Source organism: Tamandua tetradactyla, chromosome 8 (assembly GCF_023851605.1).
Source record: "Tamandua tetradactyla isolate mTamTet1 chromosome 8, mTamTet1.pri, whole genome shotgun sequence".
NCBI lineage: Eukaryota > Metazoa > Chordata > Mammalia > Pilosa > Myrmecophagidae > Tamandua > Tamandua tetradactyla.
The window spans coordinates 77,727,214-77,792,961 of NC_135334.1; the positions used below are offsets into that span (position 1 = coordinate 77,727,214).

The 65,748-nt window shown below is 35.3% G+C and overlaps 3 protein-coding genes and 1 pseudogene across 4 annotated transcripts; 1 reads left to right on the plus strand and 3 right to left on the minus strand.

Annotated features, from left to right (window-relative positions):
- Positions 1-8,704: 8,704 nt before the first annotated feature.
- Positions 8,705-30,448, minus strand: LOC143643553 (olfactory receptor 52A1-like). 2 transcript variants are annotated; one of them, XM_077112166.1, is made up of 3 exons: positions 30,343-30,448; positions 22,833-22,958; positions 8,705-10,373 (listed from the first exon to the last, which is right to left on the minus strand). In XM_077112166.1, exon 3 carries the CDS (start codon positions 10,052-10,054, stop codon positions 9,116-9,118), a length of 939 nt encoding a protein of 312 aa, XP_076968281.1. In that variant the 5' UTR covers positions 10,055-10,373; positions 22,833-22,958; positions 30,343-30,448; the 3' UTR covers positions 8,705-9,115. The 2 variants fall into 2 exon arrangements, with proteins under 2 accessions (XP_076968281.1, XP_076968282.1); XM_077112167.1 differs by lacking the exon at positions 22,833-22,958 and having other exon boundaries at positions 30,343-30,436.
- A 4,210-nt stretch (positions 30,449-34,658) lies between these two features.
- LOC143645181 (olfactory receptor 52A1-like) lies at positions 34,659-35,609 on the minus strand. Its single transcript, XM_077114753.1, has one exon. It carries the CDS (start codon positions 35,607-35,609, stop codon positions 34,659-34,661), a length of 951 nt encoding a protein of 316 aa, XP_076970868.1.
- Positions 35,610-47,936: 12,327 nt separating this feature from the next.
- On the minus strand, positions 47,937-48,875 carry LOC143645182 (olfactory receptor 52A1-like). The gene has a single exon (XM_077114754.1). The coding sequence runs from the start codon at positions 48,873-48,875 to the stop codon at positions 47,937-47,939; it is 939 nt and encodes a 312-aa protein (XP_076970869.1).
- A 577-nt stretch (positions 48,876-49,452) lies between these two features.
- LOC143645183 (THUMP domain-containing protein 1 pseudogene) lies at positions 49,453-60,455 on the plus strand (annotated as a pseudogene).
- Positions 60,456-65,748: the final 5,293 nt, after the last annotated feature.

Here is a 65,748-nt window from a genome sequence, read left to right on the forward strand (position 1 = left end):
TGATATAGAGATAGATGCAAACCACTAGGCAGACAGTTTATAGGATAGATACATAGATGATAGATACATTTTCTGAACTGTGTATGAATACAATGGAGATCAGTCACATATTTATGCCTAAATATTTCACTGTTCATTTTCTAAGGGGAAGGTTGATGTGTAGGCCACGAGCACGCAGAAGAATTAGATGCATGATCCACAAAGCATTTGCAGGAAGCATGTAGGATAGGACAGCAATGTCATAACTATGCTGAAAGTTTCCGATGAAGACCTAGAGAAAATAGCCTGGAAAAAGGCCAGAATTATTTAATTAAAGAACACCTCTAGCTAATTTCTCATAGATGAAAAGTAGTTAGTCATGCAAGAAAGTAAATGTGATAGCATACACAATTGCAGGAACCCTGCACAGATACATGATCAACTTATTGACTGAAGAATTTTAAGGCTCAATGAAAGGCAAATAGCATATGAAGATGACAGAATAGAATTTAATGTTAGAATGCTAACTTTAGGAACCTTTTGAATAAAGACTTATTAAGCATGGCAGTGAATGTAAGGTGAAAGCATGGCATGCTATTTCACACAAGCACTAATGAAAAACTAGAAAAGGGAAGAAGTATTAAGTAACGGAGAGGAAAATGGTATTTGAGAATTATTTAACAGATGATCACGAGGACTTAGTGATCAAGTAAATGTGGATTTTTTTCAATTGAGGCCAATTTCAATGCATTTGTCTAGATTTCCAGATTGGTAATGTGAGTATATAGCTGTGACCTTTGATGATTGGGAGGACGAATGCATTATCAAAACATTTGACATTAAAATATTTTTAAATCTATAGAATTTTGTAATAAATAGCACAAGAAACTCTCTTATGACATTTGCACAGGTTTACAAATTGCTTATATTTTGCCTCAATTTTGCTTAGCATGGATGGCACAAATAGAAGATAGGTATAGATGGATGTAAAAAGATAGACAAATAGAAAGTCAAATAGCTAAATAATAGGATAGTTAGCTAGATAAGACAGATAGATAGAAATTCTGCAATGTGTATAAGTATGAAGGAGAAAATTTATTTCCTTCCAATTAAATATTTCAGTGTGTGTTGCCTAAGATGAAGGACAAGCTAGTCTACAACTGCAGTATTATACTGACATTCAAGAAATTAGAATTGAATTAGAATTAGAATTGTATTATAACCTAATCCACAGTCTATATCAAAATTATACAACTGTTTAAATGAATACTTTTATGCTAATTTTTAATATGCATAATGTAATACAGGATCATGAAGTACATTTAACTTTCATTTCTCAGTAGAGTCCTTAATCGGAAAGAGCTCTTCTGCCTTTCATTTTATTTCTTAATCTTATTGTCTAAAATGTCTGTCCTTAGGATTTCTTGATGTTTCCTGATGATTAGTTTCATGTAAATTATTTTGTTTTGCTTTTATTTAGTTAGAGTAATAAGGTTCCTTTCTATATTCACCATACCCTGAATACTATGGAACCTACTTATAACAATATTAATGATTTAATGTTGTTCACTTGGTGTCTAAATTGGGATGGTGTCCCAATTTCTTCTTTGTAGAGATACCCCTTTTCTCTTTGCAATTCATAAGCAATCTGTGGGGTATTTTATGAGACTTTGTAAATATGCCTTTCCACATACTTTCACACATTATGTTTATCATTCTACTAATGTATTTTAACATAAATTATTCCTTCTATATTTATTATTTGGAATTATATTAAAAAGAAGTGCTTTACCTTTGAAACTTTATTTATTATGTCTTTAATAGCTATATAACTCATGGATTCTGATTTTATTGACAGGTTTAATTACTTATGATACTATTTATTTTGATGGTCAAATTGGTTTTAATATGGCCAGAGAGTGCCTGTTCAAATAGAACTTGAGTCTTTTTGACATATCCCCAAGTATACTTTGAGCACTTACTTATTCTTTGTCTCAATATATTGATCACAATGTATTTTATACTTTCATATCCAAGCTCTGGATGTATACAATTTTCCTGAGGAGACTTAGGTCTCTTTTAGTGAAAAAAAAGTTACTGAGAAACAAAATAAAGGCATGAGGTTTGTTCACTGCTGGTTTTGTGCCACTGCTGTTGTTTCCCCTGAATGGACAGAGTTAGCAAATATATTGACAAACACACATACACATTCATATGATATCATTCTCAACCCTCTCCGTATAAAGAACTGCATTCTACAAAAGCATGAAAATTATGTTCCATAATCCTCTATTATCTCTGTATTTTTGTCATTTATTCAAATTCAGAATACAAAGAAGTCTCCAGATTGCCAATTAATATAAATACTATGAAAATCAAATGTAAGACCTGATGTTCTATATTTTTAATACAATTTTGTTTATTTCTTTAAAATCATTTACTTGTGGTGAAAGGTATAAATCCTGAGGTTTTTCATCTTATATGTTTTGGCATTGAATACGACTATGTCACCCACAGTCATATCCACGTACAGGGCTTTTCCATCATTCCAGGTTGTTCTGTCCTCATGTCCATTCTCCAACTGTCTGCCAACCCCACCTCCACCTCCACAGAGAAAATGCACTCTTTTAATTTTTTTGCCTCTTCTCTACAACATCAAAACATGGAATAATAAATAAGAAGTGTTCACCTCTTTTCAGGCATTGAGAGGCTTTTCTTCTTCTATCCATATTTTATGTGTATCTAAGGTTTATTTTGTATTAAATGACTGATCAAGTATTCTGCACTTTTACAGTTAACTTTTTGACTTTTTATTAAGGAGTGTACTTTTGTATATTTGTGTAATTTAGATTCAATTTTTCTCAGTTTATATACTGCACATGATCTCCCTGTTTGTGACATGTTTGCTCATTCGTTTTCAAAACTGTATATGCCTGTTGAAGTCCAAATATCAATAAGAGGGTGGTCTTACTGTGTTCTGTGTTCTGAATAGGACATTTTTCCCTGTCCTCAATCCCCAAAGACATGCCATTGTTTTATTCCCAGATAATTTGATTGTTTTTATGTTTACCTTTGGGTACATTGCTTAACTGCAATAAATATTTTATACAGTATGAAAAGGAGGTCAAGTTTATTTGTCCTTCTTATGAATACACAAATATTGGAGTAACATTTGTTGGAAAAGCTTTCCTTTTTACAATGAATTTCTTTGTTACCTTTTTCTACATTTACCTACATTTGTGGGTTTATATGGAGGTCCTGTTTTCTACTTCATTAATATACTTGTTTATCCTTTTGCTGGATAACACACCGTCTGGATTTTTATACTTTTCTATTAGTCTGGATGTTAGATATGTGAGTACCCAAAATGTATTCTTCATAACAAATTGCTTATATATGTGTCCTTAAACTTTCATTGTAAATTATAGAATTAGCTTATCTAGTCATGTAAAAAATGGATATTATATTTAGGACTGATTTAGATCAACTTATATATATAGATCAATTTAAGGAGAACTGATATTTTAATGTTGAGCTATCTAAAATCTGACTGCTACATAGTCCTATTTATTTGGTATTTATCTAATTTATCTTAACAGGGTTTTGTAATTTTCAGTATAGAATCATTTAAGTTTTTTAATATTTAATGGAACACAAATATCTTCTAAGTGTGTATTGTTTCTAGACTCACTAGAAAAACACACTCATTTCATTTCTCAATTGTTTCCAGTGTGAAAAATTCAAGTAATATGTATATGGACTTTATATCCTATAATTTTGCTCAATTCTCTTGTCATCAGTACTTCATTATACCTTTGATTTCAATTGAAATTCTTGAATTAAAACTTGCCTTCAATTTTCAGAACATCATTTTCAGGTCATCATTTTTGTGTTTGTGTACAAGAGAATTCCTCCCTCCAAGAATCTTGATCTAATACTATTTCTTCAGTGACTTCTAGACTTTAATGGACAATCTATTTAAGGAGCTTAAGAATAGTTGCTGGATTTATGCCTTGGGTTAATAACAATTTTAAATAAAACACAAAAATAGTAGAAGTAGGCCAACATATTCTCTGTATTTTTAATGCAGTTTAAAATGTATGGAAATGAGGACTTCCATGACGATGGTGAAGCAGAGTGAAGTGCATGAAAGAAGAGAAGCAACGGGGAGAAAATGACCAGGACTGCAGGTCCAGGGTGCTAGGAGTTAAGCGTGTGCCTCATGCATGATGGGCATTCATTCTGCCACTGGAGTATCTGTGTACCCTGGCCTAGCTTCTAATAGGCCCTTAAGTTGACTTGTATCCCCTATATGAGATCCAGACCTTGATTTGGCAGAGAATAACTGACAATCGAAGTTCAAAAGGAAACATTCAGCAAATACCAAGTAAATACAAAACATTAGAAGAGTGAAAGAAATCAACTTGCAAAATAACCATATCAAGATAATTAATGTCCTGAACACAACAGAAAATCACAAAGCACATGAAGATCCAAGCAGAAATGGCCCAGCCAAATGACCAAATTAGAATTGCAGAGGGGACACAGAATATAGAACAACTACTCAAGGACCTTTATAAGGAAATAATGGGTATCAGAACAACAATAGAAGGGCATAAAGAAGAATTTGTGAGGCTAAATAGAAAAGTGGCAGATCTCACAGAAATGAAAGATACAGTAGAGCAAATAAAAAATATACTGTAAAGGACAGGAAAGTTAGTTGAAGATATAATCAGAGAAAACTCCCAACCCTATAAAAGACATGAATATGCACGTCAAGGAGACCCAACCTCTAAGAACATACTAATCAGAATGTCAGGTATTGAAGAGAAGGAGAAAGTCCTGAAAGGAACACAAGAAAAGCAACATACTATATACAAGGGAAAAATATATAAGACTGACTTCAGACTACACAACAGGTGCTATGGAAGCAAGTAGGCAGTGGTATGATATGTTTAAGATCCTGAACAAAAAAAAAGGATTTCAATCAAGAATTTTTTATCCAGCCAAGTTATCCTTGGATAAAATTGAGGGACACACTAAAATCTTAAAAGACAAAGAAAGAATGAGAGAACTGGTCAACAGGAGATGAGCCCTACAAGAAATACTAAAGGGAGACCAGTAAGCTGATAAGAAAAAACAGGAGAGGAATGCCTGGAGGAGAGCACAGAATTGAAGAATATTAGTAATAGTAATTTAAAAGAAAAAAAGAGAGCAAAGGAAAATAATATATAGATCTGACAAATAAAAATTAAGGACAAGATGGTAGAGTCAAGAAATACTCTTGAATGTTATTTTACAGTAAATACTTTGAATGTTAATGGAGTAAACATGCCAATTAAAAGATACAGACTAGGGCGGTGCAGTGGTGGCTCAGTGGCAGAATTCTCGCCTGCCGTGTCACAGACCCACATTTGATTTGATACATGATTTACGTTTCATGTAAATAAATGAATAAATACATACATAAAGATACAGACTGATAGAATGGATGAAAAAACATAATCCATCTATATGCTGTTTACAAGAGACGCATCTTAGACTCAAGGACACAGATTGAAATTGAAAGGATGAAAAATGATTATCTGTGCAAGCTGTAACCAAAATAAAGCAGGAGTAGCTATACTGATATCAGACAAAATAGACTTTAAATGTAAAGACATCATAAGAGACAAAAAAGACACTGCATATTAATAAAAAGGACACTTCCCTAGGAAGAAATAACAATCACAAATGTGTATGCTCCCAACCAAGGAGCTACAAAGTACATGAGGCATATAATGGAAAGACTGAAGGGAGCTATAGATATATCAACAGTAATAGTGGGAGATTTTAATACATCACTCTCTGTTATAGATAAAACAACAACATAGAGGATCAAAAAATAATAATAATAAAGAACCTAAACAATGGGATAATGAATTAGATCTAACAGACGTGTATAGATCATTACACCCCAAAACAAGACATACATTGTTCTTTAACATACATGGAACATTCTACAGGATAGATCATATGCTAGAACACAAACTGAGTCTTTATAAACTTAACAAGATTGAAATTATCATAAGCACTTCCTTTGATCACAACAGAAAAATGTTGGAAATTAATAATCACAAAAGAACCAGAGCTTTCACAAATATATGGAGATTAAACAACACTTTATTAAATAATCAGTGGGTCAAGGAAGAAAGAAATTGCTAGAGAAATCAGTAAATATCTGGAGAATTGGGAGGTCCTACTGAAAGCTTCCTTGGGAATTCTAGGACTAATGTCCTTGAACATAACTTCAATAGTTATTTATCATGTTGTAAATTCAATAAGGCAAAATAGACCCAAATTTTTTTTTAAATGTGTGATTTATTTAATTAATGGAAATGTATTTTACAGAAAAGATATACAAATACTACAATAGAAAAATATTTTGCTCTCTGTTCAGTGCACATTATAAAGAAAACCACTTTTCATCTCTTAGATATCTAAGGTTAAAATGTTAGATAAAAATCAGTTTTGATAAGAGCCCAAGCAGTTTCCTTTAGTCTTTATTAAAATTCATGCAATCTATATGGAACTTCATTTTAAAATTTCTAAACATCATTCATAAGAAGTCTTTACAAAGTATATTTTATTTTTCCAAGGAATTTTATGTTCAATAATTTATTCCCTGATTGTATAACTCTGGAAAGTTATGCCAATAGTCCTTGCATTGACTGATTTTGTTCTCTATTCCATTTGTATTCTTTAGTTTAGAACTGGTCTGGAAAGTTTTAATATTACCATGAGTAAACAATCTGAACTCAAAACTGAACATCAGTGAAGAAGTTATTTTCTGGTTTCACATTCTGTTCCTGCACATATCTTATATTCATGCATGTGTTCAGCAACTACTAGAAGTGGAATTGTTAGACATATTTCCAATTAGAGCTGTAATGGATCAGTCCAATCAGTCTGCGGCCTGTTTCTGGCCTACCAACTATGAATGGCTTTTACAAATGGACATTTGCAATCATTTTACTGATCTAACTATGAGACTCATTCCAGCAAAACATAACTCCAATTCCTCACTTGATCTGTATTACATATGTATTATATTAAATTATTATTGTAAGTATTATTGTATTTTGGAAAGTGAGAAGGTGAAGGTGGGAGGGATCTGTGCCTGTTTGAATCTATTATGTACCCCAGAAATAACCCCTTTTTTTTGCATGGGCAGGTACCAGGAATTGAACCCGAATCTCCAACATGGTGGGTAAGAACTCTGCCTGCTGAGCCATCGTGGCGTGCCCTATAAGTATTACTGTGCTTTGAATTAAATAGAAATCATGTGGAAATGTGTTTTCTCTTTGCTATATGAATGCCTACACAATATTCTGAAATTCTCCTTCATGGACACCAAAGCTTAAATTATTAATTGTTCTGCTTTTTACTGAAAAAAATTCTGTACACTAACATAAAAATATTTAAAAAATTTCTTTGCATGATATTTAATTGCTTTCCAAAATAAATTTTGTTATTCAAGTAAAACAACACTGTTTGGCAATCCAATTCTCTTAACACCATCTCTCAGAAGTATTGATATATACAAAGTTCTCAGTGATGCCTCATGGTAGCCTCTAGATTTATAAAATGTTCATCCTGACATGGATAAATGATAGCTCCGACACAGAACCAGAAAGATTATCCACCAACTATGTGCCATGAACTTCATTAATCCTTACATAAGTGGTGAATATGGTAAACAAAGTATGGCCATCAGCAAACATGGGAATGTTTTCTATAATCTTTTTAATGTGATCACTGAGCTTAATTTTTCAAGAAAACCGTATTAACCTCAATTATTAACCTCAGGTCCTTAATCTTAGACTTAAAACCCCTTATCATTGATGATATAATAGCCTTGACTCACAAAAACACATGTTGTTTATATCTACTAGAGGAGTGTACAGACATATTTCCAGGTGAAGACACACATGCAAGTACCTTGTACATGGAGAGGCTCATCCCACTACAAATGAAAGATTTCATGTTAAAGGCTCATCAATCATGTACAGCTCTCATGGATATTGTTGATATTTCTATTGTCCTTGTCTCCTAAAACTGTACACTGTATTCAAACATATTGGGGGGGAAAGTGCATTTCCCCTAATCCGCATTCTCTTGTTTAATCTCCTCATTCAGCTACCTCTGCATGTGTTTCATTAGTGCTCTGACCATTCATGAAGTATTCCCCAAGAGTCAGACTACATAACTGAAAAAGAAAAGATGTAAAAAAAAAAAAAGCAAAAAAAAACCCACTTCTCTTGACTCCATCCCCTTACATTCCAGTGGTTCATCTCTTTGCTAATATCCTATCTCACATGTATACCTACTGTGTCTCATTCTCACAGTTCTTTCTTCCAGGAATTTATGTCCACAAGCTCAGGCAACATAACCACTATGAGGAATTCACTCTTTGTTTCTACAGTATAGAAGAATTCTTGTAATAGTTAGTTCCTTGAAAACACTTATTGAATTAATACAATATTCAATGATGTAGAAAGTGGGGAAATTATTGAATGGAAAATTCAAGCACTTTGTGCCTGTAACCTTCAGAATGACTCTGAAAAACCTGAAGTATTTTTTTTTATTGCTTCATCAGACTTACTGTGATATTTTCCAAAAGAAAATATTTAACATCCTCATGCCTGCATTTTGTTTATAAATAGGAGACTCAAGTAAAAATAGAGGCAACAACTTGTGGTTCAGCGGCTGGACAGTGCAGAGCAGTGAGCTCTGGATGTATTAAACTTCAAAGTAAGAAATACATAATTCAGAAGCCTTTCTGAAGATGGATCTCTGGAGGAGAAATCTCAAGCAAATCATGTTACATGAAGAAAAGAAAAATATATATCTTTCTTTTGTTCTCTGTACATCTCTGATTTTCATTATTCAGGAAGCATCTAAGTCCCTATTGAGGGAGAGATATCATGGGATACATTGATCTGAAAACAAACTAGTCTGCTGGAAAATTTGAAAAAAGTTCAATCACCTCAAATAACTTGATGTTTCTGTTTTAGAATTTTGATGCCTCTTTCATTTTGAAAGATGAATATTGTTCACATAAAAGAACACCAGAAGGAATTAATCAAGAAGGACTTTATGGGCTGATTATTCTGATCATGTGAATGCGGATCTGCTTGTTTTTTATACTGTAGACAAGTGGATTAAGAAATGGAGGGAACAGTAGGTAAATGCTAGAAAACAGGATATGGATATAAGGGGGAATATGAGAGCCAAACCTATGTGTGAAGAAGGAAAAGAAGGCTAGGAGGTAGAGTTGCAGGAAGACACAGATGTGAGCAATGCAGGTATTGAATGCCTTAAATCTAGCTTCCTTCTGGGGCAAACAAAAAACTGTGAGAAATATCTGGATATAGGACAAAGCAATGAATATGAGGTCAAATCCTGCAACACTGAAAGCAGCAAACAAACCAAACATCTTGTTGACCCGGACATTTCCTGCAGCTGCTTTCACAATGGCCATATGCTCACAATAAGAGTGGGAGATGACTGTTGTATGATAAAATTGAAGCCGACACTTTATCAGTACAAGGCATAGGGCTATAAGAATGGCAGCTCTGAGTATGACTACAGCTCCTATTTGGGTGAGCAGCTGGCGTGTGAAGACGGTGGCATGTCTCAGTGGATAACAAATGACAACATAACGGTCCAGGGCCATAGCCAGCAGGATGCCTGACTCTATGCACTGAAACGTGTATATAAACCACATTTGTAGTAAACAGGAATCAAAATAGATCTCTGACATGTGGAACCAGAAGATTCCAAGCATCTTGGGCATTATGCTGCTACCAAGGGCAATATCTGTGGCTCCTAGCATACCTAGAAATATGTACATGGGCTCATGGAGGCTGCGCTCAGATTTGATGATGTACAGAAGCAAGGAATTTCCAACCATAGCAGTGATATACATGGCACAGAATGGAATCCCAATCCAGCACTGCACAGACTCTAGTCCTGGGATCCCTATTAGTGTCAATACAGAAGGCATGAAGACTGTAATGTTGGAAATGGGCATAGTTCCCTTGTTGCTTCTATTACAGCAAAAGGTTTTTCATTAGCACTGATGTTTCTCTTCTTCTTCCTATTTTCATCCAAACTCAGTATATTGAGTCTGTCTGATTTTGGTACAATTTTATGATCATATTGTCCAGCTTGCTCATATTAGTAATGGAACGATGCAGATCCCTAGAGACACATCATAGTTTTCAGTTGAGCCATTCAGAGTGTCATAACAACATGCTATGTGCATGTCCGGCAAACTGCCTTTAGAACCAGCAAAATCACCTGGGCAAGGCAAAAAAACTTCTTACTTGACTGTTTCTTCCCTTTCAGTCCTGTTGACAAAAAAATGCAGAGTTATTTATTTGCTTGGAAATGGCATTTTAAACAGAATTTGGCGAGTCTTTCCATACCCACCTCCATTGTGGCTACTCCTGTTTTAATCTGTTTTCTTTTCCCAATTGTCTTTCACTTACCAACTATCAGTTTGGGCAGGCAAGTTCCCAAACTCTGATGAGTGGATTCCCAAGGTCCTAAGATATTAGTACATCTATATCTATACCTATCTATAATACCTGTATGTATGTTATATTTAGACATCTTTGAAAAGAATGTTAAAGAGGCTTTAGAAAAATACTTAAGTTTATATATTTTGATGAGATCTGGGCCTAAGTTCCCTGCTGTTTTTCAAACATCTAGAAATACTGTATTTTCTTTTGCCTACACTTGTAACAACTGACATCCTTCAAACTAGCTGTGTCCATAAAATCGCATAACTAATTGAATTAACATGGCCAAATGAATATGAGAAACAATCTCGCCATGGCAGTAGAATTGACAACAGCAAAGTATGGGACTGAGGACTGAGGACTTCTTTCTGGAGAAATGCCCTATATGTACAAGATGGGGACATGGTTAACTGGCCAGAATAGAGACCTGTTTCTTGGGTTCAGTTTCAGTGCAACCATTAGCCCAAGATTTGGCTTAATTAGGCTCACTGGTTTTAATGAAATAAAAAAACATTTTTTTCAGATACTCTAGAAAATGGACCATTTTTAAGTGTGGACCAATTTTAAGAAAATAAATGCATAAAAGGGAAAATTCCATAAAATGAATCAAATATAGGACTAGACACAGTGCACAATCTAGTATTTTAGATATGATTAAGAAGGATATAAAGTAAATGTAGAAAATTGAATCACTTCACGATTTTACTGATGACTGAATTTCCAAAAACCTTGGCTCTTTTGTCCTCTTAAAGAGCTTTCCTCTGATAAAAATGATCAATTTGTAAAATTGCATAATGGAGACAAGACACTCTCAAAGTATACACTACAGTAATAGTTCTCACACTATGAAAGGAAAAATTGTGTTATTCTATTTTTTCTTAGACTTTCCAATAAAGTTGTTTCAAATCATGCCAATAAGTTCCTAAATTAGCTAGATAAATATTCCTAAGCAGCCCACCTGTAATAAAGGAAGAGCTTTGGTTTGTGTTGCTGAATTTCAGGTGGAAGGATGAAGTCAACAGAGGCTGTATTGTACGTGGAAAAATTTCTCCCCTAGCTTGCATTTAAGATAGTCAGCCAACTATGTATTCTGATTTCCACAGGCTTGCTCCCATACTCAATTCTATGACTCCTCCATCTAAAAATCACTCTCTAGGAGGAGCAAAGTGTTTCTTCTCCAGTGTTAGTCAGAATTAGAATAGGCATCCTTCAACAATTATCACAGTGTCTGACACATTCTGGAATAAGCTGCTGATGTGTGAGATTCCCTTGAATGTACAGGTAGTTGGGTAGCTTGTGGGAAATTCTTTAAGCAAATGAACTACTGAGTACCAGATTACTGGTTTTAGGTGACCTTCAGCATAAGAGGCTATCTCCTTAGTGTGTGTTAGGGGCTATTTTTCTCTTACCAGATTTATGAAGTATTTTGTCCATTTTCATATGTTCTGCTTATCAACTCCATTTTCCTCTGGGATTTCCAGAATCATACTCACACTTTTTAAATTTTGCAGTGGTTCTTTCTGTCTTCACGCTCTGTAAGAGCATTCAGTTAATTCAGTTGGCATGAGTTCAATGCCTTTGGTGATGGAACCATCTGCTGAAACTATACTCTGGACATCCTCTAAGATAGTGCTTCACACTCTGCAATCCAAATACTTCTCTTATTCCACAACTCTCAATCATGTTTGATTGCTGATCCTCCAACAGGACTCAGAGCTGGGTCTCTGGTATTCTTGCACAAACTAAGTTTTTGTTTTTGTGTTTGTTTTAGCTCAAATTGGGGAACAAATCTGCTAGCACCAGATTTTATGTTCCATAATGATAGTGTGAAGAAGGAGGAGGAATTATGAACAGGGGATAAAGAACTTTCCCAGCCCCTTTGGGACACAGCAGATTTTAAATTAGTCCTCTTGGTTTCACCCATAAAATTAAAATCCCTGAAATATTTCCTACACTGGAGGAAATCTCCTCACTCCCTTTACCCTTCCCCAAAGGGTAAATGCAGAAGTAGTCATACATACAAGTTGTCTTTTTAAGCTGAGTTCCTTTGTTGTTCTCCTTGTTTGCAATAAATATAAAGTCCACTTAAACACAGACCTTTCCTATGCAAATTCCATTCTTTTCAAATACATATCCTACCTAGCTCATCCTTTACTCAGGTATTTCATGGAATACGTCCATAAATATCCTTTGATGACATGTGGTACTGGATTTTTGGTCTACTGAAGATTCTCTCCTCCTATTTTTATTTTCTTAAAATTCTGTCAGTGAGAGTGGGGGATATTATGAGAATGACCAATCTCAAAGGATACTTCTGATTCATAGGGTGTTGAGCTCTATCCAGGTTGCTGCATTTTTTACTAATATTTCTTCCATTCCTCCCTTTTTATCTTTCTCCATTACTTCTTTCCTTATTCTTTCCTTTACTCCTTCAAAAATAGTTGTTATATGCCTGTTTTTGGAGGATAGTGCACATAATATCTTTGCACATGATATTTTCCCCTTTGGTTTCTTGTGGTGGTATTTTTTTTTTAATGTAGTCAAATTCAAGGTATCTCATATAATCTTGAGAGATAGACAAATTTAGGAAAAATATTTCCAGTGGTGGATTGTATGCACACTAGACTTGGAGGTAGCATAAGAATAAGAAATAATGAAAATGCAAGAAATTCTGTTTCCCATATACCCCCTGTAAAGTGTAGAGGAGCAGTTTATTCAGAGGATAGCACAGTGCCAGGCTCATTCTTCAATCCCCACAACTAATTTAGACCATTTCATCCCTACTACTTCTCTATTAGTGAATTCTTTCAGATTTTGTTGTTTCCCAAAGTTATAGAGCAGATTGTATTCACCCTCAAACTAGATAAATTTGTCAGTAATTGCAGATATTCACAAGACTTTAGTCAAGTCCCTTTCATTATGCCAACTTCTGCAAAATTTTCTGTCTCTGTGTCAGACACGTGGGTACATATCTTAGAGTTCTAATTTCATTTTATATTCAACTTTGAAAAGCTGTCCTGATCATGTTATTTAGCTCTAAGACAGTAAACTGATTTTTTCTACTTTATTAGTAGTTTTTAGAAACAGTTTAGTGCATAAGTCAATACCTACCAACCTTACCCACCTATTTGGCAGCTAAATATTATTAAAAGGTCTAAAATTTTAATGTTCATTAGAATGGATAGATATATATTAATTAAAATGCATATATCAACCGGGCGCTTTTAGGTCTTCAACAATGTAATCTCAGTTAGACCTATTTTCTGTCCGTAAATTATTAAAATAAAAAATTGAGAGAAATCCAATTAAATTAGTAAAAAATTATTTAAAAGGTAGACTTTGATTAATGCAGTTGGATTTCTTGTTTGCTATAACATCAGGACAATACTCATTTGTACACAGATTATTTTGTACACAGAATAATATGACTCAGTTTCCCATTTTTATTTTATTAATATGCTTACAACAATATTACCATGAATTCTAAATTGTACTTTATTTTGCTAAAGCACATTTACATGTATGAAATGGTATCTGATAACCACTATTTTAGATTTAAATAGCAAGTAATGTTTGCTTATCTTGTTAAATAGTGAACTCTATTTTTTTTTAATATATGCAAACTCAAATATGAATCTGAATTAAACTGTCCTGAACTGAATACAATTTTATTGTTTTGTTTTTTCCTAAAACCCCCAATAACATTTTTTCTTCATATCCCAAATCATGTGATTCCTTTTACTAACATATTTTACAATTACTTTGTTTTGATTTTCATTACTTTTAGTTGTCACAGATGGGATTCCTGGGATGCAGACTCAGAGATGGAGATCAGTGGGCCAGGAGATTAATTAAAATGTCCACCTGGAAATAATGTCAGTGAAATGAAGACAAGGAAGCTGGATTGGGCTTAGAGAGAAGAAGAGCTTTTTTTTATTCTCACTTAACAGTTTCAGATGACCCTCCAGAGTCTTCTGGTGCTTAGACGATAATCAAGAGTAGTCCTTAGTTGTTGTAGCACATGTGCTACGTTTTTATACACACACTTCAGTAACACAAACATTGCAGCCCTGTGGGCATAAAAGGCAAACCTGTTCCAGAATATATTCTAAAATGGTCAGAATGAATCACTGGATGTTATAGCTAGAAGAAGCCCAATGTAGTCAACTTGTCACCACTAGGGGTCTTGTTTTTCTCTTGAGGACTGGCACTATTTCAGGGGCTAAATGTCCTTCTCAGCTAATGACAGTTTGGCATTCGTGTGCAGGTGGAGCTTGATCAGGCTTGTGAAGTTGCAGCCCATGCTCTAGGGACCCATGCATTGCCTCCATCCTTGCCATCTTGGCTACTGGTTCTGGAGCATATGAGACAACTCTAGTATGGTTGATAAGAGAGGCTAGCTGATATCAAGGTTGCAAGTCATTTTTGTCTCTCCATGCCTACTTCTTTCCAGAGGAGGCCCTCTGGTGTGAATTAATATGCAATAAGAAGTATTCACACTTTTTTCCTAACACGTTATGCTGGTCCAAATACATCTGACTCAGACTTCCTTTTTATTGATCTTCCGAATTTTTGATAGCCCTCACTAATTGTACCAAATGTTCTCACTCCCCACATGCACTTGTATAAACTCACCTTGAACCACCTAATTTTATAAGCAAAATACATAACCAGACACATTCCCTACAGATCAGTTCATTGGATCCTTTAAAAGAAGGAACAATTTAGAGAGAGTCAGAAATGACAGTAATGACAGAGCTGAAGAAACTTCAGAGCAGAACTGACACAAATGCAAAAACTTGGAGCACAGTGACACAGATGTTTGTAGATGCTTAGAGCCAAGTATATGTCGCCATGAGATGTTAAACAAACCAGAACATGGAGAGAGCCAAGGGAAGCCAAGAGATGAGATCCAGTCCCAGAGAAGCAAAGTGAGGAATCTCCACATGAACAAAGGCTGAAAGCAAGGAGCCCAGAAGCAAGGGATCAGCAGATGTCAGCCACGTGACTACCCAGGTGACAGAGGTGTTCCTGACCCATCAACTTTCTTTGAATTAGGGTATCTTTCCTTGGATGCCTTAGTTTGGACACTTTTATAGGCTTAGAACTTTAAGTTTGCAACTTTTTAGAGTCCCCCTTTTAAAGCAATTCCAGTTCCGGTATAGCGCATTCCAGCAGCTTGCAAACTAACACAACCTGCTTAAAAGTCTTTTCCTGTTCTGGACCACATTCAAAACTGATAGCCTTGGACAGGTCATGGTGGCTCAGCAGGCAGAGTTCTCGCCTGCCATGACTGAGACTTGTGTTCGATTCCCAATGCTGCCCATGCAAAAAAAATAAATAAATAAACAAAAAAAGTGAATAGCCTTTTGTATTACTTATTCTGTGAGTCAGAGAAGGTTTCCTAAATGTGGAACAGGCTTTCTCTATAACTCATGAGACCTATCAAAATTTATCTTTTGTTCTTCAAGGTGGGAGGTGAAAATACCTTAATTATTTTTTTCTAATTTATGGGAAACTTCCCTGCATGCTCTTGTAAACTTTTTCATAAAAAGATCACTGATTTATTTGAAACATTTTCATAAACTTCTACAGCCCACCCTCACAAGTACATGTATTTTAAAAAGGCCCTAATATACAAGCTATCAAGATGCCTTTGATGAAATCATCTGATGTGATGGTTTCAGAAAGTGCACGCAATCCAGATCTCTTCTGGGACAGAGACCAAGAAAGATGACAAATGTTCTGGAATTAGATGGTGTTGATAGTTACAAAACTTTTGAATATACTAAAGACCCCTTATTTGTATATTTTAACTAGTATATTTTATGGTATGTATATTATATCTCAATCAGAAGAATAGACTCAGTAGGTTACATATTTAGATAAATGTTTTGAAATTCAAGGTTTTGTTGAATATATTTGTTGTATGTTTTGATGACCAAGAATGAAGGATAGCTCAAATGTAAATGTGAAAATATTTATTCTGGGACTTCTAAAATTTATGTTATTATGTTAGTGGTGTCCGATACACCCCTCCTACCATATTTCCTTATGCTAGGCAAAAACATATATATAATTCTACTGTAAAAGTGATTGTTTTCATGGAAATTTTGGTACAATTTGTAATAGGTGTTATTTTCTCCATCCTTCATCATCAATATTTAGTTATCATTAAGGGTATAATGCACTGTGTAGGTCATAAGCATACAGATGGATTAGGCATATGAACCAGAAAGCAGTTGCATGAAGAAGGGGATAACATTGTGATAACTGTGATGAAAGCTTGGTGGAAGGCCAAGGGACTAATTTCTCAAAGATGAAATTTAGTGAGGCAGGCAAAAATATAAATGTGGTAGGAACCACACAAAGATGTATGACCATCTGACTGACTGAAGAAACTGCAAGAATTTTAAGGCTCACTGAAGAACAAATATTATAGTATATGAAGATGTCAGAATAGTTTCAATTCAATAAGCTTTCTTTAGCAATGTTTTTGGCAGAGACGTCTTAAAAACTTGCCAGTGAATATAAAATGAAAGCGTGATGTATTTAACATAAGCCCTGATGAAAGATGCAAAAAGGATGAATTATTAAGTAATGAAGATGAGGGACTGTATTTGAGAATTATTTAACAGATAATCACTAGGATTTAGTGATCAAGTAGATGTGATTGTGCAGTTGAGGCCAATTTCAAAGCAAGTGTCTCTATTCCTGGATTGGTGAAGAGAATGCATAGCATTGCTCTTGGTGACTCTGGGATCTTTGGAGGAACAATGCATTTTTTAAAAAGGTTTATGTTGAAATAATTTTAACAATACAGAATTTTGTAATAAATAGTATGAGAAACTCTCTTATGATATTTGCACACGTTTGCAAATTGTTTATACTTTGCCCCCATTTTGCTTAATCATAATGTCACAAATAGTAGATATGGATAGCTATACATATATAGAGAAAGAGGGGCAAAACACAAATGGAATTGAATATGAAGATAGATGATAGATGGATAGATAGATAAATAGTTATGTAGGTAGATAGACAACAGATTTCTGAGCTGTGTCTTAGTACAATAGGGACAAGATATCTCTTTATGCCTAAATATTTCAGCATGCAATTCCTAAGGTCCAGGACAAATCTGCTCCATAACCACTGTATTACAGTCAGGATCAAGGAATTAGAACTCAATGGTACTATAACCTAATCCACAGACCATATTCAAAATTACACAACTCTTTCAATGAGTAATTTCACACTATACTTTTTTTTGTATACTGTATGGCAGAGTCATATTTCATTATTTTTCCATGTGAGTATCCTGTTATTGCAGCACTATTTGTTGAATTTTTGCTTGTTTGTGTGTTTTGCTTGTTTTTTTTGGGAAGTGCATGGACCAAGAATCAAACTTGGGTCCCCCATATGGTAGGCAAGAATTCTACAACTGAACTACCCTTGCACCCCTGCACTATACTTTTTTAAATGCAACTTTATTGAGTCATATTCACACACCATAGAAACCATCTGAAGTATACAATCACAAGGTAACAGAATAATCATAATCACATAACTGTGCATTCATCCCCATTATCAATTTTAGAACATTTTCATTGCTTCAAAAAAGAAATAATAAGAAAAACCCTAATCCTCCCATACCCCTGTACCCCTTATACCCCCTACACACACACACACACCACAATTGACTCATTGTATTGGTGTGGTACATTTGTTACTATCAGTAAACGAGTACTGTTAACTATAGTCCATAGTTTACAGCAGGTACATTTTTCCCATATATCCCTCTACTATTAACTCTTTATAATAAATGTGTTGTACATTGATGTAGTTCATGAAAGAACTATTTTGTATTTGTACAGTTAATCATGAACATTATCCACAACAAGATTCACTGTTATACATTCCTATGTTTTAATCTCCAACATTCCATCAGGTGATCTGAACTTCCCTTTTCCACCATACTAACACACCATTCAGCACTGTTAATTCTTCTCACAATAACGTGCTACCATCACTGCTGTCCATTTCCAGATGTTTAGGTTCACCCCAGTTAAGCATTCTGCACATATTAAGCAACACTATCCATTCGTTAGCCTCATTCTATATACTGGTAACCTGTATTCTGGATTTTGTGTCTATGAGCTTACATATTATAATTAGTTCGTATCAGTGAGACTACAATATTGTCTTTTCTGTCTGACTTGTTCCACTTAACATAATGTCCTCAAGGTTCAGCCATGTTGTTGCGTGCTTCAGAATTTCCTTCTTTATCACTGCTGAATAATATTCCATCATACGTAAATACCATATTTTTTTTATCCATTCATTTGTTGATGGACACTTGGATTACTTCCATCTTTTGGCAATTGTGAATAATGTCACTATGAACATCTCTGTGCAAATGTCTATTTGTCTCCCTACTTTCAGATCTTCTGGGTATATCCCGAGTAGCAGGATTGCAAAGTCATAAAGGCAACTCTATATTTAGCTTCTTGAGAAACTACCAAACCATGACCATATCATTTTACATTCCCAATGGCAGTAAATTAGTGTTCCAGTTTCTCCACATCCTCTCCAACACTTGCAGTTTCCTGCTTGTTTAATGGTGTCCATTGTAGTAGGTGTGAGACAATATCACATTGTGATTTTAATTTACATTTCCCTAAAAGCCAGTGAAGCTGAGCATTCTTTAGATGCTTTTTAGCCATACGTTCCCTCTTTAAAAAAAAAAAATGTCTATTCAGGTCCTCTGCCTATTTTTAATTGGTTTGTTCAGCTTTTTATTGTTGAATTATATAATCTTTATATATACTAGATATCAAACCCTTATCATATATGTGACTTAAAAATATTTTCTTTCATTGAGTCAGTTGCTTTTTCACTGTTTTGACAAAATCCTTTGAAGCAATGAAGTATTTATTTTGAGGAGTTCCTAATTACCTATTTTTTTTCCCCATTGCTTCTGCTTTGGTTGTAAAGTCTGAAAAACTACTGCCTATCACTAGATATTAAAGATGTTTACCTACATTTTCTTCTAGGAGTTCTATAACACTGGTTCTTATATTTAAGTCTTTAATCCATTCTGAGTTAATTTTTGAATAGAATTTGAGATAAGGGTCCTCTTTCACTCCTTTGTTTATGGATATTCAGTTCTTCTAACATCATTTGTTGAAAAGACTGTCCAGTTTATTGGAAGGGGGGGGGGCTTATCAAAAATCATTTGATCATAGACCTGAGACTCTATTTCTGAGTCCTCAATTTGATTACATTTATCAATAATTTTATCTTTATTTCAGTGCCATGCGTTTTTGCCACTGTGGCTTTATAGTGTCCTTAAGTGTCAGGAAGCATGATACCTCATAATTCTTTTTTTTCCACTACATTTTTGCCTATTCAAGGCCCTTTAGCTTTCCAAAAAAAATTATAATTAGTTTTTCCTTTTCTGTAAAGTAGACTTTAAGAATTTTGATTGGTGTTGCATTGAACCTGATGGTCAGTTTGGATAGAATTGCCATCTTAATGACATTTAGCCTTCTAATCCATGAACATAGTATTAGGGCACTGCTTTGACAGTTGGGTAATCTGTATTTCTCAGCCAAAACAGAGTTGGTAGCCTTGCAGGGGTGTAAACCAGCTCTGATGGGCCTGGGATAAGTATGGAGAGGCTCTAAAAAACCCCACAATTTTCCCTGCACTTTCTGGCCAAGCAGTAGATGGCGCTATGTGATGACTTTATTGTCCTCGGAAGCATGTGACCTGACGGAACTGAAACTGTGGGGTTCCAAATCTGACTCATTGTGGGGCTGTAGCCCCACTTTACTTGCAGCGGAGGATTCCCCCAACTTCCTCAGTCTTCAGCCATCCTCCAGGCAAGGAGTGGGCCATGAGCTGCTGTTTTCATGAAGGATGGAGTATGAGCACTAGGACCCACTGCTGAAATTACAGTTTCTGTCCATGTTTTCTCAGACCCTTCATCTCTCACTGACCTTGGCCTTGAAATACCCTCTCCCTTGGGTCCCCAAACAGTTGATTTGCACAGTTTCTGCCTGGCAACTTGCTGCTTTGGGAGAATATCTTCAGTTCTCTCCCAAGCCTCCATTTTTGAAACTTCTCCTTGTTGCCCTCCTATTATATTCTACACTCCCCAGTGACTTAAATTCTGCTGTGAGTCTCTGATGTCTTGGGTCTCTGTGTCTGGATGTAGGTGGTAATCTGTCTCACTACTGTGAGAGATTTTATAGTCTGTGTCCCCAGAAGGAGATCGGAGTGATCTTGGCTGCTGCCTGTGGGCACTTCCCAAGTTGCCTGGGACCAAGTGAGGGGGATGGAATGGAAGTTTCCTAATCTGATAATGTTTCTCTTTCTTCGATTCAGTGTTTGTGGGATCCTTCTCCAGTTGTTACTTTCCTCAAGAGTTCTGAACAAGTGAGAATTGTCCTTTTATTTTTTTGCTAAACCTCTGGGGGGAGGTTTCCTGTAGCTGTCTCATATAGCCATGTTAATAATATCATTCCCCAGCACTATACTTTTTACATCTATAATGCAATCAAGGATTATGCATTGCATTTAACTTTTATGCCTCCTTAGACTCCTTTATTCAACAAGAGACTTTCTACCTTTATTTTCCTTTCTTGATCATATTTTCTAGAGTGTCCTTCATTTGGGTTGCTTCATGTTTCCTGCTAATTAGATTCATGTACATTGCTGTTTTGTTTTGAATAACAAGTTTCCTTCCTATCTCTATTCACCATACCCAGAATACTATGATACCAGTTTATGCCAATAGTATTGATTTTAGTTTTAATCTCATGTGAAGTGGGATGACATCCAATAATCATCATTATGTAGTTACTCTTTTTCTCTTTGCAATTTGTAAGGAAATGTGGAGTGATTTTCTGTGATGGTGTAAATAAACATTTCCTTGTCATACATTCACCCATTAGTTTTATCATTCTACAAAAGAATTTCAACATACCTCATTTCTTCCATATTTATTATTTGAAGTTAATTTAAAGGATGTACATTCCCCTCAGCAGTTTATTTACTCCTTCCTTCATATCCAGATGGACTCATGGATTCTGATTCTATTTCATGGGTTATATTACCTTATGATCCTGTTTATTTTGCTAGTCAAAATGATTTTAATTTGGCCAGGGAGTGTTCATTTCAACTAGGCCTGGGGTCCATTTGACATATTTCCTATTACACTTTAAGCATTCCCTTACTGTGGTAGTTAGATTCAGTTGTCAGCTTGGCCAGGTGAAGGCACCTAGTTCTGTTGCTGTGGACATGAGCCAATGATATGTGAACCTCATCTCTTGCTAATTACATCTGCAGTCGGCTGGGAGGCGTGCCTGCTGCAATGAATGATGGTTGAATTAATTGGCTGGTGTTTAAATAAGAGAGCGCAACAGTAACACAGCCCAAGCAGCTCGACATTCCTCATCTGGGCACTCGCAGCTCAGCTCAGGCCTTTGGAGATGCAGAAAGAAGTCACCCCAGGGAAAGTTGTTGGAACCCAGGGGCCTGGAGAGAAGACCAGCAGAGACCATCCTGTGCCTTCCCTCTGAAGAGCTAACAAAATAAATCCCCTTTTATTAAAAGCCAATCTGTCTCTGGTGTGTACATTCCGGCAGCTAGCAGACTTACTTTCTGTCAAATTATTTTGATCACAATTTATAATTTTCTAATATAGGGTCTGGAATTAGCCATTTTTGCAAGGAGTCTCAGCCTCTTACCAAAAGTAATAGGGAAACAAGATCTAGATTTGAGGTTTGCTCACTGCCAGTATTGTGCCAATTCTGTTGGTTCCTCTGTGCAGACAGATCTAGGAAATAAATTCACATAAATGCATACACACACAAACACACACTCATGGAATTACATAATTATGTTTATATATATGTACTTCTGCATACCTTCATTAAAATAATAAATCCAAACTGATGTTTTCAATACCAATCCATACTTTCAAGTTTCATTCCAGTCTCAACCCTCTTCATATAAGTAACTGCCTTCTCCAGAAACGTGAAAATCATGTCTCATTATTTTCTATATTTTACTCATTTATTCATACCTGGAATACAAAGTTGTCTCCAGATTGCTAATAATATCAATACTATAAAAATTAAATAAACAGCTGACCTTCAGTAATTGTTTATACACTTTCCTGTTTGTTTCTCTGGAAACATTTGCTTATAGTGAAAAGTGTGAATCTTAAGGTTATTCCTTTTATGTGTTTTGGCAAATATATACAACTGCATCACTCACAGTTCCTTCAAGGTGTAGAGCTTTCCCATCACCCCACTCAGTTCCCTCCTCATTTTTCTTCTGAACCAGTGCTGCTACTGCCACCTCCACAGAGGAAAACCACTCTTTTTGTGTTCTTTGACTGTCCTACAATATCATAAAATGTAATTATAGAGTAAGAATTGTGCATTTTTTTCAGTCACTGAGAGATTTTTTATTGTATTTTTCCAAATTTTTGTGCCTCTGTAATTTATTTCTATATGAAATGTCTTATCTAGATTTCTACCCATTTCCATTGTATTTTCTGTCTTTTAATTATAGAGTTGTAATGTCTATTTGTATGGTTAAGATTCAAGTACTCTATCAGTTTATGTATTGTGCATGCTCTCCCAGTCCTTGATATTATTTCTTATTCAATTTCTTAACTTTAAACATTAGTTGATATCTAAATTATTAACAAAATGGTGTGTTACTGCTTTCTGTGTCCTGACCAGGAAGTTTAACCCTATCCTGAATTCATAAAGAAATTTTAAAGTTTTCTTACTAGAAACATATTTTTTAAAATTACCTTGGTCCATTATCTAATAATAATAATAATAATATATATATATATTGTGTATATATATATATATATATGTGGAATAAAACAAACCATCCAGATGTAGATCCACACAAACACAGGCAACTGATTTTTTTTTTTTTTTGCAACATAGTTATACAATCATTATTAAAGATCATTACTGGATTACAGTTCACAACTTCAGGTATTTCCCCCTAGCTATTCCAAGACACTAGACTTTAAAAAGAAATTTCTATATAATGACTCCTGACTCAGTCATTTGTTGAACGCCAATTTCTCAGTTACACTTCCTTCCTCTCATTTTATCTTTCTCTTACTCAGCAGAGATATCTGGGCAACCATTTTAACTTCTTCATACTGGAAAGAGGTGTTGACTTCTGGGGTAGAGGAATGAACCTATTTCTTGTTCTTGGAGAGACTGATACTTCTAGTTACCAGAGCTTGAAGTGTCTGGCCTAGGCTTATTCTGGAAGTCTTAATTTCTGGGAAAATATACTTACTAAGAAAAACTTTATAGGGACTAGATAGAGACCAGGGCACTCCCTAGGGTTTTCAGGAATCTTGTTGATTAGGGCATGACATACCGTGGTAGTGTATTAGTCAGGGTTCTCTCGAGAAACAGAACCAACAGGAGATATGTGTCAATATGAGACTTATAAAGGTGTCTCACGCAACTGTGGGAATGGAAGAATAAAAAATCCGTAGGGCAGGGGGCAGGCCATGGTGGCTCAGTGGCAGAGTTCTCGCCTGCCATGCTGGAGACCCCAGTTTGATTCCCGGTGCCTGCCCATGCAAAAAAAAAAAAAAAAAAAAAAAAAGACATAGGGCAGGCTGTGAAGCTGGCTACTCCGATGAAGGGTCTAGATGAACTTGACAAGAAAGGCTCACTGGATGAAGAAGCAGTGAAAAAGTCTTTCTTCTTCCTTGAAAGCCTTCAGCTGATTGGATTATCTCATTGTGGGAGACATGCCTTAGTTGATTGCTGGTATAAGCAGCCACAGATGCAGTTAACTGACTGATGATTTAATATACCAGCCTTCTGATTTATCAACCAGCCAGGAAATATTCTTGCAGCAGTGGTCAGGCCAGAGCTTGCCTGACCAGACAACTGGGCATCATCACTTAGCCAAATTGACAACAGAAGCTAACCATCACTGGTAGTTTGAAATATCTGGCTAAAGCTGGCATAAAAGTAGCCTCCAGAATGAACTCTCAGCTCTATTGGAAATCTTTTAACCACTGAAACTTTATTTTGTTCCATTTATTTCCCTCTTTTGGTCATTCTCAATCCCATTTTGCCAGAGTCGGACTCATCCCTGGGAGTTATTTCACACGTTGCCAGGGAGACTTACACACATGGGAGTCATGTCCCACATAGGAGGGAGGGTAGTGAGTTCGTTTGCAGAGAGGCCACATCTGCACAATAGAAGATTCTCTGGGGTTGACTCTTAGGCATAATTACATGCAGGACTAGCTTCAACATTGCAGAAATAAGTTTCATAAAGGCAAGCCTCAAGATTGGAAGTCCTAATGCCTGAGAGAATATCAGGATTTCTCCAGGTCAGGAAGTAAAATAGATTCACATTTTCTCCCAGTACCTCGAGGAGATTTTGCAAATTTTTTTTTATTTTCTGCCAAAAATACTCTGCAATATATCTGGATATTATATTATCTGTTCAAAATAATAAGATGATATTGCTATTCTAAGTTTCCTGTAATTAGTTGTTTAAATAAAAGGACCAAACAGGTTACATTAGATAGGGTGATGCAGAAAATTTAGATTTTGAATAAAATAAACATCTCTTCCTTTGGTCTCCCACAGAGATTGAAGTTTTAAATTCAGACAATATCATCCTTTACCCTGTATTCTGATTTATCTTAGTCCTAAAAAAGGTCCATTACATACATATCACTAATTGGATTTTCTCTCTTTTACAGCTTTCTTAACAGTTGCTATTTCGAGTGATGCTGAATTTCAGAGCTGCAGAACTCTAATTCTGAGTCTCAGGAGTCCCACAGATACCCAATGTTCCAAGGAAGTACTGGATTATACCCATAAAGCACAGCACCTGAGAATTTAGGACTACCGGTTAAAGCTCAGCAATTGATGTGAATGTTGTAAGAACTTTCAATGTAGGAATCTTTATGATGAGCCTTATTAGAACATTCTGTACTCCTTAAGCATTGAATGCCCAATCTCTGCCAACTTTCTATCCCCTAATAACCCATGCATTCAAATTCAATCCTCACAGTTTGCTCATTAAAATTAATATATATTAGTGAGATGATATATTATTTGTCCATCTTTTCTGCCTTATTGCATTCCATGTAATGTCCTCAAGGTTCATCCACATTGTTGCATGTTTCCTGAATTTCTTCTGTCTTACAGCTGCATAATATTCCATCATATGCATATACCACATTTGTTTATCCACTCATCTGCTGGACATTTGGGCTATTTCCATCTCTTGGTAATCATGAATAATGCCACTGTAATCATTGGTGTGCAAATGTCCATTCATATCCCTGCTTTCTGTTCCTCTGAATATACAGCTAGTAATGGGATTGCTGGATCAGATGACAATTCTATATTTAGCTCCACTCTGTGTTCCAGACTAGATCCCCCATTCTACATTTCCACCAACAGTGAATAAGTGTACCTATTTCTCCACATCGTCTCCACGGCTTACGGTTTTCTGTTTGTTTGTTTTAATAATGGCCATTCTACTAGGTGTGAGATGATATCTCATTGTGGTTTTGGTTTGCATTTCCTTAATTGCAAATGAAGTTAAGCATCTTTTCATATTTTTGAACCACTTGTATTTCCCCTTCAGAAAATTGTCTGTCCGTGCCTTTTGCTCATTTTCAAATTGATTCATTTGTCCTTTTCTTGTTAAGTTGTAAAATCTCTTTATATATTCTGGATATGAAACCCTTATCTGATACGTGGTTTCCAAATGTCTCCTTGTTCACTTTCTTGAAAAATTCTTTTGATATGCAAGTGTTCAATTTTGAGGAAAGCTTACTTATTGTGAGGTTTAGGAAAACACCTCCTATCACAGAAGGCTTAAGAGGTAAAATGCTGCATTTTGCCAAATGACTTTTCGGCATCAATTGAGATGATCTTGCATTTTTTCTTCTTTATTTTTTTGATGTGGTGTATTACATTAATTGATTTTCTTGTGTTGAACCACCCTTGCATACCTAGAATAAAACACACCTGGTATGGTATATATTTTTTTCAAAGTGCTGCTGGATTCTATTTGCACATACTTTATTAAGGATTTTTGCATTTATATTCATTAAAAAGATGAGTCCATAATTTTCTCTTTTTGTTGTATCTTTGCCTATCTTCGTTACAAAGACAATATTGGCTTCATAAAATGAATTAGTTAGCTTTAAGTCCTCTTCAGTTTTTTTGAAGAGTTTGAGCAGGATTGGCACTAAGTCTTTCTTAACTATTTGATACTATTCACAAGTGAAGCCATCTGGTCCTGGATTTTTTTTTTTTTTTTTTTTTTGAGAGGGGTAGTTTCTTATGACTGAGTCAATCTCTTTATTTGTGATTGGTTTGTTGAGGTCGTCTATTATTTCTCAAGTCAATGTTGGTTGTTCATGCTTTTCTAAGAAGTTGTCAATTTCCTCTAGGTTGTCTAGTTTGTTAGAATATAGTTGTTCATAGTATCCTCTCACTCTGTTTTTTATTTCTGCAGTATCAGTAGTTACATCCCACCCCTCCAATATCTGATTTTATTAATTTCATACTCTCCTTTTTTGTCTTTGTCAGCCTAGCTAAGGGGCCATCAATTTTATAGCTTTTCTTAAAGAACCAACTTCTGGTTTTATTTATTTTCTCTATTGTTTTCATATTTCAATTTCACTTGTTTCTGCTCTAATCCTCATTATTTCTTTCCTTCTGTTTGCTTTGGGGTTAATTTGCTTTCTTTTTCTAGTTCTTCCAAGTAAACAGTTAATTTCTCAATGTTTGCTCTTTCTTCTTTTTTTAATATAGGCATATAGTGCAATAAATTTCCCTCTCAGCAGTGCCTTTGCTGAATCCCATAAGCTTTGATATGTTGTGCTCTGATTTTCATTTGCCTCGATAGATCTACTGATTTCTCTTGCAATCTATTCTTTGACCCATTGGTTGTTTAAAAGTTTGTTGTTTAGCCACTATATATTTGTGAGTTTTCCAAATAACAAGTCTTTCACTTGTTATTGATTTCCAACTACTTTCCATTGGGTTCTGAGAAAGTGATTTGTATAATTTTGAGTGCTTTTTAAATGTATTAATACTACTCTGTGCCCCAACATGTGGTCCATCCTCGTGAATGTTCCATGAGTAGACCAGAAAATGTGTATACTTTTGTTGTTGGGTACAATGTTCTGCAAATCTTTGTTAAGTCTAGTCCATCTGTTGCATTACGCAAATCTCTGTTTTCTTACTGATTCTTGGTCTAGACATTCTATCCATTGATTAAAGGAGTGTATTGAAGTCAGTAACTATTATTGTAGAAGTACCTTTGCTCTCTTCATGTTTTAAGTGTTTGCCTCATGGTTCTTTTTTGGGGGGGGCACTGTGACTTGGTGCATAGATATTTATGATTGTTATGTCCTCCTGCTGAATTGACCCTTTTATTACTATAAATATGTCTTCTATGCCGCTATTAATTGCTTCACATGTGAAGTTTAATTTGTCTGATATTAGTATAGCTGCCCCATTCTTTTCTGATCATTGTTTTCATGAAATATATTTTCCAACATTTCACTTTCAACCTACTTTTGTCCTTGGGATTAAATCAGTCTGTTGTAAACAGCATATAGATGTATCCTGTTTTTTTTAATCCATTCTGCCAACCTATGCCTTTTTATTGGAGAGTTTAATCCATTCTTATTTAATATTATTAATGTAAAGGCACTACTTTCTACAACCATTTTATTTTTTGGATTCTATTTTCATATTTTGTTTTTTCTGCTTCTTTTTATCCTGTTAGTTACCCTCACTGCTAATCTTCATTTCTACACTTCTCTTCAAACATGTCTCTCCTTTCTTTACCTATCTACCTGTAGTGTTCCCTTGAAGAAGAAACACAGCAGGTCTCTTGTTCTCAAACTGTCCCAATGTCTGTTTATCTGTATATATTAAAAACTACCCCCTCATTTTTGAGAGACTATTTTGCCAGACATAGAATTCTTGTTTGGCATTTTTTTTCTTTCAGTATCTTAAATATGTCATATAACAGCCTTCTTGCCTCTATGGTTTCTGCTGAGAAATCCACCAGTCTTATCAAGCTTCCCTTGTATGTGATGCACTGCTTTTCTCTTGCTACTTTCAGAAATCTCTCTTTGTCTTTGACATCTGTCAGTCTGATTAGTAATTATCTTGGAGTAGGTTTATTTGGATCTATTCTCTTAAGGTATGTTGTGCTTCTTGGAGTTGTAATTTTATGTCTTTCATGAAAGCTAGGAAATTTGCAGTGATTATTTCTTCCATCATCCTTTCTGCCCCTCTTTCCTTCTCTTTCAACTTCTGGTATACCCATTACATATATATTCATGTGCTTCATGTTGTCTTTCAATTCACTTAGACTCTGCTTATATTTTTCAATCTTGTCCCTATCTGTTCTTTTGTGTGTAGGATTTAAGATGCCCTGTCCTCTAGTTCACTAACTCTTTCTTCTTCCTCTTCAAATCTGCTGTTGTAGGTCTCCATTGCATTTTTTCATCTCTTCTATTGTGCATTTTGTTCTCGTAAGTTCTGTCATTTCTTTCAGGCTTTCAAGCCCTTCTGTATGGACACCATATACTTCCTTATATCCATCGTCTCATTGCCACATTTTCCTTCAACCCATTGATTTGATTTAGAATATTTTTTTGAACATCTTTGATTAGTTTTTTTTCAACCACTGTATCTTAGTTGCAGTGTTTGTTTTTTCCTTTGGTTGGACCGTATCACCATGCTTCCTGATAAGAATTGTGATTTTCCACTGGAATTGAGACATCCGAATATTTGCTTAGTTTATTCTGTAGGTTGTTTTGTTTCTTTTGCTTGGGGCATTTTTGTTGTGGGGTGTTGTTCTCTATCTGTACATCTCTCTCACCAGTCAGTTGTCAAATTGGCTCTGCCTCTTATGTCCCCCCAAATGAAGACATCCACAGCAGCCTGCCTCAAGGATGGGAGTTTGACACTGGGCATCATAGCAAGGGCTCTATTTTTGATAAAACATACCTACTGGGTCCCAGTGGTGGTCTGTTGCTCATTGGCCTGCAAGACCTGGGCCCTGTGACCTATCAGTTGGGTGGTCTGTATTTCTCAGCCAAAACAGGGACCTGTTCCCATGTAGGTGGTGTAGACCAGCTCCAATAGGTTTGAGATTTTTTTTTTTTTTTTGGTAGATTCTCTGAAAAAAATCCCTTCAATTCCCCTGTATTTTGCAGTCTTCCCAGCAGATGGCACTGTTAGGTAATTTACTCATCCACAGACGCTATTTACCTGGTTGCTTAGTCAATGTGTGGTCAGACCAGGTTTGGACTGCAGGTGTCCTTTGCCCTCCCTTTGCCGACCTAAATCTGGCTCAGTGTGGGACTATGTCTCCCTCTTTATTTGTGGTAGCAGACTCCCCCAGCTGACCCAGTCTTTAGCTGGCCCCACTTAGAGATCAGTCTGCCTAATGCTGTTTCCCTCAGGGATGGAGGAAGGGCTTTTGGGCCTGTGCTGGAAATATATAGACTCCGTCCACATTTTTTCAAGCTCTTTATCCCTCACTTGAAATGCCCTGCCCTGTCCCCTGGATCTCCAAATGTGGGAGTCTGTCTCACTATTGTGAGAATTTATATTCTGTGTCCCTTATGGGAGGGGGTCCTTCCTACAATTTCTATGCCCTTTCTGTGTATGAGACCAAGTGAGGGAGAGAGGAGAAGACCGGCCATTCCAGTACTGTGGTTTCCTACCTGATATTATTTCTTTTTAATTTGGCATTTATAGGGTCCTTCTTCAGTCTGTATCATCCTCCACAGTTCTAAGGAATTCAGAATTGTCCTTTTTTCTTCATTGAATCTGTGGAGAGTGAACAATGGTAGCTGTTCATGTCATCACATTGATGACATCACCTCAACTTATATCTGTACTTGAATATGTTGTACCTGCAGCTCTACTTGCACCTATGTCTTCACCTGTACTTGTAGTTGTATCTATGTTTTTATGAAAAAGTAGCATGTCCAAGGAAATTCTGAGAATGGTGATCACTGTCATTTTTTTGGGTGTTATGTGAAAGTTCCTCGAGTTATGAGGTGCGAACACAGATAGCTGGCCAGCCTTGGGAGAATGCCACTCAATCATCAATCCTCACAACCTTGACCCCTGATAGATCCTATGCCCTTCTGTCAGCATCCAGTCCCATTGACAGCAGCTGTGGTTAAAACTGTCTCATTGATTATTTTTTTCATTTTGTTGGACATATAAGTATTTCCTAACTGTGTTATGTTTGTGGACTCAGTGGAAAAAACACTCTTATTTCCCAATTAATTGTTTTCATTGTGTAGAACTCAAGGAATATGTATATGGACCTTATATATTCTTGCTCAGTTTATCTATCAATTTTGTGTATAAAATGTTTTATGTATTCTTTAAAATCTTTCATTTAAAATATTGTTTCTACTACAAACAAAGCTTTTGTAACTGAAAATGTGCATTGTAGCACCAGCTTTGAACACAGAATGAGTATAGTTGCTATTCTCTGCTCCCATCCTCTACTCCTCTTAGAGTTATCACCTCAAGCACACAGAACCTCAGACTATTGGGAGCAGGTATTTACAATATCTCTTCATACATTTCATTTTCAGTTAGACTTCTTGAATTGAAACTTGTCTTCAAAACCGTTTTCAGATTATCACTTCAGTGATTGTGTATGAGTGATCTCCAAGAAGTTTGTTCTAACCCTGTTCCTTTTTGGGTGTTAGACCAAAAAAACTCCTAGATTTTTTGAGACTCCTAGATTTTAATGGCCAGTGTATGTAGGATCCGGAATAATGGTTACTGGTTTTCTGCATTCAGTTCTGAATAATTTTAAATATTATAAGCATAAATGTGAGACATATTGCTTACATTTGTAACACACTTTAAATGTAAGGACACAGTGTAGAAGGAAAGCCAAATGGGCTTGCTAACTGATTCTCCAAATGAGGCCACTTAAGCATCAAGTGAGGGTCGTACTGATACTGGGAAAGCTTCCCAAGGAGCAACAGAGACATTGACAGTAGCAGCAGCACAGTGATGACCCAAATGTTGCAAGTTATTGTTCATAAATTGAATATTTAGTAGAGGGGCCCACAATGGACCAGACGTGTTTATATATATATTACTCACTCATCCCAGTGCCAACGCCAAGGATGGAAAGAATCAACTCTTACTCCAATTAGGTAAAAAAATTGTCATAATAAAGCTCTATCTTTTGTCACAAATCACATTTACTAAGTAATGGGGGTTCCTACTGATCAGTCTCTTGGGAATTCTAGGACCAAATTCCTTTAACTTAATTAAATCAATATTTATTCATCGAGCTGTAAATTCAACAAGGCAAATTGATTGATTTTTTTAAATTTGCAAAGGAAACAAATGCATTTCATTAATAAGATATATGTATAAAATGGCAGAAAAATATTTCACTATATTCAGTGCTCATTATAAGGAAAACCACTTTAATTTTCAGATGTCAAGGTTTAGTTTTTTTTAATTATCAGTGTTGATAAAAGTTCAAGCAAATAATTTCTTTTAGTCTTTGTTAAAATTCATACAATCTATATGGAGGTTAATTTTGAAATGACTAAAACTCATTAGTTATAAGTCTTTACAAAGAATATTTCCTTTTTTCAAGGAATATTATGTTCAAGAATTTATCCCATAATTGTCCTGGTACAAATTTATAAAAGTGAGGAGAGTCCTGCTGTTAAGCCTTGCTTTGACCTATTTTGCACTCTGTTCTACTTTATTCTTCAGTTTGGAACTGGTCTGAAAAATTTAAGACTACAGTGAGTGAACAATTCTAAACTCATAACTATACATGCATAATCTATTGATAAATGAAGATGGTCAAATATTTTCTGGTTTCATATTCTCCACCTGTGCAGGTTCTATATCCCTACACATATTCTGGTCAATGCTAGACCTAGAAATTGCTAGAACTCTTTCCAAACTTCACCAAATAAAACTAAAAATGTAATGGATCAGCCAAATCTTCCTGTTGCCTATTTATGGCCTACTTATTGCCTCTTAATGGTTTTAATACAGATGGACATTTGTAATCAACTTACTGGTCAACTATGATACCAACTTAAGCTAAAAAGAATAATAATAATAATAATAATAAAAACTTTCATTAGTAGATCTGTATCATATATATGATGTATTAAATTGCAATTATTATCATATTTTGATTACACCAATAAACATTCTGCAGAAATGTACTTTCAATTCACTTTATGATACCTGCATGATGTTCTCAAATTTTCTTTTTTTATCGCTAAAAAGCCTAAATCATTCATTGTTCTTCTTTCACAGAAAAGAAAAGTTTTGTGTCCTATTCTAACACTATAAAAAATTTCTTCTCTCGCCATTTAATTGCTTTCCTAAATAAATTTTGTTATCTAAGTAAAACAGTGCTGTTTGTTAATCTAATGCTCTAAACATCATCTCTCAGAAATATTGATATTTACAAAGTTCTGAATTATGCCCCCTGATAACCTCGAGATTTATAAAATGTTCATCCTGATATAGGTAAATGATAGCTATGTCCATAGAACCAGAAAGATTATCCACCACCTACATTGCATGACCTCGAATATTTCTCACCTATGTGGTGTGTACGGTAAAACAAAGTATGGTCATTAGCACACATGGGAATATTTTTCATAATCTTAAAAGAGATGATCTCTGACATTTCTGAGACCTTTCATCTTCAGAAACAACACATTAAGCATCATTTCTCAGTCACTAATCTTGGACTAACCATTCCCTATCATTGATGGTATAATAGCCTTCACTCACTTAACAGCATTTTGTTTATCTCTCCTGAAAGAGTGTGCTGACTCACGCCCAGGTGAAGGCACACAATTGCAGGTACCTTTCACATCGGGAGGCATCATAGTAGAAATTAAAGATTTCCTAATAAAGACTAATAAACTTTGTAGGGCTGCTACGAATAGTGTTTGTATTTTTATTATCATTGTCTCCTAAAATGGAACACTGCATTCAAAACATATTGGGACAAAGTGCAATTTTTCTTAGCACAAACTCTCTAGTTAAATCTCCTCCATCATTTATCTCTGTATGTGTATCATTAGTGCTTTGGCCACTCATAAATTATTCCTCAACAGTCAGACTACCTAACTGAAAAACAAACACACAGAAAAAAAAGAAAAAAAAAACTTTTTCTGACAGCATTCCCTTACATTTCAGTGAATCATTCTCTCTGCTAAAAGCCTTTCTCAACTGTGCACCTACTCTGTTTCCTTCTTTTTTATTCCAGAAATTTAGGACCGCAAGCCCATGCAAAATAAACACCATGAGGAATTTACTTCTGCATTACTCTTATCTAGAAACATAGTTATAATTTGTTAGATTCTTGAATTAATACAATAGTCAATGATGTAGGCAATGGGGAAACTATTGATGTGAAAATTGAGCACCGTGCTGTTTATGCCTGTAACTTTCAGAATGACACTGAAATATATTTAAATAAGTAGAAAATTTATTGGTTCATTAGACTCACAATGCTGCTTTGCAGAAAAACAGAATTAACATCCTTGTGCGTGCCTGTACTTTGTTTATAAATCGGAAGATCAAGTGAAAATAGCAGCTTCATCTTGTTATTCAATATCTTGACAATCCAAACCAGTGGCCTCCGAATGTAACAAAATTCAGTGTGAGATGTACGTAATTCATGAGTCTTTCTGAAGATGGATTCTGAAAGAGAAATCTCAAGCAGGGACTTATATAAATAAAAGAGAAAGATATACATTCATTATTTTACTTTCTTGACATATTTGTCTTTCGTTATTCAGGAAGCCACTAAGTCCTTATTGAGGGATAGCTATAATAGGATATGTTGATCAGAAGACAGCATTTGTGCTGGAAAATTCAAATAAAAATTAAAAGCATTTTATTTATTTAAAAATAAAAAGTGCAAAATTCAAGTACCTCAAATTATTTGATGTTTCTTTTATTTTGAAAATGAATGCTGTACATAAAGAAAAAAACCAACAGCTATGATTCAAGGAGGATTTAAAGGGCAGACTATTCTGACCATGTGAATGCGGATCTGCTTGGTCTTTATACCATAGACGAGTGGATTGAGAAATGGAGGGAATAGCAAGTAAATGCTAGAAAACAGGATATGGATATAAGGGGGAATATGAGAGCCAAACCTATGTGTGAAGAAGGAGAAGAAGGCTAGGAGGTAGAGTTGCAGGAAGACACAGATGTGAGCAATGCAGGTATTGAATGCCTTAAACCTAGCTTCCTTCTGGGGCAAATGAAAAACTGTGAGAAATATCTGGATATAGGACAAAGCAATGAATATGAGGTCAAACCCTGCAACACTGAAGGCCACAAACAAACCATAGATCTTGTTCACCTGGACATTTTCTGCAGCTAGTTTCACAATGGCCATATGCTCACAGTAAGAGTGGGAGATGACTGTTGTATGATAAAATTGAAGCCGACACTTTATCAGTACAAGACATGGGGCTACAAGAATGGCAGCTCTAAGTATAACTACAGCTCCTATTTGGGTGAGCAGCCGGCGTGTGAAGACGGTGGCATGTCTCAGTGGATAACAGATGGCAACATAACGGTCCAGGGCCATGGCCAGCAGGATGCCTGACTCTGTGCACTGAAACGTGTGTATAAGCCACATTTGTAGTAAACAGGAATCGAAATAGATCTCTGGCATGTGGAACCAGAAGATTCCAAGCATTGTGGGCATGATGCTGCTACCAAGGGCAATATCTGTGGCTCCTAGCATACCTAGAAATATGTACATGGGCTCATGGAGGCTGCGTTCAGATTTGATGATGTACAGAAGCAAAGAATTTCCAACCATAGCAATGATGTACATGGCACAGAATGGAATCCCAATCCAGCACTGCACAGACTCTAGTCCTGGAATTCCTCTTAGTGTCAATACAGAAGGCATGAAGACTGTAATGTTGGAAATGGGCATAATTCCCTTGGTGTTCCTGTTGCAGAAAAAGGTTTTTCATCAGTACTGATGTTTCTCTCCTCCTTCCTATTTTATAGAAACAACATATAGAGTCTGTCTGATTTTGGTACAATTTAAAGATTATATCATTCAGCTTATTCATATTATTCATGGAAAAATTCAAATGCCTGGAGACACATCATAGTTTTCAGTAGAGGCATCTACAATCACTATGTCATAGTAAGATGATCTGTGCATGGCAGATAGATTGCCTTTAGAACTAGCAAATCACCTGGATTAGGAAATTACATTCTTACCTGACTCTTACTTCCCTTCCAGACCTGTTAACAAAAAAATCAGAGTTGTTTATTTTGCTTATAATGGTATTATTAACAGAGTTGTTGATTTTCTACATAGCCCACCTGCATTCTGACTACTCTTGTAATCTGTTATTCCCAATTTTCTTTCACTTATCTACTGTCAGTTTAGACAGGCAATTTCCCAACCTCTGACCAGTCGATTCCCAAGGCTATATGTTACTGTATCTATATCTATATCATCTGCATCTCTGTATGCTTGGATGTCCTTTCAAAAAAATGTGAAAGAAGAGTCTTTAGAAAAAATTCATTCAAATGTATACATTTTCAGTAGACAGGCCTTAAGTTCCCACCTTTTTCAGCTTTCTAGAAAAACTGTATTTCGTTTGCCCATATTTATAAGAGCTGACATCCTTTAAATTAGCTGTGTGCTTAAAATAGAAAGCATAAACATTTGCATGCACATTGCAAAGTGAACAGAGAGAAATAACGTCTAGATTACAAGGGAATGGGCAGCAGCAATGCATGAGCTGATAGGACTTGTTTCTGGAGAAATGAATTATGTGGAAAAATAATGGAATATGTAACTAGCCAGAATAGAAACCATTGTCTAGGGTTCAACTTCATGGCTACCATTAGCCTAAGATTTGGCCAAATTATGGTTATCGGTTTTAATGAAATTCAGATACTCTAGAAAGGAAATCATTTTATGAGTGTGTTCATAAGCAAATTCAAGAGAATAAACAGGTAAAAGTGACAGATATAAGTTACTTAAAAGGGGTCGAATATAGAACTAATTGTACTATACAATCTGACATATTAAAAATTATTAAGAAGAACATGGGCTAAATGTATTGAAAATCAATGTACTGTGATTGAATTTTTAAATACCTTGGCCCCTTATATCTTCTCTGAGTTTTCCTCTAATAAAAATAATTGGGTTTTAAAGTTATGAATCTGAACCAATAAATTCTCAAACTGTGCATGACAGAAACGTTTTAGACTCTGTGAAGAGTACAGTTGGGTTATTTCATTCTTTTTTAGACTCCCCAGTAAAATTATTTTCAAATCATGCCATTAAGCATCTAACTAGCTAATGACATGTTCTTAAGCAAAATAGCATTTATAAAGTGGCACTGGCTTATGCTGCTAAATTGCAAGTGACAGGAAGAAGTCAGTTGTGACTCTATTATGTGTGGAAAGCTTTATCCCCCAACTTGCATTCAGAATAGTCAGTGAACTAAGTACGCTAATTTCCTGAGGTTTGCCCCCATGCTCAATTCTATGACTGCCTGATATACAAACCAATGACACTTCCTAAAAGGAGCAAAACATTTCTTGTCCTAAGTTAGTCACAATTGGAATAAGCATTCTCAAGAGTCATCACCGTGTCTGATAAGCTCCACAGTAAACTGCTGTGGTGAGACTCACTTGAATTTTCATGATCTCGGGTGGCAGGTAGGAAATTACATAAGCATCTGAGCAATGAGTACCAACTTACTGAGAATTAAGTGACCGTTGGCATAATGAAGCTAAATCAGTAATGTGCACTGGGATGATTTTTTCTCTTACCAGATTCATGAATGATATTGTCCCTTGTCATTTATGTTTCGCTCATCACCTCCATTTTCCTCAGGGCTTCCAGAAATATAATCACACTTTTTGTGTTCTGAAATGACTTACTATCTCCACTCACTGTACAGTGGTGAATTAATGCAAAGAATTCAAAGTCATTTGATGGCAGAACCAGCTGCCAAGACATCTTCTGGGATAGAGCTGCATATTCTGCAAACCAAATACCCCTCTTACTCCACAGCTCTTTCAATCATGTTTGAATGTTGATCATCCAACAAAACTCATAGCAAGACCTCTGGAATTGTTGGAAAAAGTAGAAATTTATTTAGGTCAAATTGGAAAACAAAGCTGGTAGCACCAGTTTTTATGTTCCGAAATGATAGTGTGAATAAGGAGGAGGAGTTCTGAACACGAGATGAGGGATTTTTCCAGCCACTAACCAAGACGCTCTGGGACACAGAAGATTTTATGTTAACCCTCTTGGGTTCACTAAAATCCCTGAAATAACTCTGGCATTTGCAGAAAACTCCTCATTCTCTCCTTTTTTCCTTCCCCACGGGCTCAAGGCAGAGTAATTCATCCGTACAAGATTTCTTTTCGTAAGGTAACATATATATATACTCAAAGGTATTTGACATAATGTTAAGAGATAAACAAAATTATGGGAAATACTTTCGGTGGTGCAGTGTACACAGACTAGATTTGAGGTAGAATAAGAATAATAAATAATAATGAAAAGCCAATATGCTCTTTCTAGAAATTCCCCTGAGAAGTGAAGAGAAACAATATATTTAGAGGGTAGATAAATGTCAGCTAATTTTCAGCTCAGTAATGAATCACTAAAACTAATTTAGACTATTCATCATTTTGGTCCCTACTTCTCCTCTTCTATCGAATTCCTTCAAATTTTGCTGCTTCCCAAAGTAATTGATCAAGTCGTTTTCACCCTCAAACTATGCAAACTTCTAAGTAATTCCATTTAGTCACAAGACTTTTTCAAGTCACCTTCATTATGCTAACTCCCAAAACAGTATTTCCAGCTAGGATTTATTCTCTCTGTTCCAGACACATTGAGTACAAGTGTCATCATCCTGATTTGATATTATGTATCATGTTCTTTGAAAAGCTCTCCACACCCACTTTCTTTAGCTCTAATATGAGTAAACCAACATTTTTTTCTACTTTATTAGCAATTTTTAGAAATATCTTCATGCATAGGTCAATACTTACTGATCTAGATAATTTTTGGTTAAACCAATAAATATACATTAAAGAATCATGAATCCTAATTTCTTTCCCCAAACCTATAGATATGTATTCATTAAGAACAATATATCAACCTGGTACCTAAGGTTTTCAAAAATGTAAAATCGATTAGACTATTTTCTGTCAATTCTTTATTAAAACAAACAAATGTAAACAAATCTATTTAAAAATGAATACAGTGTGGTTTTGACAGTGGTTCAGTGGCAGAATTCTTGCCTGCCAAGCCAGAGATCCTGGTACTTGCCCATGTAAAAAAATATATATTTATATATATCTATATATATAGTATAGATATATTTAGATATAAAACATGAAAGAGCTAAACTTTGATGAAAGCAAGTTTGTTTATTTGTTTTTTGTAGGCATAGGAAAAATATTCACTTGTTCCCAAAACGTTTTTGTGCACAGAATAATATGACCCAGTCAGAACCTTATTTCATCAATTTGCTTAGAGCAATATTTCCATAAATTCTTCTTCCATTTTCTTTCGCTAAAGGATACATCACATCTATGAAGTGACAGCTGATATTCTTCATTTTAGATCTCAATACCAAGAAATATTTTCTTTCCTTACTATATGAGTAACTCTATCTTCTTTTTCATTGACCTGTGAGATATGCAAAGTCAAATCTGAATCTAAACCAAACCATCATAAGGTGAATAACATTTTTTATTTTGATTTTTTTCCAAAACACCATCAAAGTTATTTTTTTTTCATCCTGGAAATTATGTGGTTTCTTTTACTTACTTTTATTGTACTGTTTTGTTTGATTGAGTTTTATTTTGTTACCTGTGCTTGTCACTTATAGTATTCCCTGGGATGCAGACTCAGAGATGGAGAATAATGGATCAGGAGATTGATTAAATAATATCTGAAAGTAATATCCGTGAAATGAAGGAGAGGAAGCTGAATTGGGCCAAATGAGAAGTTGAGTTTTGTTTTATTTCTACCTATGACTCTGATGACTCTCCAGAGTCTTCCGAAGCTTTGATGATACTCAAAAGTCACCCTAAGATGGAGCAAATGTACTGTTTTTATTCCCTCAGATCAGTAATTCACTATATAGAGCCCTGTGTCTCTGTTCTAGTTTGCCAAAGCTGCCAGAATGCATCATACCAGATATGGATTGGCTTTTAATAAAAGGGGATTTATTTAGTTAAAAATGTATAGTTCTCATGTTTTTCTGGGGTAAATAGCTTCAAACTGCCACATGTACCTATTTTTCTTATATATAAAATGGGACCAATGATTCCTTTTCAGTTTATCTAATAGGACGTCTTTTAAGGATCAACAGAATGTATGAACATGGGTGTATTTTGAATTCTAGAGCTGTAATAGAGTTCTGTAAGAATAAATGTAAAGAACCATGTTGGGAAAAAAAAACAAACAAACATATAGTTCTTCAGAGGAAAGGCAGCTAACTTTCATCTGAGGTTCTTTCTTACACAGAAAGGCACAGGGCAATCTCTGCTGGCCTTGTCTCCAAGCCTTTGGGTTCCAACAGCTTTCCCTGGGATGCTTCCTTTCTGTATCTCCAAAGGTCTGAGCTGAGCTGTGAGTGCTGAGATGAGGTATACTGAGCTGCAGGGGCTGTGTTGCCTTGAGCACTCTCATTTAAGCTTCCAGCCAATTAAATCAAGCATCATTCATTGCAGCAGGCATGCCTCCTAGCGACTGCAGATGTAATCAGCAACAGATGAGCTTCACATGCCTTTGGCTCACATCCACAGCAACAGAACTAGGAACCTTCACCTGGCCAAGTTGGCACCTAATCTTAACTATCACATTCCCTAACTGACAAATCTGTCCCAGAATATATATGTATAACCATCATAATGAATCATGGGACATTACTGCTAGAAGAGGCCCAATGTAGTTGACTTGTTACCACCTGCTATCCTGTTGTTCTCCTTGAGGGCTAGTACCATTTCAGGAGTTCAGAGTTGTGCATTTGGTAATGGGAAAGAAATGTGAATACTTCTTATCGCAAAGAACTTCCACCAGACACAACCCTCTGGAGATAAAAGGAACATCTTAGTTAATGGCAGTTTGGTGCTTGCCTGCCTGTGGAGCTGGGTCAGGTTGTTAAATTGCAGTCCATGCTGTCGGAAATCCTGCATTGCCCCATCCTTGCCATGTTGGCCTCGTGGTTCAGGAGCATATGTGGCAGCAGTGGTGTGATTGATAAAAGCAGCTAGCTGACATCACGGTTTCAAGTAATATGTTCTCTTCCATGCCTTTTTTCTCCAGAGGATTATGTCTGGTGGAAATTCTATGCGATAAGAAGTAGTCACATTTCTTTCCCGCTACCAAATACACATCCATATGCATCTAACATGATCTCCTTTTCATTGATTTTTCCATTCTTGCTCATCCATATTATTGCCCATCTAGCCAAATACATGCCTTTATTCATAAGCCTCCATATGGTCTAACCTGGAACCAGTTCATTTTTCATGTGTAACGGATGACCGGGCACGCTGCCGAAAAGTCTGCTCATAGAGGTTTCCCCTCCCTACAGTTTTTCAAGATCATTTCTGTGCAGTCACCACATGTTTTAAGTTTTACCCACTTCCTTATTAAAGTAACCAATCCATGAACTAATTTTAGGATCATATCATGCTGTCATAATGGATCTTCTATGTGGCCCTAAGTTTGAGAAGAAGCAGAAGTGCTGGCACCGCATTGATCAATGACATGGAAATAAAGACTGCCAATGGATGTAAATTGCCCAAGCTTTTCAGTTCTGTTGGTGTTTCATTCTTAATAAACCATTTCTATTTTATGTTTGACTTCGAGATTACATCTCTGATTTAGAGATTACAATAAGTGCCAGATTTAGGGGGCAGTTCTGCTCATGTGGTCAATTTGTGTTTTGAATTAGGTTCTCCATCTGTACCAGGAATCAGTAGCATGCTAGAACATGCATTTCAAAAGGATTAAATAATCCATTACAGATGGTTAGCCATACTCCAGAAGCTAGTTGATGTATTGTGATTTACTAATTGAGGCATATGATAACTATCTCATGACATCTTTTCCCACCACTCACATGTCTCTCTAATACCATATGACATGCCAGATCAACTGACTCAATAGGCAGAATTACTTGCTTGTACTTTATGCTGGTTTGAAAGGATGTATGTACCTTAGGAAAGCCATGTTTTAAGCCTAAACAATCTTGTGGGAGCAACGGTTTCTTCTAATCCCTTTTCAGTACTGGAGGTTGGAAATTTAATTAGATTATCTCCATAGAGATGTGACTCAAACAAATGTGGGTATTAAACTTGATTAGGTGGAGATGCGTCTCCACCCGTTCCGGGTGGGTCTTGATTACTTTGCTGGATCCTTTAAAAGAGGAAGCATTTATGGAAAAGGCTTGAGATGCTGGGAGAACAAAGAATGATGATAGAACAATGAGAGAGCTGTAACAGAAACAGCCATGAGAACCACAGAGTCCACTAACCAGAGACCTTTGGAGATGAAGAAGGAAAATGCTTCCCGGGGAGCTTCATGAAGCCAGGAGAGAAAGCTAGCAGACATTACTATGTTTGCCATGTGTTCTTCCAGTTGAGAAAAAAATGCCGAACGTTATTGGCCTTCTTGAACCAAGGTGTCTTTCCCTGGACACCTTAGATTGGACATTTCTATAGACTTGCTTTAATTGGGACATTTTATCAGCCTTAGAACTGTAACTACCAACTTATTAAATTCCCCTTTTTAAAAGTCATTCCATTTCTAGTATATTGCTTTCTGGCAGCTGGCAATCTAGAACAAACCTGCTTAGAAGTCCTTTCCTGATCTTGACCACATTCAAAACTGATAGTCTTTAGAATCACTCTTATGTAAGCCAAGGGAGGAATCTTTGACGTAGAACATGCTTTCTCTATAACTCCATGAGAACTAACAATTTCTCTTTTCCTTTTCATGATAGGAGGTGGAAATGAATTAATTAGTTTCTCTAATGTTTATGAATCATCCCAGTATGCTCCAGTAAACTCTTACCTAAAAATTTATTGATTTAATGGGCACTTGTATTTTCAAAGGGTTTTACCACTAACCCTCACAAGCCTATGTATCTTTTAAATTTATTTTTTATAATATTGAGCACATGTATATTAACAAACTCTAATACACTTGATATTTCTTACTTAAACAGTCAGACTATCATAATGCCATTCACATGATAGATCAATGTGATGGCTGTAGGCTATCTAGCCAGTCCATTTCTCTCTTGGGACAGAGGACAGAAAAGGGTGACAAATGTCCTGGAATTTGATGATGTTAACAGTTTCACAAGTTAGATGTAACAGTTGTAGACAGATAAATAATAGGATACATAGATACATAGGTAGGTGGACAAACAGATAGATAGATAGATAGATACAACAGATATATTTTTGAACTCAATATGAGTATAATAGAGACAAGATACCTCTTTTCCCCTAAATATTTCAGTATGTGTATTTCCTAAGGTGCAGGACAATCTGGTACACAGCCACAGTATTGCAATTGTATTCAATAAATTGAAATTGAATTGTACTATAACCTAATTTACAGTCCAAATTCAAAATTAGACAACTGTTTAAATAACTACTTTTGCACTCTTTTTTTTTTTCTTTTTTGTCTAAAATGACATCAAGAACATGTGGTATAGATTCCTTTAATCAGCAACAGTTCTCCTGCTTGTCTTTTCTTTTCTTGATCTTATTTTTCTGCTATGTCCCTTGTTAGGATTCTTTGATATTCCCTGATGATTAGATTCATGTAAGTGGTTTTGTTTTGTTTTTCTTCAAATAATAAGATTCCTTTCTTCATTCACCAAACCCAGTATACTCTATGATATCTGTTTAATCAAATATTAGTGATTTTAGTTTTGGTCACTTGGTAAATGAGATGGCATACACATTTCTTCCTTGTAGAGTTAGTCTTTTTCTCTCTGTAATTCACAAACAATTTGTGGGGAAATATTTTGAGACTATGTAAATAATCATTTCCTCATCATATTTTCACTCATTGGTTTCATCATTCTACAGATGAATTTCAACATTCATCATTCCTTTTTTTTTTATTATTTGAGATTATTAAAAGGAAGAGCTTTTCCTTCAACACTTTATTTATTTACTATGACATTCATATCCATATGGACTCATGGATTCTGATTTTGTTTAATGTGTATTTCCTTATTGTTCTAATTATTTTGATGGTCAAATTGACTTTATTTAGCCAGAGAGTATCCCTTCCAACTGGATCTTCTGTCCTTTGGGCATATTCTCAATAGCACATTGAGTATTTCCTAACTTTCTCTACATAGTTTTCTAAATCTTTAAGCTTTCCCTAATTTTTCTTAACAGTGTTTTGTAAATATTTTGTAAATATTTTTTGTAAATATTTTCATTTGTAAAAACAAATCATTGTTTTCTTTTTATTTTGTTGGGAAAATACATCTTTTATAAGGGTTTTTTTGTTGTTTTTTCACTCAGTGGAAACATCAGGTGTTTAAAAATTTCCTATTTGTTTTCAGTATGTAGAATTACAAGTAACATGTATGTAGACATTGTATCTTATAATCTTGCCAAATTCTCTTACCAATTTATAGTATTAAATTTATTGGGACACACATTAGGCTCATTAAAAAAAAGTGGCTGTTACAAATAAAGCTTTTGTAAATGTACTGCATATGTTGGCTTCAGCCTCACACACAGGATGAGTACAGTTTCCAGTCTCTGCTCCAGTCCTCTGTTGCTTTAAGATGATACCTAAATGACACAGAATCTCAGACTATGGGGCATAGGTACTTATCAGTACCTCATCCCACCTTTCATTTTCAATTTCACTTCTCAAATTGGAAGTTTAAAAAAAAAAGTTTTTGGATTATCATTTCAATGGTTGTGTATCAGCGAATTCCTCCAAGGTTTTTTGTTCTAAATACCCATTCTTCAGTGACTTCCAGATTTTAATTAAAGTTTCTATGAGGACCTGAATTATAGTTGCAGGCTTTCTCCCTTGAGTTCTGAATATTTTGTGGTTTATTCCTAGAAGTCGTAGTTGTAGGACCAAATATCAACTTGTGTTTTTAGTAATGTGTAAACGTAAGGACACAGCTTACTAGAAAAGCCAAATGAGGCCAATTCAAGCATCACGTGATGGTAGTACTAAATTTGGAGGGCTTCCTTTAAGATGGTAGAGACTTTGCCAGTAGCAGCAGCACAGTTCTCCTCCAATGAAAAAGAAAGGTAAAGATGAGCCAAATGTTGTAAGTTATTCTCCCTAAATGATATATTTAGATGAAGCACCTATAAAGACTAGAAGTGTTAATATATTATGGCTCTTTACCCCAAATATAGCACCAAGAATGAGAAGAATCAACTCTCACCCTAACTAGGTCAAAAATCAGTAGTAATAAACTCCGTTGTTTGTTTGAAATCACTCCTACTAAGAAATACCAGTGGCTTATAAAAAAAGTTGCTTAGAATTCTGAGGAGTAAAGATTTTGAACATAATTACTTCAATATTTATTCATCAAATATAAAGTTCAAGAAGGAAAAAAATGGACATAAATTAGAAAACATTTCTCAAAGGAAACACAATGTATTTCACAGAAATGGTATACAAATACTGAGACAGAAAAATATTTCACTTTGTGTTAAGTGCACATTATAAGGAAAACTACTTTTTATCTGTCATCTGTCAAAGGTTGAAATGTTTGATAAGAATCAGTTCTTTTTCAAGAGTACAAGCAAACAACTTGCTTTAGTCATTGTTGAAATGATACAATCTACACAGAGCTTAATTGTGAAATTTCTAAAAGTCATTAACAAGGAAACTGTACAAAATTCATTTCCTTTTTCCAAGGAATTTTATGTTCAAGAATATATCCCATAATTTTCCGGGTTCACGTATGTAAGAGTGAGGAGAGTCCTACCACTTGTCATTGCATTGACCTATTTTGTTCTCTATTCCATTTGTAGTTTGGAATTGGTACAAATAATTTTAACACTACAATGAGAGAACAATTTGAACTCATGACAGGACATTCTATAATCTATTGACAAATGCATATGCCAAATGTTCCCCAATTTCACCTTCTATCCCTGCATGGGTCCTATATTCCTACACGCCTTCCAGTGACTGCTAGAACTAGAAATTGTTATAAATATTTCAAAACTTTACCAAGTAAATTTAGAACTGTAGTAGTCCAGCCAAATCATCCTGCTGCCAGATTATGGCCTACAAGCTATGAATGGTTTTCGCAGATAGACATTTACAGTCAACCTTCTGATATAAATGTGACCACCACTTAAGACAAAAAAAAAGACAAATACCCATTTTTTTCATTAGTAGGCCTGAATAGTAAATATTACTATTCATTATATATAGTACATATACTGTACTCAAATATTATCATTATAATTGTATTTTAAATTCCATCAATGAAAATTTTGTGGAAATGTGTTTCCTCTTTGCTATATGAATGCCTACATAATATACTCAAATTTTTCTTCATGGCCAGCAAAACCTAAGTTATTCATTGTTTGGCCTTTTAAAGCAAAATATTGCTGATCCATAATCTAAAACAATAATAAATTATGCCTCATGTTATTTTGGTTTCATTCCAAAGGAAATTATATTATCTATGCAAAACAACAACATTTGGCAATCCAATTCTTTAGCCATCATCTCTCATATGTTTAATACTTAAAATAATCTCAAAAGATGCCACATGATAGCTTCTAGATTCATAAAGTGCTCATCTTGACATAGGTAAGTGATAAGATCCAGTCCAAAGAACCAGAAAGATCACCCACCAGCTATACAGCTTGAAGTTCAGTATTTATTACATAGGTGGTAAATTTGAAAAATCAAAGCTTGGACAACTGCATACATCTGAATATTTTCCATAATCTTTAAAAAATATTATCTCTGAACTTTAGGAATAACCTATTAACCTCAATTTCTCATGCCATTAAAGTTAGACTAACCACTATCTGTCATTGATGATGTAATAGACTTGACTTACTTAAAAGCATGTTGTTTACATCTACTGAAAGAGTGTGCTGATACATGCCTAATGAAAGCACACAAACACCACTAACCTTTCAAATAAAGAAACTGGTTGCATTAACAAATTTTGCCTTTCAGTATAAAGTCTAATATATTTTTCACAACATTCAAGGGCATTCTTGATATTTGTATTTTTATTGTCTCCTCAAATTTTACCCTGCATTCAAATTTGGGGGGAAAAATGTGCATTTCTCTTAACACAGAGTCTCTCATTAAAGCTCTTTAATCTTCTACCTCTACATGTGTGTCATTATTGCCTTGGCAACTCAAAATTATTTTCCAAGAGTCAGACTAATTGAAAACAATACAAACAGAGCAAAAGCACTTCTGCTGATGGCTTGCAGCTGCATTCCAATGGTTCATTGTCATTGTTAGTATCAGATCTCACTCATAATCTTACTCTGTCTTTTTATCTCTTTTTCTCTTCTAGGAACTTAAATCACAAGCCCTTGAAACACAAAGATGTGTTGAAATTAGTAGTGAATATATTTATAGTACTATAGGTTCTTGAAAATACTTGTGGCATAAATATAATAGTAAATTGCATAGGTAGTGGAAAACCAATTGATAGGTAAATTGAACACCTGAATTCTCATGTTCCTTCTCCATGTAAATTTCTGAAGACTCTGAAAATGTTTAAATTTTTAGAGTTTATCGTTCCAACAGTCTCAGAAAGACTTTTGACTGAAAAGCGAATTTAATATTCTCATCCTTAATTTTGTAATATCTAAGATTATCTAGTAACAATGAGAGGAAGCAACATTTTTTACTATAGTACCACGGAACAATGAATCATGGATGTTTCAATATTCAATGTGAGATATTTAATTCATCAGTCTTCTGGAGAAGGTTTCTAGAGGAAAAAACTTGAACAGGGAAAGATACTTATTCATTATTTTCTCTCTCCATACTTCTGATATTCAGTACTCAGGTAAGACTCACGAACTTATTGATGGATAGCTGTGATTGGAATGTTGAACTCAAAACATGCAACTACACTTAGAAAATCCAAGAAATATTAAATGATAAATCCAAACATCTCATCTAATTTGATGTTTGTTTTATTTTGAAAGTATGATAATATTCACAAATGAAGAAACTTGAAGGCATTAGTCAAGGCAAATTTTACAAACACAACATTTTAACCACATGGACGTGGATCTGTTTGGTGTTTATGCCATACACAAGTGGATTGAGAAATGGAGGGAACAGCAAGTAAATGCTAGAAAACAGGATATGGATATAAGGGGGAATATGAGACCCAAACCTATGTGTGAAGAAGGAGAAAAAGGCTAGGAGGTAGAATTCAAGGAACACACAGATGTGAGCAATGCAGGTATTAAATGCCTTCAACCTAGATTCCTTCTGGGGCAAACAAAAAACCGTGAGAAATATCTGGATATAGGAAAAGCTGATGAATGTGAGGTCAAACACTGCAACACTGAAGGCCACAAACAAGCCATAGATCTTGTTCACCTGGATATTTCCTGCAGCTAGTTTCACAATGGCCATATGCTCACAATAAGAGTGGGAGATGACTGTCGTATGATAAAATTGAAGCCGACACTTTATCAGTACAAGACATGGGGCTACAAGATTGGCAGCTCTAAGTATAACTACAGCTCCTATTTGGGTGAGCAGCTGGTGGGTGAAGAAAGTGGCATATCTCAGTGGATAACAGATGGCAACATAACAGTCCAGGGCCATGGCCACGAGGATGCCTGACTCTGTGCACTGCAACGTGTGTATAAGCCACATTTGCAGCAAACAGGAATCAAAATAGATCTCTGGCATATGAAACCAGAAGATTCCAAGCATTGTGGGCATTATGCTGCTACCAAGGGCAATATCTGTGGCTCCCAGCATGCCTAGGAAGAAGTACATGGGCTCATGGAGGCTGCACTCAGATTTGATAATGAACAGAAGCAAAGAATTTCCAACCATAGCAATGATGTACATGGCACCGAATGGAATCCCTATCCAGCACTGCACAGGCTCTAGTCCTGGGATGCCTACTAGTGTCAATACAGAAGGCATTAAGACTGTAAAGTTGGAAATGGACATAGTTTCCTCGGTGCTTGTATTGCAGAAAAAGAAGTTTTTTTCATCAGCACTGATGTTTCTCTTCTCTTCCTCTTTTTATCCAAGCTCAGCATATAGAGTGTCCGATTTTTGTATAATTTATGATCATATTTTCATCTTACTCATATTATTGATGGAAATATGCAGATCTCTAGAGACACATCATAGTTTTCAGTAGAGGCATCCACAATCAATGTGTCATAATAAATGCTATGTGCATGGAAGGCAGATTGCCTTTAGAACTAGCAAAATCACCTGGATTAGGACACGACCTTCTTACCTCATTGTTAATTTCCTTCAAGATCTGTTGACAAAAAAAAAAGAGAGAGAGTTTTTTTATTTTTCCTGGGAATTGAATTTTTAACAGAGTTTGGTGTGTTCCTCTGTCGCATACACACCTTCTGTCTAATCTTGGTATAATCTGTCATTTCCAGATGTCTTTAGCCCAACAACTTTATTTTATGCAACGGAAAATCTCAAAACACTGACCAGCTGATATCCAAGAGCCTAAGATATGCATATATCTATGTCTATATCTATCAGCTGTAACTCTGTACGGATGGATGACCTTTTAAAAGTATGTTAAACAAGAGTTTCTAGAAAAGAAAATGTCTCAGATTTATATATTTTGATGAGTCTTGGACAAAGTTCCAACTATTTGTCAAATTTTAGTAAAACTGCATTTTGTTTTGCCTATAGTTCTCACAGCTGACATCATTTAACTTAGTTATGTGGTTAAAATAGTAAGAATAAGCAGTTGAAATTCTGTAAATCACATTGAAGAGTTAAGAGAGGAAAACAACCTCTATCTGTCAAAAGAATGGGCAGCATCAATGAAATAGGCAAGAAGACTCATTTATGGGAACTATATGATATGGAAAAAAATGGGTAAATGGGTGACTAAGCCAAAATAGAAAGTTGTTTCTTGGGTTGAAATTTCTGTGCTACCATTAGCCTAAGATTTAGCCAAATTAGCCTCACTGGCTTTACTGAAATACAGATACTCTAGAAAGCTTGGATCATTTTGTGAGAGTGGACATCAGCAACTTCAAGAAAATAAATGTATAAAAGGGAAAGTTACTTAAAAGGAGTCAAGTACAGATCTAGATACAGGAAGAATTCTGAAATATTAGAAATGTTTCAGAAGAAGGGTGAAGAGAATATGAGGAAAATTGTATTTTACTGATGACAACTTTCATAAACCTAGGTTTTATACCTTCTCTGTGAGTTTCTGTCTTACAAAATGAAATCACTTTTTGAAAAGTACATATTTGAGTCATGACTGTCTCAACCCATGTATTAAAGAAATGTTTCAGACAATATGAAGATATACTTGGGTTATTTCATTTTTCCTTAATCTCTCCACAAATTGTTTTCAAATCATATCAGTAAGTTCTTAAATAGCTAACCACATATTGAATGTCATCAATATACCAGTAATAAAGGAAGAAGCTTGGCTTTTTGCTGCTACATTTCAAGTGCAAGCATGAAATCAGGAAAGTGTCTTTATGGGAGGAAATCTTTTTCCATCAGCTTGCATTTAGGAGAGTCAGTCAACTAAGTACTCTGATTTACACAGACCTCCCCATGATTAATTCTGTAATGTCCCCTCTACAAATCAGTAACTCTTTCTAAGAGGAATTGTGTTTTACTTCTCTAAAGTTAGTCAAAATTGGAATAAGCATCCTTCAAGGGTTATCACAGGGTCTGACACATTCCAGAGTAAGGTGCTAATATATAGTCTCACCTGAATGGTACATATAGTTGGGTGGGAGTGGGAGAATCCATAAACAACTGAGAATCTCTTAATTGGATGGAGTGCTTCTTAAGGGGATGTTTGTTAGGAGCTATTTTTGTTCTTACCAGATGCATGAAGTATATCATTCATTCTTCATATACATTCCACTCATTAACTTTGTTCCATCTCATTCCCAAAGTTTTGTGTTCTGCAAAGCCTCCTCTTTCTATGTGTGCTCTCCGTAACAGTATTCAGTTATGCTAAGAACTCAAAGTCATTTGGTCAACAGGATACTGCAAATATTCTCTGGGATAGGCTTTCATATTTTGCAATCAAAATACTTCCCTGCCTTCATCAGTCTCTCAATTATTTTTATCTGCTCATCCTCCATGAAAACATATAGCAAGGTCTCTGGCACACCAGGACAAACTCAAAATTTATTTAGCTCAAATTTGAGAACAAAGCTGCTAGCACCAGTTTTAATGTTCCATAATGATTACGTGAAGAAGGAGGAGAAGTTATGAACAAAAAGTAAGGAAAATTTTCAGCCATTAATCAAGACCCAGTGAGACTCAATAAATTTTACGTCAGCTCTCTTGGGCTTTTCCATGAACTAAAATCACTGAAATAATTTCTACACTTACACAAATATCTTCATGCTCTTCTTTTATCCTTCCCTAGAGACTAAATGCAGAGAAATTAATACGTACAAGTTTTCATTTAAAATAAGCTGTATTCCTTTGCTGTTCTCCATGTTCACAAAAATCTAAAGTCCTCTTAAACACAGACATGTTCTATGTAAAGTCCATCCTTTTCAAATAAATATATTTGCTACCTCTCTTTCATTTTGGTATTTCTTGAAAATATACTCTTTCCAAAAATATTATTTTATGATGTATAATGTTTGCCTTTTGGTTTCCTGCAGTCTCACTCTTCCTGTTTTTATTTTCTTGAAGTTATTTTTGTGAAGTTAGCAATATTCTCAGTAGGTACAATCCCAGCGGACATTTTTAAGTCCAAGCATGTTGAGTTCTGTTCAGGTTTTTGCCCTTTTGACTAATCTCTTCTGCATCCTCCTTTTATTTCTTACTGCCTTTCTCCTTTCCCTCCTTCCTATCTTCCTTAAAAAGCAGTTGTTATACTCCTTCTATGTGTGAAGAATCATTTCATGTGCCATTTATGTGAAAGAAAAACAAACAAACTCTAGAGTTGATATGTAGCTTCAAATTTTTCTGAATATGAGAAGTTGCATAAGCATATCTTTAAACATGATGGTGAGTGATAAATTCTAAGAAATAATTATACATGTGCTATGTTTCTTTTTTATATTTCCCCTTTGTTCTAGTTTGCTTACATATAGTCAACTCAAAGGTATTTAATGCAATTTTGAGACATTGGGAAATGTTGGAAAAATATGTTCAGTTCGTTGTATGTATTAGCAGTGGATTTGAGGTAAATGAGAATAAAAAACGAGGATAAAAATGTAATGGTTACTCATCCCAGAATTTCCTCAGTGAAGGTAAAAGAAGCAGTTGATTCAGATGATAAATCACTGTCAGTTAATCCTCAGCTTATTATCGAATCACCAAAAATACTTTAGACTATTTACCATTTTGGTCACTACCTCTTATGTTCTTCTCTTCATATCCCACTATTTAACTTTAAATAGAATTTTTGAAGTTAAAAGTGGGGTCATTTTCCCCTCAAGCTATGTATACTTATCAGTAACTAAATCTACTCACGAGACTTTAGTGAAGTCACCTTCATTATACAATCTCTGATAACAGTATCACCAGCTAAGATTTACTCTTTCTTGTGTCAGACATGCTTTATCATCCTAATTTCATTCCATGCTTCATATTCTTTGAAACACTCTCCCTGACACTTTACTTAACTCTAGGATGAGTAAACTAATATTTTTCTCTACTTTTATTAGTAATTTTTAGGTACACTTTCAAGCATAGGTCAGCACTTACTGATCTAGATAATATTTTTGGTTAGGCTGCTGAGTATTCCTTAAGGAGTCATAAATACCAATTTGTTCCCCACCCTGACCCATAGATAAGAGCTAACTAAGAAGCATGTATCAACCTGACACTATAGGCCTTTAGCAGTGAAAAATTGATTAGGCCTATTTCTGTCAATCACTTATAAAAACAAAAAACTGAGAAAATTCCATTAAAATGGTATATGAAAGATGAAAAAGTTAGACTTTGAGGAAAACAATGGGAGTTTTACTTTGTTGTAGACTATAATATCAAAAAATATTTATTTGTACCCAAATGCTTTGGCACACAGAAAAATATGACTTGGAATCACACTTTAATTTTTCAATAGGCTTACCATGAATAACCATGAATTCTACCTTCCATTTGCTTTTACTATGGGATATTTTACACATATGCAATTCCATCTGATAACCATTATTTTATATTTGAATACAAGGTAATGTTTGCATTATGTTATTAATGGTATCTTCTTTTTTCTATGATTTGTGAGATGTGTAAGGTCAAAATATGAAACTAAGCTAAATCATCATAAATGGAGAACCATTTTCTCATTTTTGTTTTTTCCTAACATTCCCCCAAAAGTGTTTCCTTTATGGCAAAATTTATTCGGTTGCTTACTAAATTATAATTCATAATTAAATTGTTTTGTTGTGTATTGTTTTTCATTACTTTCGTTTCATGTAATTTTGCTTGTTATAGATTGGATTCCCAGGGAAGCAGATTCTGGGATGGAAATCTGTGGGCCAGGAAATTAATTAAAGAGGGCACCTAGAAATAATAACAGTGAAAGGTAAACTAAGGAAGCTGGGATGAGCCTAGAGTAAAGATGAGTTTTGTTTTCATCTCATTTGAGGCCTCAGATAACCCCTCAGAGCCTTCTGAAGCTTAGATGATACCCAGAGTTGTCTTTGACAAAAGTGTGCTATGTTTTTATATCTTCACAGCAATAAGTCACTGGATGCAGCCTTATGGGCACAAAAGGCAAATCTGTCCCAGAATATATTTATCAGTAACTGTCAGAATGTATCACTGGCCTTTTCAATGAGAAAAGGCCCAATGTAGACAACTTGTCACCACTAGAGAGCATGTGTTTCTCCTTTAAGTTTGGTACCATTTTATTGTAGAGTTTAAAGATAAGTATCTTTGTATAACCTTTTGGGATTGACACAAAAATGATTCCCTGTGGTAGGATACACTATCAGGGAAGTAACAGGAGGTTGAAAAGCCTCATAGAAAAGAAAAAAAATGAGAAAACTGAATGGCTATAAGGCTGGGCAGTTTCAGAATTAAAAAGTGTAATAAGAATGGGATATTAAGTGAGGGAGAGAAGTTAAACAAATCATAGGATCTGGAGAGAAAATTTTGCACAAATAAAGACAAGTAGAACAGATCAAGATTTCCAGAGAAGGGACAGAGGAAAGGAAACTTTCTCCTAGTGATGAAACAACTGCACAGAACATGGCAATCTTTAAGGTTGTTCTAAATATCCAAGGCAAGAATCAGTTGTAGAAGACCTGATAAAAATCTCAACAGATATACATGAGTTACTCTAAAGGTCCAGCATAAGTTAGACCAAGCATCAAAGAGGACTCTTAGCATATAGCCAACTTAGCACAAAACCCTAGGCAGCAGCAAGAAACTAAGTTTCAGAGTTAGCCCATCAAATTAATCCACTTCTACAGATATCAGTAAAAAATTACAGAACAGGAAGATATGGCTTAGTCAATTGATCAATTTAAAACTTCAGAGGAGACAGAGATTTTGGAATAACTATTCAAAACAGTTTGAAAAAAAAATCTCCTAAGTCAATTCAAGGAGATGAGGGAAATTATTTATAGGAAAAAATCAAATGATGGTTATAGAACTAAAGGATATTAAGAAGACAGTGAGGGAGCAAAAAGAAAAATTAGAAAGTTTATAAAGAAATATAACATGAGGGAATAATAATGGTCTTCTAGAATACACTAGGAAATAGTAGTGGGTTCAAACAGGAAGAAGAAAGTATCTGTGCTGCTTTGAAAGGAAGTATGCCCCCTAAGAAAAGCCATGGTTTAATATAAATCCCATTTCATAAAGGTAGAATAATCTCTATTCAATACTGTATATTTGAAACTGTGATTGGATCATCTCCCTGTTGATGTGATTTAGTCAAGAATGGTTGTTAAACTGGATTAAGAGATGACATGTCTCTACCCATTTGGGTGGGTCTTGATTAGTTTCTGAAGTCCTATAAAAGGGGAGAAACACTTTGGAAAAAGAGACTCAGAGAGAGCAGAGAATGCTGCAGCACCACGAAGGAGAGAGCTCCACCAGCCAGTGACCTTTGGAGATGCAGAAGGAAAATGCCTCCCAGGGAGCTTCATGAAACCATAAGCCAGGAGAGAAAGCTAGCAAACGTGAACAGTATCAATGAACTAGAAGACAGGACAATCAAAATCATGCAATCAGAAAAACAGATAAAGAAAAGAATTGAAAAAATGGAATATTGTCTATAGATCTTGAATGACTGAATTAAGGATACCAACATATGCGTCATGGGACTCTCAGGAGAAGATAATGGTATGCTGGTTTAGAGAATGTATGGACCCTAGAAAAGCCATGTTTTAAACCTAATCCCATTTTGTGAAAGCAGTTGTTTCTTTTAATCCCTATTCAATACTGTATGTTTGAAACTTTAATTAGATCATCGCCCTGGAGATGTGACTCAATTGACTCAATCAAGAGTGGGTATTAAACTTGATTAGATAGAGATGTGACTCCACCCATTAGGTGGGACTTGTTTAGTTTACTGGAATCTTATAAAAGAGGAAACATTTTGGAGAATGAGAAAGATTCAGAAAGAGTGGAGAAGAACAACACAACCATGAGATGTAGAGAGAACAAGCCAGTGACCTTTTGGAGATGAAGAAGGAAAACACCTCCCAGGGAGCTTCATGAAACAGGAAGCCAAGAGAAAAAGCTAGCAGATGATGCTGTGTTTGCCATGTGCCCTTCCAGCTGACAGAGAAACCTTGACTGCGTTCACCATGTGCCTTTCCAGAAGAGAGAGAAACCCTGACTGTGTTCACCATGTACCTTCTCGCTTGCAAGAGAAACCCTGAACTTCATCGGCCTTCTTGAACCGAGGTATCTTTCCCTGGGTGATTTGATTGGACATTTCTATAGACTTGTTTTAATTGGGACATTTTCTCAGCCTTAGAACTGTAAGCTAGCAACTCATTAAATTCCCCCTTTAAAAAGCTGTTACATTCCTGGTATATCACATTTTGGAATAACTATTCAAAGAACTTTGAAAAAAATCTCTTAAGTCAATTTAAAGAGATGAAGAAAATTATTTATGGGAAAAAAGAAAATGGTGGTTATAGAACTAAAGGATATTAAGAAGATGTTGAGGGAGCAAAAAGAAGAATTAGAAAGTTTATAAAGAAATAAACATAAAGGAATAATAATGGTGGTCTAGAGTACACTAGAAGGAAGTGATAGCAGGTTCAAACAAGAAGAAGAAAGTATCAGTGAACTAGAATACTGGACAATCAAAATCATGCAATCAGAAATATAGATAAAGAAAATAATAGAAAAATGGAATATTGTCTAAGGGTCTTGAATGACTGCATTAAGGATACCAACATATGCATCATGGAAACTCAGGAGAAGATAATGGAAAAGGAGCAGAAAATAATGGCTGAAAATTTCCAATTTTTATGACAGAGATAAATATACATGTCCAAGAAGCATAGTATATTCCAAACAGGAAAAAAAAAACCTAATATACATACTTCAAGACACATACTAATCAGAATGTCATATGCCAAAGATAAAGAAAATTCTGTAATCAACAAGGTAAAAGTGATTCATTACATACAAGGGATCCTGCAAAAGACTATGTACTGGTTTATCATCAGAAACTGTGAAGGTGAGAAGACACTTCTGTGATATATTTAGAGTCTTAAGTGAAAAATTGTCAGCTCAAAATTTTTTATCTGGCAAAACTGCCCTTCAAAACTGAAGGAGAGTTTAAAGCATTCAGATTACAGAAAAACAAAGAGAAAAAAAAAAAAAAAACAAAATACATGCCCTGTAAGAATTGAAGAATTGCTAAAATGTGTCCTTTAAGTTGAAAGGACAAGACAGAGTGTAGCTCGGAACAGTGTGAAGAAGGGAAAATCTTTAATAAAGGCAAATGTGATGATTTGAAGTTGTATGTACCCGAGAAAAACATGTTCTTAAATTTACTCCTTTCCTGCCAGGGTAAACCATTGTAAGTAGGACCATTTGATGGGGCCACTTCATTTAGGGTGTGACACACCTCAGTTAGTATGGATCTTAATCACATTACTTAAGTCCTTTATAAGAGAATGAAATTCAGACAGAGAGAGAAAGCCACAGAAGCAAGAAACTGAAATCAACAAATCTAGAAGGGAAGAGAGAGAGCAGCAAATGTGGCCATTACCTTGCCATGTGGCAAAGGAACCAAGAACTTCCAAAAGTGAGTCTTCAGGAAGAAAGCATCAACTTGATGATGTCTTGATTTGGACTTTTTCCTGGGCCCTCTCCATAAGCTAATACAAACCCATTGCTTAAACTAACCCATTTCATGTTACCTACTTTGAGTAACCTAGAAAACTAAAATGGTAACTAAATGGGTAAATGTAAAATCAAATAGTACTGTATCTCCCATATATAAATAATATTTACTTCTCATAAGAATTAAAATAAAGTTGAATAAGAAATAGTCATATTTCTGATAATGTACATGCAAATAAAAAGGTATTGTAGAATAAAAACAACATAAAGAAGGGAAATGGGAGATATGGAAGTATAGAATACACATACTATTGAAGTTAAGTTGGTATCTTTTCAAATCAGTCAGTTGTAGACATAAATTGGGTTAAACAAACACCAGAGTAACAACAAAGAACATATTTAAAATGCGTAAAAAAATGGAAATGAGGAAGAGATCAGTCAGATAGGTTTCAAAAATCAATTGCACAGAAAAGGAGGCTGCGGTAATGGAAAAGATAGACAAAGAAGACATGAAACATCAAAGCCAAATGGCAAAATGACTGAAGGAAGTACTGCCTTTAAAGTAGTAATACTTAGTGTTAATGGATTAAATTCCCCAATCAAAAGACAAACATTGGGAGAATGGATAAAAGAGCATGATCCAACTATGTGTTGTTTATCAGAGACTCTCCTTAGACACAAAGACACAATAAATAGATTGAAAGGAAAGGACAGCACAGATAATTCATGCAGATAGCAGCTGAAAGAGAACTTGGAGATAGCGTGCTGATTTGAAAGGATGTATGTCCCCTAGAAAAGCCATGTTTTAATCTAAACCTCATTTTGTAAAGGCAGAATAATTCCTGTTCAATGCTATATGTTTGAATCTGTAGTTAGATCTTCTCCCTGGAGATGTAACCCAATCAAGAGTGGTTGTTAAACTGGATTAGGTGACGACATGTCTCCACCCATTTGGGTGGGTCTTCATTAGTTTCTGAAGTCCTATAAAAGAGGAAACATTTTGGAGAATGAGAGATTCAGAGACAGCAAAGCAGAACGACATAGCCATGAAAAGCAGAGTCCACCATCCAGCGACCTTTGGAGATGAAGAAGGAAAATGTCTCTCGGGGAGCTTCATGAAACAGGAAGCCAGGAGAAGCTAGCAGATGATGCTGTGTTCACCATGTGCCCTTCCAGATGAGAGAGGAACCCTGACTGTGTTCGCCATGTGCCTTCTCACTTGAGAGAGAAACTTCATCGGTCTTCCTGAACCAAGATATCATTCCCTGGATGGATACTTTTGATTAGACATTTCTATAGACTTGTTTTAATTGAAACATTTTCTTGGCCTTAGAACTGTAAACTAGCAATTTATTAAATTTCCCTTTTTAAAAGCCATTCTGTCTGGTATATTGCGTTCCAGCATCTAGCAAACTAGAACAGATAGCTATACTAATATCAGACAAAATAGACTGCAAGACAAAAGCCATTACAAGAGACAAGGAAGGGCACTATATATTAATAAAAGATGATCAATCCACCAAGAATAAATGACAATGATAAACATGTGTGTACTTTACTGCAGAGCCCAAAATACATGAGGTAAACCCTTGCACAACTGAAAAAAGAAACACATACCTCTCCAATAATAGTTGGAAATTTCAATATTTCACTGTCATCAGTAGGTAGAACATCTAGACAGAGCATCTAGACAAATAAGGAAAGAGAAAATTTAATAATATGACAAATAAACTAGACCTAACGGACACGCACAGAACATTGCATCCCAAAATAGCAAAATATACATTCTTCTCAAGTACACATGGATCATTCTCCAGGATAGACCAAGTGTTGGGTCACAAAAAAAGTGAAAAAGATTGAAATTATAAAAGCATCATCTCTGACCCTAATGGAATAAGGATGGAAATCAATAATAGGCAGATGCCAATATGTGGGAGTTAAATAACACACATTTAAACAATCAGTGCATCGAAGAAGAAATTACAAAAGAAATAAGTAAATGACCTAAGACACATGAAAATGAGAGTACAACATATCAAACAGTATGGGATGCAGTGAAGGCAGTACTGAGAGGAAACTATATAACCCTAAATACTTAGATTAAATAAGAAGGAAGAGCTAGAAATCAAACTGAACTGCACAGCTGGAGGAGTTAGAAAAAGAGCAGCAAACTAATCCTAAATCAAACAGAAATAAAGAATGACTAAGATTAAAGCAGAAATAAGTGAAATAGATAATCAAATAAAAATAAAGGGAAAGAACCACATGATCATCTCAATTGACACAGAAAAGCCATTTGACAAAATCCAACACCCTTTCTTGGTAAAAACACTTCAAAAGATAAGAATGAAAGGAAATTTCCTCAACATATGCAGGGCATTATGAAAAACCTACAGCTAACATCATATTCAATGGTGAAAAATGAAAGCTTTCCCTCAAAGATCTGGAACAAGACAAGGATGGCCACTGTCACCACTGTTTTTCAACATGTAATGGACGTTCTAGTCAGAGTCATTAAGCAAGAAAAAGGAGTAAAAGGCATCCTAATTACACACCTGCACCATTTGCAGGTGACATGATACTATACATATAGAAAATCCTGAAAAAAATCTACATTAAATCTACCAGAGCTAATAAATGAATTCAGCCAAGTGGCGAAGCATGCGGTAATGTTTTGCCCATCTCTGGCATATGCAAGGCTTTTTTAGAGGATATGAAAATTATGCAAAAACATTGTGGGAACCCTGGATTAAAGATCCAAATAAAGGGACATTACTGATAGTATATAAATCTCAAAATAATAGTCAGATGAATAGAAAAGTAGTTATCAAAGAATTAGCATGAATATTGGCATCCCCAATTTGGAAGATAAAGTGAATCTTACAGTGTTAGCAAAAATTATCAAAATTATCTGTGATTTGAGTGTTGTGAAAGATTGCATGTTGTTCAGAAAACACAATGTCCATGAAATGGTAGAGTTCTAAGAACCTGTCACAGCCTAACCAAAAGCAGACAGTGCACTCAGGAAAGAAGAAAGAAGCTAAATTGGAATCTGGCAACACAAAAAATCAAAGTGATGTAACAGAAGGAAAAAAATAGCCAGTAGCTGGAAACAGGGAACACTGAATAATTGGGAAAGACAGAACCAAATCTGACATAAAGTTGGTGAATGAGGGAGGAGGTAAACCTGAACTTGAAAGTCAAGTCACAGAAGAGTCCAAGTCAAATGAAAATAACCTCTCAGAGGAAAAAAATGTTAGTATTGGAGGTGAATTTCAGTTTGGGTTCTGAGTAAAATTATTCCTAAAAATATGGTTTTTGAACTTTGTGTGCTGTGCTCTTAGTAGTGAGTTAACAAAACTGCTCTTTTTACCATTTTGTTGGGAATCTTTCAGTCCTGGGTGGTAGCATGCTGCAGGCACACATGAATAAGGGGGGCCTGTGGATGTGCTGGTTGGATTCTGTGGTGTACCCCCAGAACAGTGATGTTCTCTAATCCTGATGCAATATTGTTGGGTGGGATCTTTTTTGATTAACTTGTCTTCCTGGAGATGTGACCCACTCAATTGTGGGTAGGACCTATGATTAGGTGGTTTCCATGGAGATGTGTTTCCACCCATTTGCATTGATTTTCTATTTGTGTTTATTGTAATTTTTGGTAATGACTGGCAATGATGGGAACGCAACATTGTGAATATAATTAACAGCACTGAATTTTATATGTGAAAGTGGTTGAAAGGGGAAATTTTAGGTTACTAGACTCAAAATTAAATTTAAAACATAGGATTATAGAACAGAAACAGTGGACCCTATTGTAAATAATGGGCTATAGTTAATAGTACAGTTACAAAAATGTCCTTTCATGAATTATAACAAATATGCCACATTAATGCAAGGTATTAATTATAGACATGTATATGGGAACTATGTATTTTATGTATTACTTATCTGTAAACCTACAACTTCTCTAATTTAAACAAAAAAACTGATATCAGTAAACCAAATAGGAAGATGTCTTGCATCTTCCAGTGTTCACATCATCACAGTGAATATGGTGGAAACAGAGACACCAAGCTCAACAAAAGCCAGCATGGCAAGACAGAAGTTGGCGCAAGGCAGGGCCAATTCCAATAATGTGGAGAGTGATTGCATTTCCTAAGAAGAATTTGGTGAACACCAGGCAAAAAAAGATGGATATCCAGATGTGCCCTGCTTACAGTCCTGGGATAACAGCAAAAGTGAATGTTCCAGGTATGAATGCTATGGAACCAATGGAAACAACACGGTGAGACTTTTCTGATGATATTGGGAAGGACACAGGGACAGGAAAATATAAATCTCTAGTCAGTTATTGGACAGCAAATTCCAAGCTCCTGGACATCATCTCGGAGGCTTTGTTGGGAAAAGGATATGGAGACAATATTCCTAGAATCAGATGCATATAAGCCACAGTGCATGGGAGGAAAACTTGCTCAGACATGTGAGAAAGTATTTCTACATGGTCTACATGGAAGGTAAAATAGAAATTTCAAGCTGGGCTTTTTATGGCAGTGAAAGTCAATGATTATATAGAGATGATGGTTTCATGTGTAAATTGAGGACTGTTTGTGTAAGTAACAAAACAATGATATCATGAGTAAAAAATGGGCATTTATGATTCTAACGCTTAATAGATTTGTCATCTTGGGGAAGCCACTTACATTTTCTGATGGGTATTTGATATAAGCACAATGATGGTGATATGACACACATACATCTTTATATTTGGAATGCAGTAAATGTTCAATACATGAAATAAAAAATAATTAATATGTGTAATCAAGGATATTTCCTTCCAACTTGAGAGATGGCCCAACTTATTTTTTAACCCACCAGCTCACTCTTTCTCCAGTTAACATCTATGGAAGATGTTCAAAGCATCTCAGTATTTTTCAGGAGTGTCAGAGTCTCCTGCTGGAATATGTAGTCAGGGCTAAGAACAATACAGGAGCCATTGTAAAGCTGATTGTAATGGTGGAACTGGGGTGCAGGGCTAGGGGTATTTATCTAGGAATGAGTCTATCAACACTACCATACCACTCACCTGGAGCAGAGCTTTGGGTGTAAAATCAGTAATTATAATTTAACTATAGACAGCATTTAGTTTATATGCTGCATTTATTTTCTGTCTCATGTATTTTAAATTTATTAACTTTCATCATATAAAATATGTATAGCAGATACATTATTTTATGTAGTCAACATTTTTTCTTTATGATTTGTACTTTTCATTCTTAAGAAGTTATTTCACACCCAAAGTCAAAAATAGATAAAGAGATCAAGATGAAGACACAAAGAGATAAAAATAGAGCTGTAGATTGATATAGCAGTATGGATAAAGAAAGAGATAGAAATTGTGATAGTAATAGAGGTATTGTATGTGTATAAGAGTAGAAAGAGATTTGGGATCCATTTCTCACACTCTATACAAAAAGTAACTTAAAATGGATGAAAACTAGACATTAGACCTAAGACCATAAAACTTTCAGATGAAAGGTAGTGAAATATCTTATAAATCTTGTAATAGGAGGTAGTTTCATAGGCCTTACACCCAAAGCACAAGCATTGCAAAAAGAAATAGATCAGTGGGATCTCTTTAAAATTAAATACTTTTGTGCTTCAAAGAACTTTGTCAGGAAAGTAAAATGGCAGTCTATCCAATAGGAGACAATATTTAGAAACCAAATTTCAGATAAGGGTTTAGTATCCAGAGTATATAAAGAGATTCTTCAACTCAACAGCAAAAAGGCAAACAACACAATAAAAAAAATGAGCAAAAGACATGAACAGACACATCTTAGATGAGAAAATACAAGTGACTAAAAGGAACATGAAAAGATGCTCAATTTCACTGGCTATTAGGAAAATGCAAATCAAAACCACAATGAGATATCATCTGATACCCACTAAAATGGCCATTATCAAAAATAAAAAAACAGAAAATGACAAGTTCTGGAGAGGATTGGAGAAAGAGGCACATTTATCCACTGTTGGTGGGAATGTAAAATGGTACAACCACTCTGGAAGGCAGTTTGGCAGTTCATCAGGAAGCTAATTATAGTATTGTCATATGATCCAGTAATCCCATAACTAGGTACATATTCAGAGGAACTGAACGCAGGGACAGAAATGGACCTTTGTGCACCAATGTTTATAGCAGCATTATTTATGATTCCCAAGAGATGAAAACAGTCCAAATGTCCCTTAACAGATGAGTGGCTAAGCAAGCTGTGGTGTATACATAAGATGGAATATTATGCAGCTGTAAGACAGAATAAAGGCATTAAGCATATAACAATATGGTTGACCTTGAGGACATTTTGCTGAGTGAAATTAGCCAGAAACAAAAGGACAGATATTGTATGGTTTCACTAATATAAACTAACATTAATGAATGAATCTAGAGAGTTGAAGTTAAGAACACAGGTTATCAGGAGATAGAAATAAGATAGAGATCAGGCATTTGGTGTTGAAGGAATACAGATTGTACAACATGACTAATGGTAAAAACTCATCAATGGATAACACAATATTATCCGACTGTAACACAATAATAAAGGTATGCAGAATATGAGTGTGGCTGAGGGAGAAGAGGGAGAAGGGGGCACATGTAGAAACCAGAAGAAATGATAAAGGATAAAAAAAGAGACAGCACAATTTAGGAATGCCTAGGGTGGACAATGATGGGATTAAATTTAGAAATTAAAAAAAAGAGTTTTTATATGAGGGAGAACAAATGAATGTTAAAATTTCAAGGTATTGAAAATGGATGGTATGCAGGAAAAAGTACAATCAATGCAATCTAGTGTCTATAGTCAACAGTAATATTTTAATATGCTTTCATTGAATGTAACAGTCATTATGCCAAAACTAAATGTCAACAGGCAAGAGGGGCATGGGAGAGGGATATGAATTCTTTGTAGAAGAAAAAGAAATGCCTTCATATAGATTTATGGTGGTGAAGGCATGTCTATTTAATTAGGTTGGATTGTATGGTGTGCAAATAAAACTTTAAAAATGAACAGAGAGAAACAAGTGCTAGAGAAAAATGCAAAGAAAGAGATGTACCTACTCACTTTCAGTAGGAAAACTGAGAGGTGCAGTGTCTTGATGGTTCGTTCCACAAGAGGTTAGGGGTGGGGTTGCCAAATGATCCTGAAACCCTGTTGCTCAGGATATAAATGGAGGAACTGAGTGTGGGGACATGAATGGACATTTGCAAACTGGTGTTTATGGTGGCAATGCTTGCGATTCTGAATGATGGAAGTGCTAAGACTGAAGAATGGAAAGCGGAACTATAGTGTGTATATGCAATGAACAACTGAGGAGCTGCAAGAAGAAATGAAGTTGTGAGGCATGCAACTAGGTGAATGAAACTTAAGGACTGTATCTTGAATGAAATGTCAGAAACAAAAAGACAAATTTCATCATACCTCAGACTCATATGGCTTAAATGTAATATAAAAACTGAACTTAAGTTGAGACCATGGGTTATTAGGTTGGACCCTACTGTAAAGGTCGTAGATTGTAAGTTCTTATAGCAGTCACATATATGCAGGAGCTGTGATTGTTATTTCTAAATTCTAAGATACTAAGCTGTTGAAGCCTGGTCATTCCCAGAAACTTTGGGTATTTATGTGATACCTGAGACTCAGATTTGAAGCTCTAAAGCTATGAAAATCAACACTATCCCATACAGGAACTGTTTAAGAAGTTGAAAAAGGGATCAAATTTCAGCTAGACATATGAATGAAGCTTATCTAGATAGGACTGGAGTAGATCAGAATACAAGGTAAAGGATGATATGGTCCATATTTTAAAACTTCAAATTCTTTTGAGACCAGAGGAAGAAATATTTATTTAGTGCAGAATTTATATTTTAGGCAGTACATTTCCCAATTTAACTTGTGTGGTCAGTTTAGTTGAACAGAATAAGCACATGGAATCTTGAATAGGGTGTGAGATCTTGTTGGTTTGTCTAAGTTGGTATTATGCCCAAAATGTATCCTAGAGTAACTTGAGCAGTGTATAACGTCTTTGCAAATCCCCCATGGGGGACTAGGGAGAAAGGAGGAAATATTTTCAACACAATGGAGCAGTTTATCTATGAAAGTAGTAATTACTGTTTCTTGTTCTGAAGAAGATAGAAGAAACAAGGATAATAGGAGAAACTTCTTTGACATATAAAACATCTTTTACTTAAATATCTAATATATATTATAAAATTCCAATTTTTTTGTATTCCTTCTATTCCCATAAATGTATTAAATATTTTTAAAAATCCACCCCTAGTAATCGGTTAGGCAAATGTTATAATCATTTTTCATGGCCTTCTATGCATTTAGTTTTCCTTACAGAGGAAACAAATTTTAGAAAAACATTGCAGATTTTGGACAAGGTATATAGTTATATTCAGTGGGTTCCTGGTGAGTTCTTAATAATCAAGTAGATTGATATTTCTGCAGTGAACATATGAATATGTAATTATGTTGGATATAAAAAGATTATAAACATTCTCACTTCCATTCATGCCAGTTGTTGCCAT

Bases quoted from the DNA above. Each gene is read 5' to 3' on its own strand.
- LOC143645182 (XM_077114754.1), bottom strand. From the start codon at position 48,875: ATGTCCATTTCCAACTTTACAGTCTTAATGCCTTCTGTATTGACACTA.
- LOC143643553 (XM_077112166.1), bottom strand. From the start codon at position 10,054: ATGCCCATTTCCAACATTACAGTCTTCATGCCTTCTGTATTGACACTA.
- LOC143645181 (XM_077114753.1), bottom strand. From the start codon at position 35,609: ATGCCCATTTCCAACATTACAGTCTTCATGCCTTCTGTATTGACACTA.